At 36.3% G+C, this 72089-nt stretch overlaps 1 long non-coding RNA gene and 1 other non-coding gene across 2 annotated transcripts; one reads left to right on the top strand and one right to left on the bottom strand.

The window, feature by feature from the left end:
* Window positions 1-12866: 12866 nt before the first annotated feature.
* On the bottom strand, window positions 12867-13020 carry LOC123939540. The gene has a single exon (XR_006817907.1). It is a non-coding gene; the product is annotated as a small nucleolar RNA SNORA62/SNORA6 family (small nucleolar RNA).
* A 4403-nt stretch (window positions 13021-17423) lies between these two features.
* On the top strand, window positions 17424-33414 carry LOC123938083. The gene is made up of 4 exons (XR_006817671.1): window positions 17424-17459; window positions 28916-29017; window positions 29220-29221; window positions 33303-33414. It is a non-coding gene; the product is annotated as an uncharacterized LOC123938083 (long non-coding RNA).
* Window positions 33415-72089: the final 38675 nt, after the last annotated feature.

Below are 72089 nucleotides of genomic sequence, written 5' to 3'. Positions count from 1 at the left end.
GAGGGAAAAGGATGAAGTTAAGTGACCTCTTCAAGGTCACGCTGAATAGAAGGGCTAAAGCTTAGGTCTCTAGCATTGGGAGTCTTTATTAATGCATTTGGATCCACTGAATTTAAGTTGGCAAGTGATATTTAGTTCAGTAGGTGCGATTAAAAGGAAGAAAAATTTTCCCATTTAAATTTTTTAAATAAAAGCTAGAATATTTAAATTCCTAGATACTTATCAGAAAAGACTTAGTTTTTTATAATTATCATATATATCATTATTTGTACTTTGCTATTTTTTTTTTTTTCTTTACGAGAGAAAGGGAGATTGAGAGCATGGGTGGTGGGAGAGGGACAGAGAAAATGGGAGACAGAGAATCTTATGCAGGCTCCATACCCAGTGGGGAGCCCAATATATGTGAGCCTGATGCAGTGCTCAATCTCAGGACCCTGAAATCATGACCCTGAGATCATGACCTGAGTTAGAACCAAGAGTCAGACACTTAACCAACTGAGTCACCCAGGAGCCCCTGTCCTTCTATCCTGATGGCAACCAAGCGTGATGCATTTTTGCTTTCATATAAAGTAAGTCATTCTAAAGTCAAGAATATTTTTTCTAATTTAAAATAGAATTTAGGAAACTTCCTGTTGAGCAAAGAAGATAATTTCTTCTTTCAATGGTATTGATACTAGTATGAGCAAATGCTACAGTAGAAGTAGATATCGCACTATTGGAAGGGACCGCACTCTTTGCCCCTATGTTAGTCTTGGTGGATACAATAATGATAGTAGATTTGGTAGTGTTAGTAGATACTGTAGTGGAGGTAAATACAGTAGATTTAGTGGATATAGGAGTGATGGTAGATATTGTAGTGTTGATAGATACTATAGTGTTGGTAGTTACTATAGTGTTGGTAGGTACTGCAGTATTGGGAGATACTGTAGTGGTAGTAGGTACCAGAGTGTTTGTATTGTAATATTAGTAGGTACTGTGGTATTGGTAGATATTGTGATGTTCTGCCTTATCAGCTGCTGGTGGCTCCCAGCTGAAGCCTCACTGGGAATTGCTCACTGCTGCAGCGAGAATTACCTCCTATGACTGGCTAATGTGGGGATACAAAGGCCCAGCCATCATGCCTTGAATATGGTGTAGGGTTAACTGAGACCTCCTTTAGCACTACGTCAAATACTAGCTTCTCCTTCTGCCCGGTTCTGTCTTACTTTCTGCCAAGTGTATTACTTGACAACACTCCCCAATAAAATCTCACGTTCAGTCTCCAACTCAAAGTCTGTTTCCAGTGGAGCTCTTCTAGGAAAGTTGATATCAGAAATGACTCTAAGGAACAGATCATGAAATGGGATTTTACTGACAAAATAACTCGCTATCCAACAAACAGTGCGAACCCCATCACTGATAGTAGACAGACTCTTGATGGTTGCATGAGGAAAACATTAATGAGGAAATTGTTAAAACTTTCATCAGTAGAGAACTGATAGGATACCGGCAAAAGGGGATGTAATAGCTGATTCAACATTTTTGGCATCAGAGAACAGGAGGAAAAATATAATAAGGACTATGAAATAAGGAACTGTTTTGGAATGTCATGGATTTCTTGAAAAGAAGTATGATAGGCGAAATTTCTAAAATGCTTCCCTAGAGTTGTCCATTCCTAATCTCAAGAATTTATGGATAGAAAGTGATATCACCATGATTATGTTATGCTATAAGATGCAATTGATTCTAAGATGGGGGCATAATATGAATGGGCCTGATCTAATCACATAACCCTTAAAAGCAGCTTCTGATGGCAGAAGTCAGGGAGATTTGAAGCTTGAGAAAGACCTGATGTGCCATTGTTAGCTTTGAAGATTGAGAGGACTGCATGAGAAGGAACATAGGTAGTCTTACAGAGCTGGGAGAGTCTCCTAGGTACAAGCCAGCAAGGAAAGAAGAACCCTAGTCCTATAATCACAAGGAGCTGAACTCTGCCAAAAATCTAAATGACCTCGGAAGCAAATTTATTCCTTCCTTCCTTCCTTCCTTCCTTCCTTCTTTCCTTCCTTTCTTCCTTCCCCAGTACCTCCAGCTATGCGTCCAACCTAGATCACATAGTGAGTTTGACATCATGAGATCCTAAGCTCAGAATCCAGTCAAGCCCACCCAGTCAGCCAACCCATAGATGATTGTTGTTTTATGTTTATGAGAATTTGCTACAGCAGTGATAAAAAACCAAACCAAACCAAAACAAAACAAAACTAATACAAGGGGCGCCTGGGTGGCTCAGTGGGTTAAAGCCTCTGCCTTCAGCCCAGGTCATGGTCCCAGGGTCCTGGGATCGAGCCCCGCATCAGGCTCTCTGCTCAGCAGAGAGCCTGCTTCTCCTCCTCTCTCTCGGCTGACTCTCTGCCTACCTATGATCTCTGTCTGTCAAATAAATAAATAAAATCTTTAAAAAAAAAAAAAACTAATACAAGAGTTCACAACAGGTTCACAGTCTTTGATCACCAATTTACTTTAGGCAAATGTGTCCGCTTTCTCCATATTTTTTTAAAGATTTTATTTATTTATTTGACAGACAGAGATCATAAGTAGGCAGAAAGGCAGGCAGAGAGAGAGGAGGAAGCAGGTTCCTTGCTGAGCAGAGAGTCCGATGTGGGGCTCGATCCCAGGACCCTGGGATCATGACCTGAGCCAAAGGCAGAGGCTTTAACCCACTGAGCCACCCAGGCACCCCTCTCCATATTTTTAATAATCAATCATTTAGGCACACAAGCACACAGACTCTTTTGTGTCTGTAATTCATAAATTATTTTTCTATTTGATATTATAGATCATTATTTTAAAAGAGATTTCCACAAATGTTAAATCCTGTATACTCTATAGCTCCATTCCCTGCTCCCAGCTAGATCAGACCAATAAGGATGCTATGAATTAGACATAAGTGAAATCTTCCTGCATCAAGATTTTAGGTTTTTATATCAAAATTCCATCTCTTCCTTTCTTTTCCAGAATGTGCTACGTGCTTCTTGGTAGGTATGACAATGCAAAATAGAAACATTTTTCCCGAGAGCTGCCAAGTGTGTGTTTCTTTGCTTCCATAAACTGGATAGGGTTGACCTTACACACAATGATATCACACAATGATAAAATTCTGCTTTTTAAGTTATTTCTCATGCTAATGATCAGCATCAGGAACATATTCTGATGAGAAGTGTCCAGGGTCTGTTTGGAGTAGCTAGCTTCTTAAGTGTTCCAGAGACAGATGTCTGAAGATCATTTCCAAGCCCTGTAACATAGCCTGCATCTTAATGACACATTTGAATGAGGAGACATATGTAAATTCTGTATCAGTTAAAGGAATATGACTTGAAATGAAAATGAATAAATGATCTAACACAGCAAAAAGGATTAAGCTCTCATTATGAAGTCAGGTGAACCCTACATATAAGAGGAAGTCTATTTTCCTTTGTGTTTTCAAGGGCTCAAACTATATTTAAATACTTTGCTTTAAATGAATTTACAACAATTACATTTCTAATCCTTCTACAATTTTTTTATTTTGCATATTTTTTCCATACATTAAAAAAAAAATCCTTTTTGACCTGAGCTGTAGAATTCATTGGTCATATTCAGGCCAATTGATCGCCTTTGCTGTGACAGCATTGCTCTTGATTCTCAGAAGTATGCAGGACCACTCTTTCTTTGGCCGGCATTTGACAAGTTAAAATAAGTGTTCAGAATGAAATGCAAAAACATTGCTTTTAATCATATGCAAATTGCTACCAGAGTGTCAGAAATGACTTCTCACCAGTATCAGGGAATTCCAGCTAAGGTTATTAAAAAAGAACACCACCAACAAAAACCCCAAAAAACTATCATGATTTTTTTTTAACTGTTTGACTTATATCACAGAAAAACTACATATGTCAATAAGAGCATTTTTAACTCTTTGATAGGATGCAAAACCTGCATTCTGAGTAAATGCAAACTTTTATTTCCCAAGTCAATTCCTGTGGACATAAAACTTTACTTCAATGTTCTGCCTCTATATATTTTTTCAGTATCTTTATAATATGGTAGATTATTATGAACAATTGCTCAATAGATATTTTCTTTTTCAGACTTCCATGCTCATTTCAAGAGTAATCTTTCAAAAATAAAATTAGAAGAAGAATATTTTGCAGTGACAGAGTTAAATTTAAAAATATCTCCCTTTTTAGATTTTATTACTTTCCACCATCTGGGTTATCTCCGAGCTTATTCCTGATAAGAGAAAATATCACATTTAATCATTTTAGCGTTGTCTTTTTCACATTGAAATTTATGTCATTGTGACAATTTCACTTTCTTTTGGGCACAAATAGACTGTTACTGATTATGATATAAAATCTGTTTAATCAACATTAGCAATATCAGTTATACAAAAGACATCGAGTATAAATCAACTATCTTTTCCATTTCCATTTATCTTATTTATGACAAATAAATGTATCATTTTTGAAAAAAATGTACTCTAAGAAAATTTTCTTGTTTTTCTTTGGCATTTGAGCAAGGAGAAGTGGATTATTATAAAAGGAATCATGAGAGAGATTATCCTAGGATTGCAGATATCCTGCCTTCATGGCCTTCAAGAAACAACCCACCAGGAGTTCTTCAATGCAAGTGAGTGAATTCCTCTAACAACCCTATGAGCTCTGGAGAAGCCCAGGGCCCTCAGATGAGATCACAGCCCCAGACAAGCCCATGCTTACACCCTTTGAGCCCCTGTACAAGGGATTCAACTAAGTTATGCTTGAACTCCCCAACCCACGAAACTGTGAAATATCAATTGCGGGTGGTTTTGAACTATTAAAGTTTTGGTAATTTGTTATACACTGACAAAGCTTATATAATCTGTAACCCTCCTTTTACTTTAGATAAGAGGATCTCACTTTCCAGTATGGAAAGCATTTTGTATAATTCAGTAGAAGCTGATCTTAAGCTAATCCTTATCAGCATACTGTGTCCCTTTGAGTATGGTGATAGGTTCAGAAACAGAAAAATGATGAATGCATTTGAGGAAAACATTATGGTTGCACAATGTTAATATAAAAGAATATTTTCCATAGTTCTGAATCCATATGTTAGGTGAATGATAGTATCAAATGCTGAAAGTGTCTCAGTTAGTTAAACGTCTGATTTCAGCTCAGGTCATGATCTCTGTGTCCTGGTATTGAGACGGAGTTGGACTACATGGTCATCGGGGAGTCTGCTTGTCCCTCTCCTTCTGCCCCTCCCCCGCTCTTGCTCTCTCTCTCCCTCTCAAATAAACAAATAAAATCTTAAAAATAAATAAATAAAATAACAAATTAAATAAATAAAAATAAATAAATTAAATAAATTAAATAATTAAAAAATAAATAAATTTTAAAAATAAATTACTTAAATAACAAATAAATTAAATAAATTAAAAATTAGCAGCTACTATTTTAGAAAAAATAATTTATATTTTATTATTGATATTTGATACTAAATTTAGTAGATTTACAAATTCAAAATCTTAGCTCTTTCTTAAAATTTAATGTTCAGTTGATAAATTTTATTCTATTTCTAAATCCATAAATATGTAACTACTTTCGAGAAGCCTTAGATTAATTAATGATTAATTCCGTTTAAAGTGTCATTTTAAATAAATACCTCCAAACAGCTTAAATTGCTTTCAAATTCAAAATATTTCTTTGTTTGTAAGAATTTTCAAACACTTGATTAAATAAACACAATGCCTGTGAATCCTCAAACAGGCTTGAAAGCACAGCCAGTTATCATTCTGCCTCCACATCTGAAAGAAGCTGCATGAGGGGGCGCCTGGGTGGCTCAGTGGATTAAGCCGCTGCCTTCGGCTCAGGTCATGATCTCGGGGTCCTGGGATCGAGCCCCGCATCGGGCTCTCTGCTCCGTAGGGAGCCTGCTTCCTCCTCTCTCTCTGCCTGCCTCTCTGCCTACTTGTGATCTCTCGCTCTGTCAAATAAATAAATAAAATCTTTAAAAAAAAATAAAAAAAAAATAAAAAAAATAAAAGAAGCTGCGTGAAACTCAGCTTCCTGCTCATGGGAGAGCCACTTATCAGCTTTGGACCAACACTTTCTCTTTGCACCAAAGACTCATCTCAACAGGGGGACTTTCTTTCTTTAATTAGGGTCTTAAGCAGCCTTAACTATATTCTGAGTCTTTCACATTTTGGGAGACAACCTCAGGTTCTAATTTCATTTTCTTTTTTTAAAGCTTATTTCTTTCTGCTTTGTTAATGCAAACTAAGTTCCCCTCTCTTTTCTCCTGAATATTTTTTTCCTATAATTAAAATTTAAGGCTTGCCTAAGTTTTAACACCTTCACTCTGCAACTTAATGTGCCTTTTTGCATCCTTTCTCATTACGAATTTCTGTATTGTCAGTACACATCTTGGAGGGAAGCAAGTCCTCCATGTCTGTGGGCAATGGGTCAGCTGAGGCGGGGAGAAGTAAGCAAGTTAGTTATCTTTTAGTTGTTAATTTTCTGATCTAATTACTTTTTCTTTTTGGATTTTCAAAAATCCATTCCAAATTTGCTAACAATTCTGGTCTCAGCTCTCATAACATTCTTTTCTAATCCTTTTTCATACATACTTTAAGATAAGCTGTAACTTCTAAGATGAATATGAGTTCTTATTCTTCTTCTAACTTTCAGTATAACAGAAATGTTATTTGTAAACCGCTCTCAGTTTTCGCCCTACATACGTTTGACAAACTTTTAAGGTGGCTGCCATGTTTCTTGCCTTCTAGTCTTAGACCTTTGTATGATCCCTTCACCTTGACTGTGGGTGAGACTGTGACTTACTTCTAATGAGTAAAATGTAAAAGGAGACAGAATATTTGGATTATGTGAATGGGAGTATATTAGACATGATTGTAGTGCTTTCTAACTTTAGTCTCTCTCTCTCTCTCTCTCTCTCCCTTTCTCTCTCCTCTCTCTCCCTCTCTCTCTCTCATAAGTAACCATGCTGGTGAACCCCACATGGCAAGGAACTGCAAGTGGCCTCTAGGATCTGAGCATGTGACAACAGCCCGCAAAGAAACTCAGTCCAGCATCCAAAGAATAGGATACTTCCAACAATCATGCGATCGAGGAGGAATATCCAACCAAATGAATCCTGCAGATACAGAATCCAGTGTTAGCTAACACCAAGACCGCAGTTTCCTGAGTGAGACCCATAAGCCGAGGACATAACAAAGCCATGCAAAGAAACGGTGAGATAATGAACATGTGTTGTTTTAAGCCAAGTCTGTGGTAATACTGTTATGTTATGTAGCAAGATAAGGAGTAAGATACAACACAAAAATTCAGACAAAATCGTGTTAACAAGTCTACAGTCCCTGACAAAGTTTTGGGTACTGCATTTCACTGACGTATTTTATGCTCTTTAGATGAGAATGTTTGATGATTTAGTTGATAATTTATTTAAATATTACATCTTTTCTGTGTCAGATATATTGAGCTGACATTGTGGATTCAATCAATTCATTCAACCAATATTCATTAAATATCTTCCATATGCCGGGCACTCTTCCATGTATTTGAGTCAGTAACAGTAAAAGAAATTGCCTGTTCAGATAACTTACTTACCAGCAGTTGATCTAATCACGTTAGCATGTTTTGGGCAATATTGATAAATATTTGATAATTAGATGTAGGGTTATAGTCCTCATCTATAAGTAGACTGATGAGAACCAGGAAATGTATATTTCCTTATCATTCAATTGATAAAAATCCTAATTTATAGAAAATGGTGATAGAAAGATAGTTGTATGTAATATGACAAAGTTGTCTAATGGAAAAATGCCCAGTACTTCAGAAAAAAAACAAAACAAAACAAAAAAATGAGTCATTGTCTTGCTCAGGTTTGCTAACCAGAGGATCACAGCAAATTTTGTGGAATTTTATTTTATGTTTTTTTAACTCTCAGCTGCTGTGCAAGGTAACTAACTCTATTTGTATACCTCATCTCAACTACCATCTCCATCCATGAGAAGAAACACATAGAACTGTCCCTATAACTAATTCCTTTCTTTAGGAATTATTTTACATATTTGGAGTGACCTTGTTCTTGTGACTTGGATCCTAAAGATATCAATATATCCAGTCCATCCAAAATGTTTTCTCATTAACTGTATCTGCTCTGTCATGTGCTTCAAGAATACCAGTTAAGGCTCCAAGGCCAACATTATACTTCCCACCTGCTAGCTCACACATGTATTTCTTGGAGCAGGAAATTAAAGAATTGATTCCTCAATCAGAAATCAAGTTTAAAATGCAGATTTAATGGTTGGCATTCCAAAGAGCCAACTTTTGGTTTTGTTTATTTTCTCTATTGTTTTTTCATTTATTTCCTCTCCAATCTGTATTATTTCTTTACTTCTGGTTAGTTTAAGCTTAGCATGCTCCTCTTAAAAAAAAGAAAAAAAGATGTAAGTTATTTATTCAGAAAGAGAGAGAGAGAGAGAGAGAGAGAGAGAGCATGAGCTGGGGGAGGGACAGAGGGAGAGAGAGAATCTCAAGCAGACTCTGCACTGAGTGTGGAGTCCCAGCGGGGCTTGATCTCATGACTCTGAGATCATGACTTAAGCTGAAATCAAGAGTCAGTTGGTTAACTGACTGAGCCACCCAGGTGCCCCTCCTCTTTTGTTTTTAGTGTTGTCAGGTGAAAAGTTAAGTTATGGGTCAGAAATCCTTATTGTTTTTAAAAATATAGGCATTTGGGTGTGCCTGGGTGGCTTCAGTCAGTTAAGAGTCTGTCTTGGACTCAGGTCATAATCCCAGAGTCCTGGGATCAAGCCCCAAAATGGGACCCCTGCACAGCGGGGAGACCGCTTCTCCCTTTCTCTCTGCCTCTCTCCCTACTTGTGCTCTCTCACACACTCTCTCTCAAATAAATAAATGAAATCTTAAAAAAAAAAAAGCCAAAAGGATCTAAAAAACAAACAAACAAACAAACAAACAAACAAAAATATAGGCGTTTGTAGATATAAATTTCCCTTTAAGCACTGCTTTATCAGAATTTGATTTTGGCATGTTGCATTCATTTTTATTCATCTCGAGTATTTTCTAATTTTCCTTGTGAATTATTCCTTGACCCATTAGTTTTTTAAGATGAGTGTGTTGTTTAATTTCAAGACATTTGTGAATTCACCAGTTTGTGAATTGTCAGTTTCTAATTTAATCCCATTGTGATAAAAGAACATACATTATATGATTTCAATATTTTAAGATCTATTGAGCCTTATATTATGGTTTAAAGTATGGTCTATCCTGAAGTATGTTCTGCTTGCACTTGGGAAGAATGTGTATTCAAATATAATTGGGAGGAATGTTCTACAGATGTCTGATAGGTCTAAATAGTTTACAATGTTGTTCACATCTTCTAGTGTTTGTTAATCTTCTGCTCAACTGTTCTATCCATTATTGAAAGTGAGGTGTTGAAGTATTCAAATACTATTGTTGAACTGACCATTTCTCCCTTTAATTTAGATAGCTAAATATATTACAAACTCTCTCTGACCTATGTTCTTTCGAAGTTTAAATCTTTTATTCAAACTTTGAAAATTGAAACTATTTGTATATGGTATACAATGTCTTCTAAATAAGAAATATAATTGTCAAGACCATGTAAGAAAATTATAATATTCTATATTGAATTGACATTTAGTATCAAAATATTTATAACAAGCCAACAAGAGAAGTATCTATTTTTTTAAAGATTATTTATTTATTTATTTATTTGACAGACAGAGATCACAAGTAGGCAGAGAGGCAGGCAGAGAGAGAGGAAGGGAAGCAGGCTCCTCGCTAAGCAGAAAGCCCAATGCGGGGCTCGATCCCAGGACCCTGGGATCATGACCTGAGCAGAAGGCAGAGGCTTTAACCCACGGAGCCATCCAGGTGCCCCGAGAAGTATCTATTGAAATAAATTTACATCTGTGACCCCAAGAGTTCCCACTCTATTTGATGCTTGGTAGCCCTATATCTCAGGTTATTGGGAGATATAAACATAATTTACCCCAGTATTAAATAAGGAGGTTTATCATATCACTAGTGTTGGGTAGATCTGAATAGGAATCAAAGACCCATCTTTCACAGGTAGTTTGAAAGTTTCAAAGTGTTGCCTGGAGTGAAGAAGTGGTGTTATGATCTCTTTATGCCAGGACAAATAGAAATGAGAGACTTGGTAAAATGAAAGATGTTGATGGTTTTGTTATACTCTACAGGAAATAAACACACAGGAATGGATATTATTAATAAATACTGCACTATATCCTTTATGGTTTACCATTAGATATAAACCTCATATATGCACACTGATATAAATTATTTGAATCATATGGATATTTGGAGAAAATAATAAATACTTGCAAATATTTGAGAGCTTCTTCCTACTCCCCCACCAAAAAAATAAAAATTCTTAACTAAATAAAGCAAATTTTCCCTTAGGTAAGAATCAATATTTATTTTCTGTACATATTCACTTATTAGTACAGATGATCCAAATTTACAGTATTCAACTGATGATAAAATAATTCATTTGCATAGTAAAAAATGGTTATTAATATAAAAATGAAGGTAAATGGTATTTGTAATTGGTGTTGTGTAGAGCTCAAGTATCTGACACTTCCTTGGCCCTTTGGTAAGTTTTTATTTTCACTGGTATAGATATAATAGATGCCCATAACGTATAGATGGATAAGGCTGCCATGTTACACAACTTGATGGTGGTGAGAAGCACCATAAAAATCATAGCAAATGCAAATGGCATCCTGGAATGGTACAGTGTACAACATATGTACTATATGTTATGATCTAGTGTGTTTTCAACTTTTATCACGTTTATGTCCATGATGTCCTGAAGTTGTTCCAAATTTTGCTTTTAATTTTAGTTGTCTTGGCTTGCAACATTGATTACAGATTGGAGAATACTTTTCATTTTGATTTTTGGCTATACTCAAGAGAGTCATATTTTTTAATTATAAAAAAGACTTCTGGCTTGTTATAATTTCTATCCCTTCTACTTGTTTTGGAAGTTAATTTCACCCATATATGAACACTACTTGAATTAGGAATTCATCAGGAAGAAACTGAAGTGGTTTCACACCATCCCCCATCCCATTCCACATATAATCCTACAAATGAATTTGTGCAGGTCCACTGTAGACATGTGACAGATGGGGAGGTAAAAATTGATTAATGGTAGTAATAACAGAAATGGAAGTCCATATTCCCTTGGGTTCTCCTGCCATCCCTTAAGAACTCAGAATGAGTCATAGTCACTGTATCTGTTTGCATTTATAACCCCCTAGATAAAATGTTGCCTTTCTAAGTTTCTCTTACTATGGTAAAGTGATGTAATAGGTATGTATGTGTTTGTGCTAATATTCTATTGTATACATTATAATATATATTTATACACTTTTTTCACTTGCACGAAGAGTCTGTTACCTAAATCTTACAGCTTGCCTTGGGTTGTAACTCATAAAAACTTAATTATTTCTTTCTGAATAATTCTTTCTTTCCATGCATATAGAACACATTTGACCATAATATCATATTTGTATAACCAGATGGCTCATAAATAAATCATTATAGGATCTAAGATCCTGGGTTCTTAAATATTATGTTATTTCATTCACCCTACATTTTAACTGCTTGTGTGTGACTATGATAAGATACACTCATGTAATATTAATGAAAGTTTAAAATTAAAAATCTCCTTTAAAAATAACACAGTTTACTGGGTAAATTATTATGCACGTTACTCTTCAACAGAGATCTTATGTGTTGTAATTTGAAAGCAAAGACACTGAAATAATTATATGCTTTTTGAAAATATGTGGATAATTTATTTGAATCTATCATCTTTCTCTACATCAATTTTTCTTCCCATCTATCGCTAACTTGTACATAATTGAAAACTCTTATAAAAAGTGAAATATAAGAAGACTTCACGTAATTTTTTGTCACTTTCTGTTATAATGCCCATTTTTCCCAAACACAAAGATATAATTGACTTCTATAGACCCCTTTAGAAAACAGCTTCTCTACACACAGAATCTTGTGTACAGCAGGTAGAATAATATGTTCAATAAAGGTCTGATGTTCTGCCAAGTTTGTTTATAAATCCTTAAATTCATATTTTCTCCAGTCCTAAAGGGACGTTGGCCACGTTATGGGGTAGGAACAAGCAAGCTTGGGTTCAAATTCTATCTTGACTATTATTTTGGATCTGGGACCCTCAACAAATTAAATATTCTCTTTAACTTATGCCTTTTCATATGTAAAACATCAATAATCAGACCTACACTCCTGTATTATTCTGAGTATTAATCAAGAACACATATAAAGCTGGTACAATACCTGTTACCCAGTAATAAATATTAATTCCTTCTCCACTGTCTCTCTAAAGTAGGAGTATGGGATTTAGTTTACAGAGTTGTGTATAATAAATAAAATTATGTATATAAGACAATTCAAACTGTACCTTGTGCTAAATAAATAATTTCCTTGGCTCTCTATTCCGTATGTATATATCAGTCAGGATGTTGTTTCCTCCTCAAAATCCTCCCTAGACCAACACACCTTCTACCTTCTTAAGGTAGAAATTACATATTATTCTTTTTGTACTCACAGAGAAACACACATGAAATTATACCATAATATTAGGCATATTATATTTACCCATTTATTCATTCATACATTTATCCTTACTATAAGCTTTTATATCATATTGATTTTTTACTTGTATTAAAATTTTCCCAGAAGCTACTTAGTTCCTAATATGATTTTGGTTGTTCACATCTGGTTTTTTGGTTTGTTTGTTTTACTTGTAGCAAAAATTACTATCAAACTCCACTCATTGGGATAGAGTTCCTTGCGGTGTTAGTGAAAGGCCTGCCCTTCACGCAGCACACTGTCCACACTTGTGAGCCCCTCAGCCAGCCAGCCGCCTCGAATCCAGCATTTAACAATGTGTAGCCTGGGATGACTTTAAGTCCATTTCTCTTTCCTGTTTTGAAGATGGATATAATAATAGATTTTTTTTCTCCTAAGAAAGTACTGTGAAATCTCTAAGTTTGTGATGTACAATAAGCATCTTTGTCTGTAAGATATATCAAATTACACAACAATGTAGAATTCCCTGTGTTCAAATTGTAGGAAGACTAGATATAATCAAGTCATTCATCACAATATTTATTGACTCTGTGCTAGATTCTGAGATAAAATTGCAATCTAGTGTATAAGAATGCACATTAATCAAATAAACATGTGTGTAAACACAAATCCCACAGAGAAAAATGATGTGATATTATGATAGCATGGAAAGGGGGATTTGGTCTAATTGAAACAATATAAGATAGCTTTGGAAGGAAGTGAGGATTGGACTCAGTTTGAAACTTTAGTAGGACTTTGTGAGATGAAATGGAAAAAAAAAAAAGAGAGACCTTCAAACAGATGTAATAGTTTGTGCAAAATTCTTCCGTGGGGAAACAGATAACTAACTCAGGGTGATGCTAATATCTGATAGTGAAGTGGGATATGCCAATGTCTGTTATTACTATCTTTCTCAGAGTGTAGGGAAGAGTTTCAGAGGCTTTAACTCAGTATTTTCTAATGAGAAATTCTTGCTCTGTAGACCCCAAACCATCATGGGAATGCTGCCAACTCCCTAGGAAGTTCATTCCAGCGACTCACTGACAGTAGACATATGATCACTGGTGTATCCATGATCCCAGTCAAAGACTATGCTGAGTGGTCTAGTATCAGGACTTCGTTACTTGTCCTCCATATACCCCCACTAATAGGGGATTCATGGTGAGGCTCTGAATCCCAGAGAATCAGTATCACCTTTACACTTTGTTTAATTGTCCTTAAAATATCTGGATATTATCTCTCCCTCTCTGTACCAATACTCAAGTAAGTCACCATAGGTCACCTTGAGGAAAGACTACGGCACTATATAAATATATACTTACTCTGGTATTGCAGCGTCCTCTGCCTTGGAATAATGATACTCCCTCACAAAATGGGTTTTACATTTAAAAACTGGTCCAGAAATGGCAATTGGGCAAAGATTCATAATTTTTTTTTTTTTACAGAAGATGACTTCTGGTCATCTTTTCAACCCCCTTGCGATGGGGGGCCTCATTTCTATACAGTATCTTTTACCATCACACCTGCCCATAGACAACAACCATCAGTGAGTTTTCAAGTAGTACTAGAGTTTCTACCTAATAGTGCAGCCTGATTGCTTCGGTCAATAATATCCTATGTCCCATTCGGGGGACTATGTTCTAGGGACTATAGTCACCAAGTGGGCTTCTTAGCTTTTTACAGAATAAAAAGTCCATTATATCTAATTCTCAAAATCTTTGACCCTTTCTTCTATTGTTCTTGCCAGGACTTTAGATCCTACCCTGTGAGGGTATTTCCAATTCAATAAACAATTCCTTGTCCAAACTCATTTTTCCTACTTGATCCAGCACCCTCAGGACCCAGTCCCATACACTCACCAGTCTCCTGTTGGCGCAGAAGTTACAAAACTTCTGCATATAGTCCTCTTTTTTCTCCTAGAAAGTTCTAGAGCTTCTCTAGCCCTGGTATGTTATGACCACACAAAGAAATATGGATACAAATATTGAGAGGACTATTGTTATATTGCAAGATGAAGTTACCTGCGTCACCTTCAGGGAAGAAGGCCCTCACCATCCCTCAATAGGATGGATTTGGGGATACACAATGTTTAAAAGCATCAATCCAGATGTCACCATCTTTTGAATCAGGATCCCATTTTTTCTATCATAGTCCTGGACTCAACATAGTGCCCTTGCTTAATTTGAGAATACATCCTTATTTGGAGCTCTTATGATTAAGCTCTATGTTGTCTCTTTAGCTTTCTTTGCACCTTCAGCGAATGAGAGCTTCTTCATATTCTTTTGCACATTTTTATTAAATTAATAATTATAAATTAATAATTAATTACCTAAATAAAAATCACCCAGTTCCATTATGTTATAATTGTTATTTTTTCAACTGTATTTTTTATTACATCCATGAGTGTATTTCATTCTATAGGCATCTAATCCCAGTCCACCATTATGAAAGTTGAACAACTGCACTTGGATCTGCCAGAGATTCTCATGGCCACACACTGTCAGTGATGAGGTCCTCATGGCCAGCTGGGTAGTGGCAATGCTGAGCAATCCAACCCCAACATCACACTGTAGCATCTACTTTTTGAATCCATCCTGTTACAACCTCTGGCAGGTCAGGTTCTTGAATGGATAGATAGGAGTGTGGCTAACTTACACAATAGTATTGTCAGCTTCAACAATTCTTGAGGGAAGGAGGAAACAGGGTATGGCAGGAAGAAATCAGAGCTTCTGTGACATCACATGAAATCCTTCAGTCACCCAGTGAGCTCTGCAGCTGGGATTACTCACTGGCGTTCTCTGGCAGTTGGAAGAAGGGGCAGGGTTTATGGCCTCCCATCCATTAGGCTGTTACTACAGGTGGGCTGCCCCCTGGAGGGATGCATTAACTTGGGCATGACCACCTTCTTCAGCAGAGGGCACACCCTGGAGAAGATTCTTGAGGAAAGCCTGCAGCAGCTTTCCCAGTACTGAATAATAAACTCTTTGGTCCTGAAGGGGAATCGATGAGAAATAAGAATCCACTACAATCAGCTTAGGGCATACCATAAAAGGATGACGGAAACAGAAAAGAAATTTAATCTGTACCAGTATAGAATCAAGTATATTAATTGTATTTGGATCAACATTTTTCACTAGATTAAAATTGAAGAGTAACTATAATATACATTTTTCTCATATACAGGTCTCACTGTGCTATATTCAACAAATCATTTTATTGATTTCATAGTGAATCAAGTCTTCAAAATGGCTTCAAAGTATTATATGTGTATATATAATGCAAAAATAATATTTAAAATATTATGTAATTCGAAACATTATATAATACAAATCAATGTATGAGACAAACTGTCTGTGTGTGAATTGAACCTACCTATTGCAGGAAATATTTTGCTATTCAAATTTGGCAAAACACAGTAGCAGTAAGTTGAGGATTTTACAGGTCTCATTATGGCCTGATATTATTCCATTTTGAAAAAATATGAAAAAAAATAGGCAGTTATAGGAAAAGAGAAGTATATTCTTTTAAAATTTCCTGAACCCATCCTGTTACATGAGTAACACTGAATAACAGTGTTATAACTGAATAACACATTGTTTTTGTTGTTGTTGTTAAGATTTCTCCAATGGGAGTAACAAAGTCTTTCTGCCTCTATTAAGAAATTACTTTTAACAATTCTGTGAGTACAAAATATTCTGATAGTATGAAGACAAAAGGACCCATTTTAATTAAGTTGTTAAACTGAGTGTGTTGCTTTGGTTCACAGGAAACCGAAAAAAGGACTTAGATCTTAGTATTCTACCATATTTGCCCCTTGACCTTCACAGAGAACAAAGGTGAAATGCAGTTCACATTCTCTCATCAAAATTGAAAACGAAAATATGCCTCTGCTCTCTAGACTAACAGGGAATTCAGAAGTCAAGCAGAACTGGAACCTAGCATTTCATTACATTCACCAACACAATATGCAATTCTGCTCAAGGATCAAAGGCGCGTGGCCGCTGCCTCTCAGTGATTAGCTGCCCAGGGCACCTAGCGCTGTTTGAGACTGCTCCATGCACATGGCCGTGAAAGTACATTTCTCCTGTGATTAGATATATGTCCCCTATTTTATTTTTGGAAATGTGAAAAGCACGCTCGCTCTCTCTCTCTCTCTCTCTCTATATATATATATATATATATATTTTTTTTTTTTTTTTCTTTACACGTTTCCTTCTATTACAGAAATATGGCTCGGCAAGTTTTGGAATGGTGAAGGTTCAGTTATTCTCTGACGACAGAAGATGTGTTGTTCCAATAAATAGTGCTATCTAAACTCCCCCAATCCACTGGCAGCCGTGGCAGAGACAAACATAACAAAGAGATGGAGTGGGAGAACGTAGACCCTTGGAGGCTGGAGCCTAGATAAAACCTCAAATGGAAGATGCTGCTGAATTTAGCCATGGTTCATCACTTCTGCTTGTATATTGTTTACGCGAAACTGGAGCTAAATAAACCAATCCATGACCTGATTTATCTGCCAAATGGATTGAACATTTACTCTCTGCCTCCAAGGCTTGTCATTTCAGTTTAGCTTTGCAGATGGTACAGCCATTTCCCGGAAACAGAGCCACTACAGAGCAGCTTGCCAGCGTTTCCTGTTATTTAAAGTTCACCCTTAAAAGTACACATAGCCGTGTTTCAGGTTCTCAGCCAGCGCTCCGCGGCGTCCATCAGACACTGCTCTGTCTTTCAGGTCGCTCTAGCCACCTGTCAGGTGCCAAGGTACCAACCACTTCTCTTAAGTTACTACTGGGAAAATTATAGCTTTAAGAGGCTTACTTATGTTTTTGAGAAATGACTTTATCCCACAAACCTGGAGAATCTTTGTGAATGCGTTCGACAGTAAGTACGGGATGAGAGTTGGTTGGCATTTTTCTGAAATAGTTTATGTGATCAAATGCCACATGAAAGGAGCAGTTTTGCTTTTTTTTTTTTTTTTTTTTCCCCCGGATGCTTCTCATTGGAATATTTCTATTATAAACAGAATTCTACGACTTAAAATATAAGCAAGTAAGACGTATTTCTATTGATGTCATATACTTGAAAGAGTATCTGGGGGTTTGGTGATGTTTTGTTATACATGGAATAAAAATATATTTTGTGAAGGGTAGGCTAAGATTGCTTTTGTAAGGAGACAAAGACAATTATATGGCATCAGAGAACTTCAGTCTATGACATGTTCTCACTTTCAAAACCTCCAACTCTGGAAATTTTAAAAGTCAAATTTTTTCCCATATTAAAATGAAGGCAGTATTTCATACTGAAATTTTCATAATTATTTACTTCTACAGTTTATATTGAGAGTAACTTGATATTAAGACTATGAAAAAATTATTTAAATGTAGATGCTGACCATCAGGGTACTAGGTTGAGCAAAGGAGTTTAGGTGACACAGGGAACAAAAATAAATATTAAAAAGATAGGCTTAGGCAACAAAATCAGACCTCATGATTCAGCCTTGACCAGCACTAGTCAAAGGTATAAGACTGAGAAGATGGGTATTATTACTATTGTAGCAAGTTTATTACCTCAGACAAAACATAGTTCCGATGAGTCTGAACTTTATTTATTTTTAAAGATTTTATTTATTTATTTAAAGATTTTATTTATTTATTTGACAGACAGAGATCATAAGTAGGCAGAGAGGCAGGCAGAGAGAGGAGGAAGCAGACCCCCAGCTGAGCAGAGAATCGGACATGGGGCTAGATCCCAGGACCCTGGGATCATGACCTGAGCTGAAGGCAGAGGCTTTAACCCACTGAGCTACCCAGGCGCCCCGATTTTATTTATTTATTTGTCACACAGAGAGAAAACACAGCAGAGGGAGCAGCAGAGGGAGAGGGAGAAGCAGACTCCCCGCTGAACAGGAAACCTAATGCAGGACTCAATCTCAGGACTCTGAAATCATGACCTGAGCAGAAGGCAGAGGTTTCCGAGGCATGCCCATTTATAAACTTTAATAGAGAAATGATATAAGCAATGTCTATGGATGTCATTGAAGAGAAAAAAAAAAACCTAAAAATAAGAAAGTGGGGAAAACCTCACAAAGAAATACATATGACATGTAGAATAGCTTTGCATTTACATAAGTAAATTTACTTATGTGTAATACACAGTACCTATTAGTATATCCCTCAGAAAGCTCATTGCATAGACCCAGTATTAAATGTTCTTCATATATGTTAGGTTATGTCTCAGAACTTCTGGGGGCTGGCTTTGTGTATTTAGCTTGCATACCAAAAGTGAAATTTGTAATATTCTCTAGTTATGTATTTTATCCCACAGTAATGAAATTGATTTGGAGGAAGCCAGTACCTATTAACTTCAAATCATTAATTTTATGTGTCTTTTTTCTCATTGTACTAACTTAATTTTTTAAACTAATACTGAAAAACAGAAGGCAAACTGAAACCTGTTCTAAAACAAGATGAGTGCATCTGTAGACAATCTGTGATATTTCTATTGATTTTTCATTCAAGTACATCAATGTGTCAAGAGATCCATATATAGATATAAATTACTCTGTTAGCCACAAGATTAAAATAATTCTAAACAGGCAGCAGCAAATCATAATCTATTGCTTTATCTGCTTGATTTCCGCATGGTTGATTTAACCTTCCAAAATAAAGGTATCTGTATGAAATGTCAAACTAGTGCACCGCTTTTCTATTTTTTTTTATTTTTTTTTCCATTTTATTTATTTTTTCAGCGTAACAGTATTCATTCTTTTTGCACAACACCCAGTGCTCCATGCAAAACGTGCCCTCCCCACAGCTTTTCTATTTTTGTGACGAGGATGTAAAATCCCTTCTTTGCCTGGTGCTATCCGTCATTGCCCGAGGCTCTTCAATGAGTCCCAGGCTTTGACTTTACAAAGGCTCCGTAAGTAGCTGGTTGTGTGGTTCCTGAGTGCCCAGACCCTCCAGCCTCGACAGCCCTGCGGCTGTTAACACAGCCCAAAAGTTTCCTCGGTTTTGTCGGTTGCAGACTGGGGACGCTGAGAATTAAAACTTACTGGTCAACACACTACTTACTACCGGTTTGAACTGTGTGGGTTTACTGCATACACTGATGTTTATCTTTGATGAGAAATCTCAGTTTAATGAGAGGTGACATGCTGTCGAATATCAAGGAATAAATTTGTTGCTTCCAGTGCACAAGTTAGGGACAGTTCCAGATTTAAGATGGCCGTTGACTTACAAACACCACTCAATATTTCTTCTGGGAGCACATATGATCTTTTGCTCTCCCCTCCCCAAAATTGGTGTATTTGGAATTTTTGCATTTATAGAACAGAAGGAAAATTAAAAAGAATCTTGATATTAATGATTAATAATTAGTAACATTAATTCCCAAACTGTGGTACCGCCATGCACTAGAATACTTAGCCATAAAAGGAATGACTACGGGTATGTGCAACAGTACAGATAAATCTCAAATGATTTATGCTAAGGAAAAGAAGTCTTAAGGTATATATACTGTACAATGCCATTTACGTGAGAAAGATAAAACTATAGAGGTAGAAATTAGGTAATTGTTTTCTAGGAGCTGGGGTTGGGGTTAGAAGAATGACCTCAAAGAAACACCAACACCGAGAATGTTTTTATGGTTATGGAAATGTTCTCTACATCCTGGTGGTAGTAGCGGTTAAATGACCGCATGTATTTGTTAAAACTTGTCAACCTGAGGGTTTTGAAGGGTCAGGGGTGGGAGGTTGGGGGAACAGGTGGTGGGTAATGGGGAGGGCACGTTTTGCATGGAGCACTGGGTGTTGTGCAAAAAGAATGAATACTGTTACGCTGAAAAAATAAATAAAATGGAAAAAAAATTCAATACATCAAAAAAAAAAAAGAATTGTAAAAAATGATAAAAATAAAAAAAAAAACTTGTCAAACTGCACACTGCAGGGGGGTGGGGATTGACTGTATTTAAGGTGCAACTTAATACAATATGACTTAATAAAAGAACCAAGTAAATATTTATAGCTTTTATTCTGAGCAAAATTGTATTGCACCTCCAAAGTAATTAGACTGAACTTTATTTAAAACAAAGTAAAAATAATAATATATATCAGTTACACAAGAATAGCTTTTAGGGACACCTGGGTTGCTCTGTTAAATGTCTGCCTTCAGCTCAGGTCATGATCTCAGAGTCCCAGGATCAAGTCCCACATTGGGCTCCTTGCTCAGCAGGGAGTCTGCTTCTCCCTCTCCCTGCCACTCCCTCTCTTGTGCTCACTCCCTCACTGTCTTCTCTCTCTCTCTCTGAAAATAAACAGACAAAATACTAAAAAAAAAAAAGTTTTTTCTAGAGGAGGTGGCAAAGAGTCTGAAGAAGAAAACACACTTAAATTTGTCCATAACATTTTATTTATTAAAAAACATCTGAGGGGTCCCTGGATGGCTTAGTCCATAAGTTTCTGACTCTTGATTTCAGCTCAAGTCTTATCTCAGGGTCATAAGTTCAAATCCCACATTGGGCTCCGCACTGGGTGTGGAATATATATCTATATATATATAGATATTTCTATATATGCAGATATCTATGTCTGAGATAAATATAATAAATTTGGTAATTTTTTATAATAGATATATCAGATTATCATTTGCTTTTATTTCTATAGTGTTTTCTTTTTCAATGAATGCAGTGGTATTTATTCCAATGTTGAAAACAAGTAGATTCTAATAATATTATCTTCTTTCTGATGAATTGGAAACAGACCAAAAAAAGACAACAAAAAAATATTTTTTCTTGTTCTTATCTCCATTCACTTTCCCCAAGATGTGTCTTATTTTGGCTTATCTTAAATTAGAAAAGAAAGGGGGAAAAAAGGAGGGACAAAGTGTGACGCACACTGACCACCTGCTCAGAAACCAAACAGGTTTACCTCTTTACATCTTTACCACCTGGTGACACACCTGTCCCATTGATACCAGTCTCTGGAGATTTGAATGGATCCATGGAGTTATTTCTGGAACAGCACAGATAAACATCAGCTGTAGGCCCAGTCCATTGAGCATTCTCTGAGCTCGGATATTCCGTGTTATTTTACCTTCCTGTCGATTAATGTAGCTCATCCTTATGACCTGTGTACTTGTTTGAATCATTTACCTCAAATGTCAAGTCCTTGAAAACGTGATCTCATTTGGAAATAAGGTTATTGTAGATGTAATCATGTCATGATGAGATCCTAGTAGATTAGAATGGTCTGTTAATCCAATACGACTAGTATCTTTACATAAGGACTGGGATCCTGGTCAGAGGAAGAAACTTTAAACTCGGAGAACACTGTGTGATGGCAGTGGGAGAGACTGGAGAGATCTGTTTATAGGCAAGGAACACCTAGAAGTGCCAGAAATCACCAGAAGCTAGAAAGAGTGTAGAAGGACATCTACAGCCTTCAGAGACGGTAAGAGAGAGCACGGCCCTGATGGCACCTGAGTTCAGACTTCTAACCTCCAGAACTATGAGAATATAAATTTATGTTATTTAAAGCTACCCAGTCATTTTTTATGGTAGCCTTAGTGCACAAATGTACCTTGGAGACTACATATTGAAGAGAGCAGATCCACAAGATGTAAGAGAAATAAATATTTTAGATTTTATGTACATTAGAAATAAAATGCAAGTTGGGGCAGCCACTTTGGAGAACAGTGTGGAGATTCCTCAAGAAATTAAAAATAGAGCTTCCCTATGACCCTGCAATTGCACTGCTGGGTATTTACCCCAAAGATACAGATGTAGTGAAAAGAAGGGCCATCTGTACCCCAATGTTTAGGAGCTAGGATTAGTCTAAATAATTAATACAGTTAAACTTAGGGAAAGACTGTGCTGTGGGTATCAACACCATTAATCTCTCTGTGGCAAATACTTCCCCCTCCACCTCACACATCCTAACAGTCAGGCAAACTAAGGGCCTAAACACTCTTTGGAAACATTCTCTAACTCGTCTTGAAAAGTCAACAAAACATACACTATTTAAAAATCTGATTTAAAGCTTCCCATGTTCAAAGCTTAGAATAGTTTTGCCAAAGAATATCCATGAGATTTGGCTTGAAGGAAATAGTTGATCTGAAAGCGAGAGAGAGAGCGAGAATGAAAGAGACAGAGAGATTTAGGTACTATGTAGTGATCCTTATAGAGTTCACATGACACAACCATGTCCTAATTACAGCTCCCACCCCATGCTCTAACAGGAGCTGCTTTGGGCTGTGGTCCTGGGTGTTGCGAGTATTGGCTTTATGAGAGGCTGAGAAGCCCACCATTTAGACTACCACGTGGGTTTAAAAATCACTGGCATGGATAATGCCTTGGAAATACTGGCAGAGCCATACATTTTCTCCTAGTCACACAAAATACAGGGACTCATTTCCCATCTTCCTCTGGTTTGAAATCAAATAAACCTTTATGAAAAATTTGGATGGAAAATTACACTTTCTAATATTATCCCATTGAGCCCCTAGTTAACTGGAGTTAGCAGTAAGAATCATTTTACTTTGTCTCTAAACACATAGAAAAATGATAAAAACAACGTGAAATATATGTGCCTGCTCCAATCAAAACTAGTAGGGAATGTTGCCAGGCTGGAATTTGGTAATATTAAAACACATATTGGTTACACATATTGGTGTTACCATCTCTTACTCTCATAAAGTGTGTGTGTGTGTTGTGTTGTGTTGTTAGCTGGAGCTATGTAGCTCATATTTGGAAAATAAGCATAGAGAATAAAGCATAGATGAGAGTAAAACCAAGAAACTCACAAGTTTTTAATTGAAAATATAATTTAAATTGTTTTAAATTACATCATATCAAGAAACGATTTTATTTTTTTTTTAAGATTTTATTTTTTTATTTGACAGAGAGAAATCACAAGTAGACAGAGAGGCAGGCAGAGAGAGAGGAGGAGGCAGGCTCCCTGCTGAGCAGAGAGCCCGATGCAGGGCTCGATCCCAGGACCCTGGTATCATGACCTGAGCTGAAGGCAGAGGCTCTAACCCACTGAGCCACCCAGGTGCCCCTCAAGAAACGATTTTAATTCCCATAGACCCAATATCAATTTTAGGATAAATAGGTAAATCTCACTTGAATTTTCATCAAAGTCCTTCAGGTAATGACATTATGAGTTTACTAATGTCATTAAATATTGCAACAGTCATTCAGAACTGTGGGCCTGAAATTGATAATTATAGCCTATTTACCAGACTCCTTGAGATGTGAACTCCAAATCATGCCTTTGACAACTCTCGATAATGGACCATAAATATCCCAAAAGCTAAGTATGAGACTTTTAGTGATCTTGGTCGTCTTCTTCTTTTTTCACCTAAATCTTTTCGGCAATTGCATTTGTACTCCTCTACTTGCAGGGTGAATTTGTTTTACTTTGATTTGTTTTGTTTACAATCATTTTCTTCTCTCCACCTCTGCATTTAATACAATCGCAGGCTTACTGAAATGATGTCCAAGTACTGCTTTTAATCTTTATCATCTCTTTACCTACATACCTTCTATAAATTGTGGCATTGCAAAATCAATCTTCCCTAAGTAAATCTCTTAAGCATTTCCATTGCCTCATTCACTCATTCCATATTCCATAGTCTTAAATTTTCAAAATTCCCCGTGTCCTGGCACCCCACACTTTCTCTGCCTTAGAGCTGGTTACACTTTAACAGCATTCATGTAATCTATACAAATGGAGTAAATGTGTTTTACTAATAGTGACTCAAGCTTTCGAGCCTCTGAATATTTGCCCTCTTAAATATGCTTTTTTCCATCTGAAATGCTTTCTTTTTCATGTCTACCTATCAAAATCTTATTCATTCTTTAAAAAGTAATTCAAATATTATTCCTTTTATAATGTACACATAGGTCTTTGTGATGCACTTTGAATCCTGCTTTGTGCTTATTAATCTATATACTTGTTCTTCTCCCTGAAAGTTTATATTTTCCTTAAGCTTCAAGTTGAAACCCTGTTATATTTATGTGCATCTTTCAGAGAAACTAGCATGAAGTCAAGGACACGAAACTTTCCAAACAGTAATTATTTATTTTAATGTGATTTACAAACCTCCAATTTCAAAATGTTTTATGTTTTTAAAGAGAAGGCTTTGACAAATAGAAAATGTGGATTACATTTATTTTGTAACACTACCTCCAATCTGTTAAAGTACAGAAATATATTACTAGAAGCACAACAAGAAACAGCTGGGAATTAATTATGAAATATTCTTATCTCCTAAAAGTAGTTGACAGAAAAAAATGTCTTTAGGAAATAGCCATAATTTGAAACACTAAAATCCCTTCTGCTGAATGAAAGTAACATTATCCTGTATTCTTCTGAAAACCTCATTGCCAATTTCCTTGTATATTTCTAAATGCAACCATTAGAAGAGTAAAGAAACCACTGTGATTCATGATAGGATAAAAGTTGGCCTCACTTCTCATAATAGTATTGCTATATGCTTGAGATAAAGAGAAAGGTTGTTACATAAATATACTTACACTGTTATCTTAAGCTATAATGCAGATTTTCTTCATTTTTACAATCTTTGGTTTTAATTACATTTAAATTGGCTAGATATTATATTGTTGGCAAACCTACATGACCCCTGATAAAAACTGCTTGTTTACATTTAAGGTAAGACCAAACAGGACCTTATCAAATGTTGGCAATACGCTGACCGACTGAGGGAAGTGTGGCTAGTACCAAGTATCCGGATAACTTTCACATTTCCATTATTCTTATTTACATGTGAACACATTTGGTAAACTATCAGCATTATCTCCATCTTTGAATATTCCTTTCCAAAAACCATATATTTTCCTCTATTTGAGTATTTCCATGCTACCTACATATAAATATATTTTTTTAAAGATTTTATTCCAGAGAGAGAGGGAGAACACACACACCAGTGCGGGGTGGGGTCAGAGGGAACTGATTCCCCACTGAGCACAGAACCTGACATGGTGCTCTATCCCATGATCCTGAGACTGGGACTTGGGCCAAAATTAGACACTTAACCTACTGAGGCACCCAGGAGCCCCTCCATGCTATATTTGAACATTTAAAGCTTTCTGCATTTTGCAGAACATCTTTCTTCTTCTCAGCAACCTCAGTCAAAAACAAATAAATATACTTATGTTTATATCCATGTTTATATTTACATATACACCCTCAGTAAAAACAAAGTTTGCTTAGAACTTACCTCACAATCTTGCTACTAGCCAAGAAACCCACTTTCAAACAAAATGATAACGAAAGGTCTGATACTCATGGCATTTCCCATTGGTCCTCTAATGTGTCTCATTAAATAGAAGTAACTCCCCCCACCTCTAATAGTGAGATGGTTCGCCAGGATTTAGACGCAAGCTGGATGGATAAGTAAACTTTATGGACTGGAATGTCATATAGATGGCCATGTATGCTCGGAATCAGAGAACAATATTTCTCACTGTCAGATCTATTCTACCTGAAAAACATGGCTTTTCTCAATACCCTGAGGTCTTCTTAATTATAAAAACAAAAGAAATAAACAAAAATTATAGATTTTTAGCCCCCCCCAAAAAAATTAAAAAAAAAAAACCACCATTGAACAATAGTGGTTTTATTAAACTGAAAGTTAACATTTCAACCTGGCAAATTTAAGCTTTGAGGGGGGAGAAAAAAGAAAGGGGTAATAGGAAGATTTAGGTGAATGTCTGCCTATCAAAGGAAATTCAGTTGCAAATGGAGTTTGTATTACCACATGCTGCAGGACCTACAAATGGTTAGACTCTTCAGAAATGGAAGGAGAGGGGAACACAAGGAAAGTAGTGAAACCACAGACTGTGGCAAAAACCAAGGAGCTGTGTTTCTTACAAGAGGCAAGACGTTCACCGGGAGGATCATTTAAAAGCAAAGACCTAGATGCTGTCCATAGTCCTCAGACTGGGGGCAGCGGCACATTCTGGATGCATATAGTTAACGTAATGACTAGTTGCATATAGTTAACTTAACGATGAAGCTCAGTGACGGCAGATCCTTAGTTGAGAATAGTATGTGGTTAGAAACTCTGACAGAACAATTTGTTAGCTTTCAAGTTACCAAAATTTCTGATTTGAATGGTTACTTTCTGTTGAGTAGTTTATTACGGTAAACTGAGTATTAAATTGACAGTAGTTAACGGCAGGCATTCAGGGGGAAAGAATCGTTATCAGCCACATTGAGAAACTAACCTCCTTGAAATGCCTGTGGAAAATTTCCCAGACTTTGGAATCCATCACCCAATCAGACTCTGGAAGATGTGTTTTGTTCACGTTGCTACTGCTGTAAGTTTCATAAACAATATAAATGTGCCTTACCTACTTTGTTATAAAAAGCAACTAATGTATGTTATTTTTTGGTTTATGTTTAAGTTAAATCAAAGCAAGATCAGAGAACACTACATTTTTTCTTAGAAAAAGATGACACAAAATGAAGAGGAATACAGGAGGGCGTGGTCCATTTGTGCTTTGTTTAAAGATAAGCTTTACTGTAATAGATATGTTAAAGATACTGCTTTCTAAGCAGTCCGATTAGGAAGGGTAGGCTTAGTTTGGTAACTTGTGCTTCCGAGGTAGGCTGTCTCCAGGTAGGATAGCGGTTTATATGAAAGCAAACTATGGAAGTTGAACATGACTTGCTTTTGGCAGCAGGTCAATGTGTCAGGGATAAACACTGCTTTAAGTAAGCTTTCTCAAGGTGCTTGAGTTGTACCTGTCTTTATATTCTCTAGAATATCTAGAGATATCCTAGAGTTTGGTATGCTTAAATTTTATTTGTTTATGTGTTTGAGAGAGGGGGAGAGCAGAGAGAGCATCTCAAGCACCTTCCCCTCTGAGGGTAGAACTGGACTCAGGGCTCAATCTCACAACCTTGAGATCATGACCTGAGCCAAAACCAACTGTCAGACGCCCAACAGACTGAGCTTCCCGGACATCCCTCACATGGGTATGCTTGTGGGTGCAATTAGGTTCTGCAACTCAGCGAGCTTGTTTTATACTCTAAAGCTCTGTATGTCTTAATAGAGATACTTTATGAATTAAGGATTGTCATGAGTTGAATTTCATCCCCTTCAACTCATATGTTGAACTCCTAACTCCCAGTATAGTACCACATGACCACATTTGTAGATATTATCTTTTAAAGAGATAATTAAGTTAAAATGAGTATATTAGGGTGCACCTAATCCAGTCTGACTGGTGTCCATATTAGAAGAGGAGATTAGGACACAAAAATATGTACAGAGGGAAGACCATATGAAGACTCAGTGAGATGATGGCCATCCAGGAGCCAAAGAGGGAAACTTCTGAAGGAATAACCCTGGCAACACCTTGATCTGGGACTTCTAGCCTCCAGAACGGAGACAATACATTTCTGTTGTTTAAGCCACTCATTTTTGGGGACTTTATTACTGCAGCCTAAGCAAATAAAAACATCCCTCTCCCTCTCTATCTCCCTGTAAAACATTATGACCTGTGCCCACAGTTCGTGGAGTTCACCCAGAGAGGCCGTGTTCCCGAAGGCCTGAGCCCCTCTGCTCCCCACACTTGACCTGTGTGATTAAGAATTGTTTTTGCTTCCCTAATCTGTTGTCAGTTCACTTGCTATTGTAAACAATTAATTTATAAATGTACACCAAACGAGATATGTCAGTATAAAAAGGAAATGCTTGTTATTTTTATGAAAACTAAGTTAAATGCTATGGAAAGATTGACAAGTCACATGCACACACATCCTTGAATTATGTGTATAGAAATTTACCAAAATGTTGGAGAAAAAACTATTAATATCTATAAGCAACCTGAATTCAGATTAATAGTATACTTAAATCTATACTCCACTTCAAAGAAACTAGAAATTTAGATGATACATACTGTATTTCGTTGATGTAAAAAATAACTGATGAAATGATACCAACTCAGTTGTACTAAAAAAAAAAACTTATTACTTTTCATTTATTATTTTTAAATATTTTATTTATTTATTTTAGGGAGAGAGAGCAAGCACACAGGTTGAGGGAAGGGGAGGGGGAGAGGTTTTTCAAAGGTATTGGACAGTTTTGAAATACTAATGTTATTTAGATACTACCATTATTTAGATAATACCATAGATAAATGTGAGCTTTGAAACCCATAGCAACTTAATTTTTTTTCGCCAACAGGAGGAAAAGCCTCTTGTCTGGGGCAAAGATAGCAGAGAAAGAAATTCATCAAAACACCTTCTTCAGCTGGTTTTTGAAGCATTCCTGGCAGCCTGGCATTGCGTAGGTCTAAAGTTCATAGTTGCTCAATACCTACCAAGTTGATAAAGGCTACGGGAAAATATGTGAAAAAAAAAAAAAAAAGAAGTGTAAAGGCATTTTATTTGGGTCACTTCAAAATGTTAATGTTAAGTTCCTTATAGATTTTGGATACTAGCCCTTTATCTGATATGTCGTTTGCAAATATCTTCTCCCATTCTGTCAGTTGTCTTTTGGTTTTGTTAACTGTTTCCTTTGCTGTGCAAAAGCTTTTGATCTTGATGAAATCCCAATAGTTCATTTTTGCCCTTGCTTCCCTTGCCTTTGCCATTGTTCCTAGGAAGATGTTGCTACGGCTGAGGTCGAAGAGGTTGCTGCCTGCGTTCTCCTCAAGGATTTTGATGGATTCCTTTCTCACATTGAGGTCCTTCATCCATTTGGAGTCTATTTTCGTGTGTGGTGTAAGGAAGTGGTCCAATTTCATTTTTCTGCATGTGGCTGTCCAATTTTCCCAGCACCATTTATTGAAGAGGCTGTCTTTTTTCCATTGGACATTCTTTCCTGCTTTGTCGAAGATTAGTTGACCATAGAGTTGAGGGTCGATTTCTGGGCTCTCTATTCTGTTCCACTGATCTATGTGTCTGTTTTTGTGCCAGTACCATGCTGTCTTGATGATGACAGCTTTGTAATAGAGCTTGAAGTCCGGAATTGTGATGCCACCAACTTTGGCTTTGTTCTTCAATATTCCTTTGGCTATTCGAGGTCTTTTCTGCTTCCATATAAATTTGAGGATTATTTGTTCCATTTCTTTGAAAAAAATGGATGGTATTTTGATAGGGATTGCATTAAATATGTAGATTGCTTTAGGTAGCATAGACATTTTCACAATATTTATTCTTCCAATCCAGGAGCATGGAACATTTTTCCATTTTTTTGTGTCTTCCTCAATTTCTTTCATGAGTACTTTATAATTTTCTGTGTATAGATTCTTAGTCTCTTTGGTTAGGTTTATTCCTAGTTATCTTATAGTTTTGGGTACAATTGTAAATGGCATTGACTCCTTAATTTCTCTTTCTTCAGTCTTGTTGTTGGTGTACAGAAATGCAACTGATTTCTGTGCATTGATTTTATATGTGCTTATCTGTCAACCTGAATTTTTAACCTATATCTGCCTGCATCTCTGGACAAAATCGTGGAATCACGCAGAGACAACTTGAAGCTCATAGCCTCAATTTCAGGAGTTGAAAAACTGCTACTTTTCCCTCAGCTTCTCTCCCCTTCGCAGGAGAAAGGCTAAGCAGAGGAGATAAGAACTGCCAATTATAAAATATTACAGTTTTCAGTTTTTTGGAGGCAGGGATCAAAACTCCAAGGTAATTGAAATTTTTCATGAAATCCTTTCAAGACAAATACATGATTAATCCATGTAGAGTTCTAGTCAGACCAAATTTCTTAAGTCCTGACTTTATGCAATTAAAAAGTTCCTATCAGTGTTGATTACATGAAAGTGAAGAAGGAGAAAGGAAACCATTTTTGTTTTGTTTTGTTTTATTTTATTTTATTGTGTGTTTGTGACGGGAAAAAGGTGGCTCAGCAATGATATCAGAAATGGATGTGACTGTTGAGAAAAGGAAGTGGACGCAAAGGGTGTTTGGATAATATTGGTAGAACTCCGGGCAATGAAAGGAAGAGTTTACCAGGTTTCCAGCAAGCTGGGTTTGACCCTTTTTAGCAGGATGTTGGTTCAGGCAAAACTTTTTGCCTTCCTCCGGGCCAAAAGAACATCCTGGATAGTTAGGGATCATAATATCTACTACTTTGAATTGCAATCATAGCTTTATTTATTTTCTTGCCACTATACTGTAAACTGCTTAAATTCAAGAACTCCAACTTCTAATTTCTTTATCCCAAGGGCATGGTAGGTACACCCACCCGAATATTTTTTTGTTTGTTTGTCGGTGGAGACAGAGAAGACCGATCCTTGTGGGGATTTATGAGTTTATATCACGGACTCAATCAATGTTAGTCATCATTACCATCATGCAAATTATTCATTCCTCATCATATATATTTCACTTTTAAAATAGATGAAAGATTACCAACATAACTTTCTAGGTTCCAAAATTATGTTGAGAGCCATGGTGGTTCATTTATAAAACTGTGTTTTTGTGAAATGAAAAGAATAAGGGAAGTATTTATTGTCCATATTACATTAATGGTGATTTTCTATTTTATGCATTGTAAGAAAATTATATTTAAATAGAAATATAAAATTGCACAAATACCTATGTAATCTATGACTACATATGATATATCGCTCATATTTTGGATGTTCCAACAGGATTTCCATAATTGGGAATCTTCATCGTGAAATTCGTATCTCCTCCTACCCTTGCATTCTCAGTAATCTGATAGTATCTTCAGACTGTTAAAGGGTTGCATAATCACTTTTCATTTTTCAATTGCTTAATTTACTTTATCATAATTATTTTTCTACGTGTAATGCAATCTGTGCTCAAAAGATAGAATGTAATTACATTGTTTTCTGTCATCTCTATGCTTTTAGGGTTAACACCAGGACCCAATAAATATGTACAGAAGTAGTTTGCCTAAATTATCCTAAAAATTTTGGTGGAATATTTTCATGTAATTCAGGTTTCCACAACTTTATGTATTGTTAAGCATCATTTATTTACGAAATAATTTAAATGAATTATTATGATGTGAAATCCACTGAGCTTAACACATTCATGGACATAAAATGCACAACCATTGGCTAACAAGGAGGAGTTCACACAAGGGGGTGGAGGAAATGAGAGTGTAGGAAAATAAGTCATGAATATATAAAATAGCAACATGAGAAGTAACCAAGCAAAATATTACTAAATGAATTACTAAATTAGTAATTATACTTAATTACTAATTAGTAATTAATTACTACTTATTAATTAGTACTAAATTACTAAATGAACAAATGAATGAAGTGAAATGGCACATGACATAAATAGAATAGTGTAGGTAAAGTATACTAATACTTCATAAAAACTGAGCTCTCTAAGTCTATATTTATGGGAGAGAAAAGAATGTAAATAACATAAATTCATGAGAAATTACAGAAATCTAACATGTTTGAGGGCATCTTAGGTATTTTTTTTTAACCTGATGATTTACTAGGAACTCTTTATAGTAGTTTATGTAATGAATGTGTTACTCTGTTGTGAGAACTTTCTTCGGGTAGTTACTGAAGTTTACCACGTGTGGCCTGTTCACGATCACACCGTTTGAAGGCTGTGGAGGTAGTTCGCACATATAGAAATATAGGCTCTTATAATTTCAAAACCTATGACCAGCTTTTTCTACCTGATACCTCCTCAGCTCGGATGTGAGGAAAGAGCAAAATTTGGCATGGTAGAATAAAGAAAATAAAGTATTCTGAGAAAAACAAAATAAGGACTTGAGTAACATACTTGTTTAGAACACACACTCTCTCTCACACACACACACACACATGCATTCACACATGCACATATGCACATACATACATACATACACGCAGGAACAGACAGGATTCAGCTTGCAAGGAGGTAGACCAAACTTCAAGGAGCGAATGAGGAATGTTACTTACTAAAAATCATAAAATTGTGTGCTACAGCTCAAGAAGCCTAGTGACCATCTTTAAGAACCACGATCCAATGAGAGATTATGTAGATCTATATAGTTAAGAAATTAAAAATAAAATAAGTAAAAAAAAAAAAAGAGAGATCAGAGTGATCAGAGTCAGTATAAGGAGACTTGGAATCTATAAATCAAGCGATTATATGGAGGTATTAGATCATTGGAAGGCCAGTCAGGTCTAGACCAGAGTTAAGGATTAGGACAAATGACCAGTAGTCTCAAAGCACTGACATCAAGAATAAAACAGGAAATTACTTAGAAGTTGTGTGGTTAACCTTCATTTCCTTAGCCTCCTAAAAAAAGGACATTAAATATGAAAATACTCCTGGCTTTTATACTTTCTTCCCTATGGAATTAAACAAAACAAAACAAACCAAAACAACCTGTCTTATTTGCTCAAACACTTAATCTAATTTTGAAGAAATACTTAAGCACATTCTGCTGAGATTTTCTTATTTGAAAATCAGTGGAAATTCCATAGGAAAGTTTTCTTCTGTGCATCTAATGATCTATAATTTCATATAAACCAAAGGAAAAGTATAGATAAGACCCTTTATCAATGTAAAGCTACACTGTCTGATGTGTGTACCATTAACAGAGCTGGTATTCTGACCAATATCTGACTTCCTTCTAGGTCTTGAACTTTGGGAAGAAGGATTTGATTTATTGACTGTCCACAATTCCAACCAAGGACTTCATATGGCGGAGAGCAATGCCCAAAGATACAACTATGATACAGATGCGAGTGACAATTACAAGGAGAATGTTGATATTTTATGTTATATAATTCTTTAAAACATCTATACTTATGTATTTGTTTTATGCATTTTACACTGATTTCAAAACAATCACAAGAGACAGACTGGGTAGGGATGGAAACTCCCTGAGTAAGTTAGCATTTTTGCCAAACATGTCAGCAATTAAATATATACAGGTAATGTACTAAAGAGCTGATCATTCCTACTCTACTGTGGGGCTAGTTGAGAAACGAAACAGCAGTGACATATACAAATAAAATTTCCACTTTATTTTGAGAAAGTTGATTGGAGAAAAAGACTATTTATCTGTACCCATTAGCAATTGCGGTTGTTAATACTTCAGCTCTGAATTAGACAGACAACCAATTGTTAGCAAACTGGACAATCTCAAAGTTTCCCTAGGGAGACAGAGTCTCACCACATCTAAGAAGACCCATCCTTGCTGGAAGTAGGTCAACTTGAAAAGATATAATCTAGAACAAACAGGCTGAAAGCTTTCTCCCCACATCTGATAAGATGTCACTCCTCCCATATGGAGGAGTACTGGGGCTGAGCAGAGCTGGGAAGGTTCTTTCCAAACATTTTGTTGTTTTTCTTCCTCCTATGGTCCACAGTGGAAGTTCTCTATCACCTATAGACACGAGAAGTTAGGCAATGAGTTCCTTCTAATAGTCAATAAGGTAACGGATGACTTCAAATCAGTGCTTCTCATCCACCTAATTTTGTTGAATTCTGTACCCTTCACACATTAGGAAGATTTTCAGTTAGGCTGAATCATGTATTTACCCTGTAGTCATACGTATGTCCTTATTCAGTCATTTTGGTGCTTCTGTCCGGAATCATATTCACATCCCCACAATCATTTAGGGATCATTCATGACTATAAAGTGGTCTAATCTGCAAGGCCAATTCATAAGTCTGAAAGTTTAGTTTAAAACAAAAGAATAAACATATTTAAAAAATTTGAAAGTGATCTGGGGTGCCTGGGTGGCTCAGTCAGATAAGCACCTGCCTTCGGCTTAGGTCATGATCTCAGGGTCCTGGGATGGAGCCCTGCGACGGGCTCCCTGCTCAGCGGGAGGCCTGCTTCTCCCTCTCCTACTCCCCCTGCTTGTGTTCCTTCTATCACTGTCTCTTTCTCTGTCAAATAAATAAATAAATAAAATCTTAAAAAAAAATTGAAGGTGATCAAAACCTACATCTCATTACAGATAAAGTTGGCCTGTAACTTCAATCATGAAGCATACTGTGAGTTAAAGGAATATGTAAAAGAGGACGGGTACTCTGCCTGTAAAATCACAGTTACAATGAATTAGTTTATAGTCTCTTTCTGTGGAAGTGGAAGTGGGCACAACACATGGATTCAGAATCTAATTCTTTTTTTTTTTAAAGATTTTATTTATTTATGTGACAGACAAAGATCACAAGTAGGCAGAGAAGCAGGCAGAGAGAGAGGGGGGAAGCAGGCTCCCTGCCAAGCAGAGAGCCCAATGCGGGGCTTGATCTCAGGACCCTGAGATCATGACCTGAGCTGAAGGCAGAGGCTTTAACCACTGAGCCACCAGGCACCCCCAGAATCTAATTCTTAAGTGAGTTGTTTGGGCTTAAATTTCAATCAAAAGTGAAAAGGTTGTTTGAAAATGTGACAAGTCACTCTATTGATCTCATAATAAAAGTTATGGTTAATAACTGATGTTGTGAAAGATGTACAACTTCCCAAATTTTTATAGCATCAATATTTGTGAAAACATTTCTCCTCCTGAAACGAGAAAGACTTTTAACCACATTCTGAAGTGGGTAGAAAAATTATGGCAGTCATAATTATGTAGCTTGCTATCGCTTTAATGTGGAAGGAAATACATTATTTGACAACTCTATACCAGATGGAATGCATATTTTTTGGGAAAAAAAACAACTTCAAATGCTAATCTATAAAGCCTTGAAAAGAAAGACTGGTATTTTCATTTGAGACTAATGTGTCGGAAGATTGCCAAAAGAAATAATTGAATCTTTATCATTCAGCATATCCATGGTTTCATGTATATCCATTTCTAACTCATTTCAAATTCAATTTTGGCAAATGAAATAATTGACTAAGTTGAGGAAAGTCTATATTAATTTAACATTGTTAAACACAATGTCAGATTTCAACCCTAGTCTCTAACTCCAACTTTATCGTTCCTTCCAGGATTCCAGACCAAAGATGAAAAGCAGATACTGAGTCTGTGACCATAGCAAGTTAACTGTAGATGAAACAAAGAGCTGTCCTTTTGAAAATATCAGAATATTTTTATTTTTAGGTAATTTTCTTGGGGGTCAATTTTTTTTTTTTTTTTGAATCACCATATGGGTATAAGTGGGCTGTGGTACTTCAGGGAATTGGTCAGTTTTGCTTTCAGTCTTCTTTGGAAAGCTTAATTTAAGAGTAAGAAATGAGAAATAGGTAAGAGTAAGAAATGTCTACATGAGGATAGCAAAATAATTACTCATTGCTTCATCACCCTATCCCTCCCAGTGTCCCCCTCCTCTACACTGTGATGCCTTGTTGGCCAGGAGGAAAGAGGATATGATATACAAACCACAAACCTTTGGGTTGCATCCACTTGACATAACCATGCCAAATGGAGACATGATAGGCAGAGAGCGAGAGTATGGTTCATCATGGATCTGCATAGGCCACCAATTGGTCACCCTTCTGTGCTCTATTCATACAAACTCCCAAACACTTACCTGGATCTTCCATCAAGATGAAGCTATTCAAAAATCACTCTGCTTGAAGTAATTATTTGTTTTATTTTCATACTTCGCCACCCCCCATGCATGAGACCTCGGTGGGGTTTGTTGTAATCAAGACAACTGGATTGGGTGACTGCCATTTTTGTCTCTGCCAGGCCCTCTGTTTTACTTGTTTACCTCCAACTGTGCACCTACTTAAATATTGCTTTTTCAGGAAAAAAAAAAAAGCAAAAACCGAACCAAAACGAACAAATACCTAAAAATTCTAGATATTTTTTCTCTACTTGGCTGTTTCTTTCAATGTCTGACTGAATGGCATGTGGCCATGTTCTTCTGAATTTACTAATTTCATACATCTTATTCCTGTCATTAAATATGAAATATGCAAGATATATTTCACTTACAATTTATAAAAATGAGAGTTTATTTCTTTTTTATAGTTTAAATCCTCCCCCTTCCAAATATACTTCTTCCAGACTCTAAGAGAACTTAGACTAGACCCACTCTGAGGTATGGAGATGAAGAAGGTGTCCATGGAAATGAGCCTACAGGCAAAAGCAAGTCACAGGAGTAACCTCACAGAAAGCTTTGTCCAGGGTTGTCTAGAGAAGCAACAGGTAAACTACCTTTTTGTGGTATATAGCCTATCCATAATCCATGATATTTTAGTGGAAATTATCAGAATAGTACTTGGTTTAAGTTGTGGTGTGGACGGTTTTTAAAAGGGGGAATGGCTTTTGTGGGCATAACTAATAGAGAAGCACATTCCTTCCCCTCTGACATATACCTCAGTGGGGCAAGAGGAGGAACTGAAAGTCAAATGCTGAGAAAAGGAAAATGAGATCACTGTCTCAAAGTATTTGTGAAACAGCGTCTAAGGAAATGTGGAAATTTCTAGGAAATGATTTGAAGAAGACTACCAACTTAAAATCATTGGCATGTTAGGACATCACAGTCATTTTGACAACAGAAAAGTAATTGGGACTATACTTTTCATCAGCAGTGGTGAGATCTGGGACTTGTAATTGACATGATTTGATTTGGGGAACAATTTAATTAGCATTAGCCTTCGTAGGAGATAGTATGAGAGAAAGCACTAAGTATGTGGGGCTAGATTCTAGAGAGCCATAAAAGTTGGGCAGTGAGATTAACTGTCGTCATGGAGATAACATAGAAAACAGAAAGTTTTTAAAACTGAGCAGTGAAGCCCTGAGATTGATCTAATTAGTTGTTTATGTGGAAACTGGGGAGGAGTGGGTGGGAAAAAGAAGTAGGAAGCTGGACTAAACACATGAAACTTCCGACATGTTGACATTGTTTAAGCCATAACACATAAGCTAAATGTCCATTAGACCTCTACTTAATTTTAAATATTAATCATTAATTATCTGAATGCCAGGTGATCTGGAAAGATACAAAAAGAAATCTTTACTTAATATAATGAATAATTGATTGAAGATAAATCTTTTTTTTTTTTTTTGGCTTTCTATGAAGATAAATCTTTTTTTTAAGGTGAGTTTTCTTTTTTTAAAATTTTTAAAGATTTTTTCGTTATTTATTTGACAAAGAGAGAGAGCACAAGTAGGCAGACAGGCAGGCAGGGAGAGAGGGGGAAGCAGGCTCCCCGTGAGCAGAGAACCCCATTCGAGGCTTGATCCCAGGACCCTGAGATCATCACCTGAGCAGAATGCTGAGACTTAACCCACTGAGCCACCCAGTTACCCTAAGATAAATCTTTTGATTGATAATTGATTTTAGAAGGAACCCTGTGGCTAGGTGTTATTGATTTGATGTATTTCTTGCTTCAGTACTTATTTAAGACATATTTACTAAAACTCTACTATTAGTTGAGTGATCGATCTGGAATGAAACGGATGACTGATATAATGAAATTGTGCAAATAGAGGCAGATTTATCTGTATATTCCCTGAAAATTCACTTTGATGCCTTCAGTAGCATGCTAAACAGAATTATTATGTGCAATATTTGCATGCTAAAACACACAAATAATTGGAAAAAATGGTTAAAATACATAGGCAATTCAATTTTCTAAAGGTGTGTGATAGCACTTGGGACAGCAGAATGAGAACTAAAGTTCATGGGAAGATGGAGGAAACGAGCCTTTCCCTATTCCTCTCATTATGTGTAAATAACACCAAGAACATTATACATACAACAAGCATAACAAGACTTTGAAAGTTGGAAAGAAACAAAGCAGACAAGCTAAAGACCTCACGCTTGAGGAACGACATGGTGGTGAGTTTCCTGGGATTTTTTTTTTTTTTTTTTTTTTTTTTTTTTTGCCTCACATATCCTAGAGAAGCCAGCAACTCAGAAACACCAATAGGTAAAGACATCCCACCAAAAAAAGAAAGTCTAAGCAAAATCCCACTCTCTTTGGCCAAAGAACCTTATGAAGAAGCCTAGAAGGATGAAAACAGAAAAAAATTGTGTCCCATTCCCACCCCAGTCAGGAAGGCTTAAGTGGGGAGCCCAGAATTCCAACCCTGCCGTGTTGTGATGAGGAGCCTTCTTGGGTTCAGTGCCCTCCCTTCCCCCATTGACTATTGGTATTGAGGGTACCAGAGAAGAGTGAGGAGGAAGCTGAGAATCTCATTTTTGTAGAGTTAGACACCTGGACCAATGGCAGAGACTCACGAGTCCAGAAGTAAGATCCACACAGATATTCACAACCAATTTTTCAAAATGGTACAAGCAATTAATGAGGGGAAGATAAGTTCTCAACAAATGATACCAGAGGAATGCAGCATCCATAGGCAGCAAAATAAACATTGACCTAAGTCTCACACTTCATACACAAATGAACTCAAAATCTATCCCAAACTGAGAACGAAATCTTGCCATTTACAATGACATGGATAGAAAGGGAAGGCATTAGGCTACGCAAAATAAGTCAGTCAAAGAATACCATATGATTTCACCCATTTGTGAAATTTAAGAAACAAACAGATGAACATAGAGGAAAGGAAGGAAAAATAAAATAAGACAAAATCAGAGAGAGAGGGAGACAAACCATAAGAGACTCTTAACTACAGCAAACAAACTGAGGGCTGCTGGAGGGGAGGTGGAAGGGGGGATGGGGTAAGTGAGGGATGGGCATTAAGAAGGGCACTTGATGTAATGAGCACTCAGTGTTATATGCAACTAATGAATCACTCAATTCTACCTCTGAAACTAATAATATGGTATATGTTAACTAAATTGAATTTAAATACCAAATTTGAAGAAAAAATTTGATACTGAACTAAAATGTAAAACATAAAATGTGGAAACCTTTAGAATTAAAAACAAACACAGAAGACTACCTTTAGAATCTAGGACCAGGAAAAGAGTTCTTAAACTTACATAAATGCATGAGCTTTGAAAGAAAATAGTGAGCTCCTAGGAAAATGTATGACAAAAAATAAAAATGAGAAAGAAAGAAACACCTGTGTCATCAGCTCTGTGTGTGTCTAGGGTGAAACTTTATCCATGCAAAGGAATGCCACACTGAGGCATTAACAAAAGCAGACAAACAAATAAAATGTTCCCATTTGTGTTAGATTACCTGAGCACAAGTGGAAGCAGGCACAAAACTTTGCAAGGCCAGGTAGGCAGAGAAAAATTCCCAAAGAATGTGAAGCCAAGCAATTCCCAGAATCCCAAAGTGCTGGAAATGTTTCAATTCCCTCACCAGCGAGAGTAGAGAGACCTCACAAACACACGGGGTGCAAAGAAAGATAGCAGTTTAGGTACACTTTAGTAGTAAGACTAAATTAGTTCTAGAGTAAAGGTTACTGTAGCCCTCCAAAATAATCATGATCACATTCATAAAGAAAACAACATGTATCATAGAGAACTACTTGGATATTATGGTTAAAGTTTAGTGAATGAGAGTTATTTCTTATTATACAAGAAAAACTGTTAAGATAATTTAAATTCTTAGGTACATTTGTGAAATAATTGTTGAGCTACATTTTTTTCAGCACTTTAGGATTGTAAAACAATGTACATTTTGATTACTTATTAATAACTAGAGGCGCAAACTCCCCATATATGTATATCACATAGAGAACTACTTCAGAGATTTATTTATTTGAGAGAGAGAAAGAGAGAGAGCACGTGGGCAGGAAGAGGAGCAGAGAGAGAGAGAGAGAGAATCTCCAGTAGACTCCCACACTGAGCTCAGAGCTTGACTGAGGGGCTCGATCTCATGACCCTGAGATCATGGCCTGAGCTGAGATCAAGAGTCAGAGGCTTTTAACGGACTGAGCCACCCAGGCACCCCTCATAGAGACCTACTTTAATAATATGGTCAAAAGTTTCTCTGAAAAAGAAAGCACGTTGTCTATTAGGTGGCATGACTATTCTATTTTACGCCGGGTAAGGCAGACACAGGGAGATACACACTTGCAGGCCATGTGGGACTTAGACTCACGAATGGCTTCTGATACAAACAGCAGCAATAATAAAGCAGGGAACAAAGCCATGTAGAGCAACGCACTGGTAATGCTTATTGTCCACTATAGGAGATAGGAGAGAAGCTTTCTACACCTGATTCAATATTGCAGGGACATTACTCTGACTTGTCTCCTCTGATTGGGGTCCTCTCCAGGTTCTTTGATGGTAATGTCTTTTCATAATAAAGTTCACAAGTTTGTAATGACTCTTGTTAAAAACTCAACTTAAAAAAATTGTTTAGAGTAGTTTTAGGTTTACAGAAAAATTGAGAAGATAGTACAGAGAGTTCCCATATACCCCCGCACCCAGTTGCTGCTACTATGAACATTATATATTAGCATGCTATAATTTGCCAAAATTAATGAACCAATGCTAATACATTATTAGTGACTAAACACAGATTATTTAAATTTCCTTATTTTTTTTCTTTCTTTTTTTTTTTTTTCCCCCATTTAAAACCCTTTTTCTGTTCTAGGATCCCATCCAGGAACCCACATTACATGTAGTCATCAGGTTTCCTTAGGCTTTACTTGACTGTGACAGTTTCTCAGACTTCTCTGTTTTTTGTTCAACGTGGCAATTTTCAAGAGTACTAGTACTATTTTATACAATGCAGCTGTAACTCTTTTGTTTATTTTGAAAAAAAAAATAGAAGTAAAATACTCCTACATGTATCGTCCTAAAGATGCAAAACATCTAATTTCCTTGTCTCAATATGATTTTTAAAATTATATTCTAGGGGCGCCTGGGTGGCTCAGCGGGTTAAAGCCTCTGCCTTCGGCTCAGGTCATGATCCCAGGGTCCTGGGATCGAGCCCCGCATCGGGCTCTCTGCTTGGCTGGGAGCCTGCTTACTCCTCTCTCTCTCTCTGCCTGCCTCTCTGCCTACTTGTAATCTCTATCTGTCAAAAAAATAAATCTTTAAAAAAAAAATAAAAAAAATAAAATTATATTCTACAGTAGTTGCAGCTATAATAAGGCTGAGAGTCCCTGATATTCCTGGTTTGGGGTGTGAAGTAATCAAATCACTGTGGCTATGAATTAAGGTATTAGGACTGAATGAACAAGAGTAGAAAAGTGTTATAGCACATTAATTTCAATATAGAAGTATAAGAGCTTCTATTACTTAGAGAAAAATAAATCCTTATTCTCCTTTCAAATGTATGTGTTCAGCAAATTTTCACTTGTTAAGGTAACTCTAATCAAGAGATAATATATCTACAATAATTCCTTAAAACATAATGTTAAATACCCAAAGAGAAACTGGGAATCTTGGAGATTGTAAAAAAAAAAAGAAGAAGAAGAAAGGACAGCTTACAAATATAAAAGAAAGAGCTTTGTTGGGAGAAACATGAATATTATTATAAGAAGACAAATGGATTGGACTTGAAAATGATCCCTTTAATCCATCCCTCGAGCATGCTGATCATGCTCTCACTCAGCTGGAAAAATAATTTAGGACTTATAAAATAAAATTGTAATGCGTATCATATTATGTGAATGCAAGTATATCTGTTAGAATCCTTAAAGTTAAAAATCTTGCCTGTGTACATTAAGGCTTTCGAAAGATTTGATTCTGAAGGCTATTAGGAAGTCTCGGATTTTGAAAGTCCCTTCTTCCAATCATAAAAGTAACCGAATATTTAAGATGGAAAAAAAAAGAAAAGAGATATATACACACAAGGCCTTTCTGTTATGATGATTGGTACATGGTAATGATTAATCCTAACCCTCAATATCCCATGAAATACGCAGAGAACACAAACCAGATGCAAATGTCACATTAGTGTAAAACAACCAGGAGAAGAGAGAGATATGTGTGGTAGAATGCGTTTGTGGGAAGTAGGAAGGAATACCAAGACAGACAGAGCAATGAAAATGGTGGTTTCTAGTATTTTATGAACTTCGCTTGTGACTTCTGGCAAGGGAAGAAGTGTGGTTGGCTGCCACTTATCATGGAAAATGTAGTCAGTGTAGTCAGACAACGGGTAATTCGGGGTACAGGAGAGGGAGGCCAGAAATGGGGCCGGAAGCTGCTCACATCAACATGAACTTACTACCTAGAGATAACAACGAAAATTTTTCCCCAAATTATTTTCTCTTCTTATGTACATACCTGTAGTCAGAATCAAGATTTGAAAAACAGTATGGGTGATCCTCTTTAGTGGATGGGAAAACCAGAGTATTTTTTAAGATGTGCAAGGAAACTAATTGCTCATGGCAAAACATCAGAGAGTCTAAAGTCTGTAAGAATCTCCTGAGATGCAAAACTTCAGCTCTTACATGAATCAGAAAATCCTATCTACATTCTTTGCTACAAAAGTGCATCTTTAACATAAACAATGATTCTTGGAACACTGAAAAAATAAAATAAAATCATACCTAAAAAAAAAAGAGTTTGCCTGCTGGAAAAGAGAAAGAACATACAGAAGAGGTAGGAGAAGCTGCGTGGGACCTGGTCAAGCACCCCCCACCCCCACCATGACATCTTAGGAAACTGCTGTTTTGAATCTTGACTCTACCAGTGGAGAGCTCCTTCACCTATACTCAGTTTGCTTGCTCAATGTCAAAGACCTATTTCTCCTCCAAACTACAAGACATTTTTTCTCCTCTTCATTTATTCAAACCCTGCGCATCATATCTATAGTTTTTCTGGAAAGCCTTTTGTCTAGTGGGCCTTGGTCTTCCCTAATGAGCTCAAGTTCGCTGCTATTCACACCTCTTCATGGTAATGGGGAAAAAAATGCTCTAGAGTGCCCAAATCTCTGGGCTAAAAATATTTTACAAACCATTGCAATTAGAGGAATTTCACTCATAGTATTTTCCTACACTGTTTTTTGTCATAAAATTTTACTAAGAGTTAATAGGATAATTAATACGTTCAGGCAAATGTTTCCTGTTGGATTCATAAGAAACGTTTTTTGGAAATGAGGACTTCGTTTTGAAAGAGGCAAATATTTAATTTCAAGCTTTAAGAGATCTGATTACCTTTAAGATCGTGATGATTTATAAATTGCATCAATATTAGCTTCAAGAAACCCCATGATTTCAATACTTGACTTTGAATGGATATTTCACATTCTCATAAAATCAGCTTTTTTTTTTAAAGATTTTATTTATTTATTTGACAGAGAGAGATTACAAGTAGACAGAGAGGTAGGCAGAGAGAGAGAGAGAGAGAGAGGGAAGCAGGCTCCCTGCTGAGCAGAGAGCCCGATGCGGAACTCGATCCCAGGACCCCGAGATCATGACCTGAGCCGAAGGCAGCGGCTTAACCCACTGAGCCACCCAGGCGCCCTAAAATCAGCTTTTAAACAAAGATTTATTGAGCTAATATAATCAAGGTTAAACAGACAAAAATGCAGTGTTGCTCCTGGTCTGTATGACTGATACATGCATTTATATACTATGGGAATTGGGGCATTTGGGTTGTTCAGTTAAGCATCCAAATCTTGATTTCAGCTCTGGTGTCTGTCTTAGGGTCCTGGAATTGAGCCCCAAGTCTGGCTTTGTGCTCAGTGGGAAATTGGTTTGAGGATTCTCTCTCTCTCTCCCCCTCTGCCTCTTCTCCACACTTCTTTCTAAAAATTAGTAAATTTTTTAAAATAAATACTATGGGAACTAACAGGAGAGAGCATTCTGACTAATGTGATATAACTAATTGTAATTATATAACTAATGCGATATAACTAGCCATAACTATAACATGCATTAAAAAGGAAGTACATTTTCCAGTATTTCTTAGAGGAGAAATATCTATATGTTTTCTGAAATGCCACTTAAAATTTTCAAGAACAGAGAAGCTACTTTTACAAGATATTTTTTCCTTGATAATGTACGTTCATCAATCTCTCAAGGAAAAATTCCTCAAGTTTTAGTGAGGGTTTGCTGGTGGTTTGTAGAATTGAGTGTTCTCTTCGTGGAGCTATAAAAGCAAATTATAAACAAATGGATCATAGATCTAGATAAGAAGAGATGATTAGATAACTGGCCCACATTTCAGAGATGAGGAGACTAGGAAAGAAAGGAAAAAGCTGCTTTCAAAAGTCAAGGTCAGTTGGAGTTGATAAAGACTCCCTAGGGTGACCCAGTTCTCAGGGTTCATTACTGAAATACAGAACAATGTAAAGTCAAATATCCTCTAGGTCTGAGATTACACTTCTTAAGTTCCCTTTACTGTTATCTGATTTTTACTGAAACAAATTACATGAGTTCCCAGCTGCCCTTTGACACTTCCCAACATCTTAAATGCAACAACAAATATTTATATTTTGATTATTTTAACCATAAAGGCAATTCTTAGAGAATGAAAAAAAATATTGTCAGGAACATTAAAGATATCCAATAATGTATCAAGATCAGATATAGCTGCTTTTGCCAAACTTTACATTCTAAAACCTACTCTTGTATGTACTTTGGAATAACTCAACCCACTATTTGATGTACTTTGGAATAATTTCCTGTAATTTGATAGAAAATGATTATATCAAAGAGGTGCATTATTGTTCATATAAACAGACTGTATCCTTCCATCACCGCAGTCTTTAGGTTTTAGGACAACAGTGAGTAAAGAGCTTTATTTTACAGCATTTTAAACTATACTTCCCCAAATACTTTTTATATAATTTCCTACTGAGGACCCATTGCAATTGAAAATTTGAAAATGAACAAAAGAAAACAGAACAAATTTTGAAAACAATGACATATAAAATCAAATGACAATCTTATGGGAGCATTAAAATCATTTTCACATATTAGATTCTTCAAAAAGGAAAATCACTGAAATTGTAGGAAACCAGGATGAGAAACAAAAATTTCAGTTATGTGTTGGATGATGACTATGTGCCAGAAACTGTGTTGTGTAATCATAATTAAACATCTTCAAAATAACCACAGGAAGAACTTCATATTATCCTGATTTTATGAGTGGGAAAGAATGAGGCTCAGAGCTGTTTATTGTTCATTCATTCATGTATTCAACAAAGAGTTATTGACTATCTGCTATGTTTACTACCTTGTTCAGTGAACATAGATGTGCATAACTCTTATGGCCATGGAGTTTACGGTCTAGCAGGGGAGATAGTCAATGAAAGTAGATATAGTTTCAAGGTCTCAGTAAGGATTAAGAGGAAAGCAGAGCAAGGAATAGTGGGTAATAGAGATCTGAGTGAAGGGAAGTAGAGATCTGAGTGATCTGAGTGCAATTATTGGTGAAGTTGAACATGTTTTATATATATACCAATTAGTGTATTTTTTCTGTAAATTGTCTATACAAAGTCACTGTTTATTTTTTATATACAGTTGTTTACTTCCCTTAACTTAGATATGCACACACTTATATACACACACATGCCTATATATAATATTAACACGTCAGGTTACTATTTGCTTTAAAATATTTTATCAGCATTTTATTTATCATTCAGTTTTTATGGTGTTTTGTACAGATAGGTGTTCTGAATTTATATACAAATAAATGTTTCAATTTTTTAAGGGCTTAATCTGGAGAATTAAAAGGTATGACATAAAATATTTGTTTTCTTATATTTCAGAATGAAATGGTCACCCTTTATCTGTCATCTCTTTCTACCAACCACGGTAACGACCTTTAAGGTCTTCACTGAACTGAACTATCGCTGTAGACCCAGCCACCAGTTTGAACTAATCTTTTCTGGGGGTAAATGTTCTATACATTATTATTTTGGTGGATTTTTCACATTTTAATATAATTTATGTATTCATGTTCATGGCGTATCTTAGCAATTTCTTTATTAGAATTTTTCCATGTGCTCTTATTTATTTTTCCAAAAATGTTAGTAAGGCATCTCAAAAGAACTAAGTGAAGAAAATAAATGTGTTCTGTAGTCAAATATATTGAGGATGTGTTGTACATCTGTTATTCTCTGGGACAATCTCAAATAACATGGAGAACTCTGAGAAGTCAAGCAGTAGAAAATGGGTTCATCACACATATTCTAATTTATATAACTATAAATTTTTATAAAACTATAATTTTTCTTATTACATCCATAAATATATAAAATATATATTTTATATATAAATATCTATATATATTTATCTATAAAATATGTACTTTGTATATAAAGAGTATAAAATAAAATATAAAATATATTTATATATTTTATGTATATATAAAATATATGTTTATATATTTTTATATTTATATAAATATAAAAAACATTTTAAGAAAGCTTAGTTTGAAGAGGAACCTCATTAGCATAATGGTAAAGGTGCTATGCTTTTGGCCTCAAAATACCTCTCCTTTTATAACCCCCCTAAGTTGCCAATACCTTACAATACTAATCATAAACACACCTGCCCTTATTTGCTTTGATGATTTTACATATATTGTACCAGTTACCTGGTGGCCCATTTCTCCATGGCTCCTTGTTGAGTAGCCGAACTTCTTTAGAGATACCATTTAAACAACAATCTCTACACAAAGACACTCAGTTTTCTCTCTTGAAAAGTAATCTCACTTTAACATTTTAGAACGCTAATGGTATCCAATCTTATGGTATGGCTATTTGTTGGCAAAATGTCTCCCTTCCTGGCTCACTTTAGGCAGGATTTAATTATGGTACCAGTAACAGCACTTGGTAGTTGCTCAATTGGATTTGGAACCAACGCATTCTGCAGTGTGAGGAGGGTAGATAATACAAATGCTTTGACTTCTCTCTGTGTATTAGCACTTCCTCTTTGTTACTTATTCTTTCTCTAATTAAATCTTCTTATGTGAGAAGTACTTATTAGTTCTAGTTAGTTTATTGAGGGACAGCTAGGAGAGAGAAAATTTTTCTGCCCAGAGGAGAAAGGTAGTCAATAAACTAATCAATTTAACTCATGATTAGACGAGCACAAGCTATCCATTCATTTATGTGTCTTAAAAATCAATGATTTTAACAGTGCCATTGAAATAAGTCAGATGGTCTGTACTAAGCTGAATTTGTTACAGCATTTTAGATATTGCTGTGGGATACACAGACTATCTGCAGGGTCCTTTCTGAATTGGAAAGTTATAAACATTAATAAATTTTTCAAGGTAGGGGCTCCTGTGTGGCTCAGTTGGTTAAGTCACAGATTGTTGATTTTGGCTCAGAACATGATCTCAGGGTTGTGATAAAAAAGGTCTTATTTCTCATAACAGACAATGCCCATATTTTGTTCCTTCTGCTCTCTTTGCCCCTCCCTTTATCCCACTTTCTTTATGACCTTTTCATTTTGGCAGAAAGATATAAGCATGGATGATCAGTGAATGTTATGATACCTATATAATTGCCTAACAGTATTATCATAATAACATTAATCATACAGTAATATTATTTAACATTAATATAATTCAACAAAAGCTATGTTTCTATGTAAGTAAAATAAAGCATTGGAAAAGGTAGTATCTATGTTTTCTACCATATTGGTAATTCTATAAATTACAAATAATTTCAAAATGTTTAAAAGAAAGCAATGAACTTGACATTAATTAGTATAATAATTAAGAGCATGAGCCAGGAAATTAAGTCTCTAATGTTACATCACATCTTAATCTTTTTTTTAAATTTTTATTTTTTTAGGATTTTATTTATCTATTTATTTTAGATAGCAGGGAGAAAGGCAGAGGAGGTTGAGGGAGATGGAGAGAATCTCAAGCAGACTCTGTGTTGAACATGAACCTGGTGTGAGGTTCAATCTCATGACCCTCAGATCATTACCTGAGCTAAAAACTGAAAGTTGGATGCTAGACCAACTGAGCAACCCAGGAAGCCCCACAGCTTAACCTGTTATAAGCTGAGCAGCAACAGACATGAGAATTTAATGTATTGGTATAAAGTGTTTCATGGTAAATCTTTCTAATTCATTTAACATCTTATAGTCACAGTCCCTCCATTATTCTTGATATCAGTAATGTATGCCTTCTCTCTTTTTACCTTAATCAAAGTACAGATTTATTGATTTTCTTATTTATTCCAAAGAATCAGCTTTGAGTTAGTATTGATATTTTTACTTTTCAGAATTTTCTTTTTCACTGATTTTAATCATATTTTTGTTTGTTTCCTCTTATCTCCTTACATTAGACATAATTTGGTCTTCTATTTCTAGCTCTTTAGGATGGCATTTTAGACAATCGATTTTATACCTTTTTTCTTCCATTTAAGCATTTATAGCTAAAAATAAAGTATCACAACAAATTATATTTTTTAATGAATTACATTTTAATTTTCATCCATTTACAGTATTTCAAAATTTCTTATGCTATTTCTTTTTTTCTCTGTTTCATTTGGAAGCATTAATTTTTCACAGATCTATTGAGATACAATTGGCATGCAGGCATTGTATAAGTTTAAGGTGTATATCACCATGATATAAAGTGTTACACAGTATCCAAATATGTGGGGATTTTCCAAATATCTCTATTTAGTTAATTTCTTTTTGTTGTTGTCAAAGAACATGTTCTGTGCAGTATCAAAATTTTAAATTAATTGAGATTTATTTATAAGCCAATTATTGTCTATCTTGGTGTACATATCATGTGCACTTGAAAAGAGTATTTATTCTGCAGTTGTTGAGAAGAATGTTATATAAATATCCATTAAGACAAATTGGTTGATGGTGCTATGTCTCCTATATCCTTGTTGTCTATGTATTCTATAGTGGCTGAGAAGTATTGAAATCTCCACCTAAAATTGTAGATTTGTTTGGGTTGTTTCCAGTTGTGTCATTTCTTTCTTTATGTATTTTGGAGTGGTGTTATTAAGGTCATAAATAAACATTTAAGATTTCTATCTCCTTCATTAATAATTGACCTCTTATTGTTATAAAATTGTCCTCAACATCTATGATAATTTTATGTTTCAAGTCTATTTTTTTCTGGTATATTAATACAGATATTCAGATTTATTGTGATCACTTTTTACTATTACATGTTTTATATAATTTTCTTTTTATTTTAGCCTATAAGACTAGTGAAGCCTAGTCTTCACATTAAACTGGGGCTCTTTTAAACAGCATGTAGTTGGATTTTTCATTTTAATCCAGTTTGAAAAGGTCAGTCTAGGGGCGTCTGGGTGAGTTAAGTGTCTGCCTTCAGCTCAGGTCATGATCTCAGGGTCCTGGGATTGATTCCTACATCAGGCTTTCCACTTGATGGGGAGTCTGTTTCTCCCTCTGCCCCTCCCTCCTGATTATTTTCTCTATCTCTCTTTCTCTCTCCCTCAAATAAATAAATAAATAAATCTTTAAAAAAAGGAAAGGTCTTTTAGTTGGAGAATTTAGTCATTTATACTTAATGTAAATTACCATACGGTTGGATTTCAATATAACATTTTGTTGTTTTCTATCTGTTTGATTAAACTTTAGTCTCTCTTTTCTTTTTTCTTTAGATTTATACTTCAGTATGTTTTAATATTTTATTTTATCCCCAATACTGCCTCTTAAAGGCATCTTTGCTTAAATTTTAGCTGTTGCTCTTAAGTTAATAATACATATTTTGTCACATAATCTGCCTTCAAATAATAATATAGGCCCTTGATATATAATGTAAAAATCATACAACATTCTACCTCCATTTATCTCCTCCCATTCTTGTATTTTCATCTTACATTTTATTTCTACACATGATATAAATATAAGAACATATTGTTATAATTTTGCTTTAAACCATCCTTTGTCTTTTAAACAAATTTAAAAATAAGAAAAGCCTTTTTTAATCATTCCCCACAAACTTGCTATTTCTGGAGCTATTTTTTTTTTTTTCTCCAAGATTCCATCTGGTGTTATTTTTCTTCTGTATGAAGAACTTCCTTTAACATTTTCCATAGTGCAGATCTGTTGGCACTAAATTTTTTTATAGTTTCACCAAAAATGTTTGGATTGGCTAAGGTTGTTCTGTAGTAGTTTTCTTTGAAGAAAAGCTTGCATGTTCAAAATTATTCAACTATAGCATTTATTTTTGAGGACCATTTAGTTTGTCCTTGGCTCACCCTTTTTTTCCCTAAATATCTTATAACTGTTGCACCATTGTCATCTGTTCTTTGATTTTGCTATGAAGTTGGCAGAGCCAGAGCTTTTTTATCCCTTTGATATTTTTGCTTCACTGTCCCTACAATTCTTTCTTTAATTTTGAAGATTAGTAATTTAAGTAATATATATCCCAGAACAAGTGTGGGTCATTTTTTTCTGACACACTAGGTGCTCTTTTGTGGAGTTTGAAGACATCTTTCATTTTAGCAAATGGCCCTGAATTATAAATACTTTTATTATAATTGCTTGAATTTATTTTTGGGATTCCAATTATACATATATTGAATCAACTTAATATTTTATATCTATAATTTCCTCTCAAATTTTAAGAAAAATATTTATTTCCAACACAATTTTATTTACTTTTCTTGTTTCTAGCTTCTGTGTCTTTTACACTTTCCTTAATGCCTCCATCATCCATGATTCCTTCACTTTTACTTTATTTCTGTGAAAACTTTACTTTTTCTTCTACTTCTTTCTTGAGTTCTGTCAACTCCAGTTCAACTACTTCTGCTGTTTTCAATGCTTCCATGCATCCTTGCATTTCTGCTCTGTACTCTTACTTTTTAGAATTGATTGCTTTATATTTCATGGGGGAAAATGTGATTTCTGTTGTCCTTTCCTGCATGGCAATATTTATCTAGTATGTAGTACTTTATTTGTTAAGTTCATTATCTGCTACTAAGTCACACCCTTATGTATCCCTCATAAAACATTTTTACATAGATTTTTTTTATCAACTCTCTTTAATTGTTTATTATTGAATGGACTGGGTTTCCTAGACCAGCTGTTTGTTGGGGGTTCTTGTGATACAGTAAGGAGCAGGAAAATAGTAAGGATCTCTCTCTCCCAACGTTTCAGAGACATGCTATTTCCAATATTAAATATATTACTGAATAATATATTACATATATGTTAGAAAGAACTTATTTAAATATAAATATATTTTAAAATAACATATTTAAATAAACATATATTAAATATATTTTGTATTAAGTAAATTTGGCTTCTGCAACATCTCCTACATTTGTAAAATATACTGTCTGTAAGGGTACTTTTGTTATTTACCCATTTTGATACCTGCATCCTAGACACAACACATGGCTTTTGCACTGTGTTGTTTCACTGTCAGGAAATACATTCTTGTTAATTCTTTAGAGACCTGTAGGCACTGGCCTTTCTCCTTAGCTTCTCTACACTTCTTGCCATTTATCTCCTATAGTTTCAACTGGCTTTTGCAGTCCTGCAATTAGTTTGAAATCTATCTATAATTGTGTCAACATTTAAATTTCTGTATTTATAATTTAAATTTTAGTTAGTTAACACAGTACGATATTGGTTTCTGGTGTAGAATTTAGTGATTAAATTTGTATCTTTTTTTTTTTTTTTTCTTTTCATCTTTCCTAAATTTTGAAGAGCCTGGTATGGGGGGAGTGGAGAGAGAGATGCTGACTTTAAACATTCATGTTCATATTAGAATTATCCCTTTTAAAATTTTTGTTACCAGGGGCGCCTGGGTGGCTCAGTGGATTAAGCCGCTGCCTTCGGCTCAGGTCATGATCTCAGGATTCTGGGATCGAGTCCCGCATCGGGCTCTCTGCTCTGCAGGGAGCCTGCTTCCTCCTCTCTCTCTGCCTGCCTCTCTGCCTACTTGTGATCTCTCTCTCTGTCAAATAAATAAATAAAATCTTAAAAAAAAAAAAAAAAAATTTTGTTACCATGTGAATTTAATTATTTTAGTGCAAAATTATTTAGTGCAAAAATTATTTTAGTGCAAAAAATTTCAGTGCAAAATTTAGTGCAAAAATTGATAAAAATTAATAACCTCAAAAACACTGAAACTTCTTACTGTATTTTCACTTATTTTTTGACCTTGACCTTTCATATATACCTTTTGGAAAAAGTCTCCAACCACTGAATTAAGTGGCAATAAAATCTCAGCAATTTACAGAACTTAATTAACTACTAAATCTGGATCCAAAGTCCTCTTGTTTCAATCATAAACATTGCACATTGTCTTCTTCTATTGCATTGTTTTTCTCAGGCATATTCAACAATGGGATATAAAGTGTTACTCTAGATCTAAAGACAATATTCTCTTTTAGTTTTTTTTTTAAGATTCCCCACAGTACATTTACAACCATTTCAGTCATCATATTACAGAATGACCATCAAATACCAAGTATTTCAGAAGTCTTGTCTTTATTTAAAAAGTGTTTGAGATGGGGCAGTGGGATACATAATAAGGCAGGGAAAGTGGAGGCATGACTTCATAAAAGAGACTGGCTAAGACACATTTATTTGAGAGTTCCTGCTTCAGAAACCTTATATGAGGTTAACTGATTAACTAATGTAAATTCAAATTGTCATAAACAAAATCAATGTAATTTGAAAATACTTAAAAATATCTACACTAACATAGTTCATCTTATAATAACTTTCACTTTTTGCTGTTCTTCATATATGCATATTCATATATCCCCTCTGTAAACATATATCCCGTTGAAAGCATATTCCAAACTTAGATCTGTCTTTGTGCATGAGATTTGAAAGATATAGCAATGACTAGGTATTAATTTTGTCTGGTGATTGATTGTCTCTTGTTTCCATGGTAATTAACACAGCACCTAGTAGCCAGCCTCTTAAATGTAACTTACATTCAGCTACTAGAACTAGAGCCAGATTTTAGTTAACTGTAGCTCTTGCCAGAAAGAACTTCAGTATGGTGGTCCCTTAGTAAGACTTGGTTTACTGAAACATGTAACAATCACAATTTTTCTTACATTTTCTTACTTTTTTTTTCTTTACTTTTTCATATTTATCACATCATCTTCTCACTGTACATCAACCTCTTCAGTGAGGATATGAAACTTGATATGCAGCAAGGATCAAAGATTGATAGCCAAGATAAATGACTTGGTTATGATTTTCACATCTATGTTCACCTACCTGATAATCCTTGTCTACCAATTTTTCTGTGTTTTCTTAGAGGCAAAACATTGAGGTAGTTGTGTTTTCTATTTGCAAACTAATTTTGATTCATAGGAAATTATTAAATGTTTGTATTTTTGTACACAGGGGAAAATTGGGCAAAAGGTTGCTTACAATTTGTGCATGGCCTATTTAAGTTCACCACAATAAAATAACTCTGGTTTTAGTTGCTGAAGTGGCAGGAGTGACTTTGAACAAACTATTGAGTAGATGAGACCTTAATCCCCAGAAGAAACCAATTCCTCAAGAAGCCAGCTTTGGTTTGGAGGAAAAAATAATAATTTTCCAATTTTGGGTAGTGAAATGAGGAGAGAAAGCAACAAGGTAATTAGTGTTTTTTAACAGTACTGAGGAGTTTTTTTTTTTCCCTTTTTCTCTAAACAGACTCCCAAGTTGGAATTCTGCATACTTGTACACTTTACAGCTCCAAGTTCAGCACATTCCCCAATGTAGCTCAGACATTTAAAAAAAAAATTGTATATATCTGGTTTAACGACATTGATATATATCCAGCATTTTACAGGAAAAAGTCAAACCTGTTGCACAGCTCTGTAAAGTGACTTGTTCCTGTTTTATAACTAGGCTCAAAGATCTGAAGTGGGTGGTTCCAGATTTTATACCTTAAACTCTGATCCTGTGATTGATAATGCAATTCCTTACTATTACATCTTATTGCCTCACCTGGTCTTCTGTTAACCATGTCCCCCCACACAATTACTTCTGCTTAGCTTACACAGAAATGCCGGTAATCATCTATTCCAAACCTCATTTATGTTACAAATGATAAACTCAACTCCAGTGTGATTGTTAGTAGCCTAAGGATACAGAGTCATCAATTTGAAGAGAAACACAGGAGTGGCCTGATGTCTTGTTCAGTAATTTCTACAGTATTGTATGTGTGTGTGTGTATGTGCATGCGTGAGCATCCTGGGTAGTAGAAAAACAGGGTTGGGAAGACAGTGAATGAAACAGTGCCTACTTCATTGTAGGAATGCTCTTTAGAAGATATAATAGCATACCTGGAAATCTAAAGGCAAAAAACAAAACAAAAAACAAAACCCTCCCCACCATTTGCTCTTCTCATGCAATTACTTTATGTCCTTTATATTTTGAATAAGGATCTTACTTCCCCAATGAAAATGGTTACATTTGTCAGGTTTGGTTTTTCACAGTCTTCCTTCTACTAAAAAGTCAATTGGTCCTGAAGGTAACAGCTTCTGCTTCCATTATTTAAGGACTTCCTGTAAACTACTCAAAATAAAGAACTGGATTTTTGGGAGCAGATCCTATAAGGTAAGGAGCATTTTACCCCCAGGATAATGAGCACATTCTATATTTTTCTTTCTTTTTTTAAACTCCAAAAAAGACTGTCTGATTTATGAGATTTTTCAAATTGGGCTGATGATAGTGGTTGGCCTTGAGTATAATGTAAGAAGTTGATGCAATATTTTTAGAGAATCTAAACAATAACGAAATTGACTCTAACACCATGAACTGGCAGTTTTGAACAATTACAAGATAAAATACACCTCTGTGCCAGAATGGAAAAGCTCTCACCATTTGCACACTCATCCATATACCACTGCCAGAGACATAATTCACCAGTCTTTATGTGGATATCACTTCAGTGATTTTGGCTATTTCAAACTTGAGGTAACTTGATCAAGAAAGCTCCTAGGAAAAGTATTGTCTGAGTTCTTGCACTTTCAAACGTGTTTGTTTTCATGACCGTCATAAATAAGATAAGTTTAGCTACATGCAGAATATTTTAATCACAGTTTCTTCCCTGTGTTATCTTAAATGTACCAAGTCATTGCTTTCTGGAATAGAGAGTTATTGTTAGAGACTGAGGACAATCTGCATTAGTCATTTTTGCCTGGATACCCAATGGATTTTTATTTTCTGGAAAGGTTAAGTTTTATATTTATTGTTTTCCAATTAACAGATTATCTTTGTAGCAGTTTTAGGTTTGCAGAAAAATTCAAAGGAAAATACAGAGAGCTTCCATCTACCCTTTCATCTTGATCCTTATTTCCCTTATTATTAACGTCTTGCATTAATGTACTGCATTTGCTATAACTGATGAGCAAATACTGATACATTATTATCCTACTAAAGTCCATAGCTTATATTAGGCTCATTCTGTGTTGTGCACTGTGGGTATTGACAAATGTATAATGACGCGTACCCATCATTACAGTATCACACTGAAGAGTTTCACTGCCCTAAAAATCTTCTTGGTTCTCCCTATTCATCCCTTCTTACCTCCCTCTCCACTGATCATTTACTGTTCCATGGCTTTTCTTTTCTAGAATACCAAATAGTTTTCGTCATATAGCAAGCACTCTTTCAGGTTGACTTTCTTTCATATTGGCTTCTTTCACTTACCAATATACATTTAAAGTTCTTCCAAGTATTTCTATGCCTTAATATTTCCTTCCTTTCTTTCCTTCCTTCCTTCTTTCTCTCTTTCTTTCTTCCCTTCTTTCTTCCTTTTATTCTGCCCCTCTTCCTTCTTCTTCTTCTTCTTCTTCTCTTCTTCTTCTTCTTCTTCTTCTTCTTCTTCTTCTTCTTCTTCTTCTTCTTCTTCTTCTTCTTCTAATTAGCATCCTACATGGGATTTGAACTCAAGAGCTGAGCTGAGATCAAGAGTCAGACTCTCAACTGATTGAACCACCCAAGTACACTCTTTCTTTCTTTCTTTCTTTCTTCTTTCTTTCTCTTTCCTCCCTTCCTCCCTGCCCTTTCCTTCCCTTCCCTTCCCTTCCCTTCCCTTTCCTTTCCTTTCCTAGACTCTTTTTTTGTTTTTTAGAGTAGTTTTAGGTTCATAACAAAATTGAACAGAAGGCACAAAAAATTTCCACTTATCCTTTTCTCCCTCATGGGCTTCATCAACATCCTCTGTGAGAGAACTACATAGTTTGTTACAATTGATGAACCTACATTGACACATCACAATGACCCAAAACCTATAGTTTACGTAGTTTACATCACTCTTGGTGTTGTACGTTCTATGTGTTTAGATAAAATTCTAATGACACATAAACCTCATTTATAGTTTTTTTTAAGGTTTTACTTATTTATTTGACCGAGAGAGGAATCACAAGTAGGCAGAGATGCAGGCAGAGAAAGAGGGAGAAGCAGGCTCCCTGCTGAGCAGAGAGCCCGATGCGGGGCTTGATCCCAGGACCCTGAGATCATGACCTGAGCTGCACGCAGAGGCTTTTAACCCACTGAGCCACCCAGGGGCCCTCATTTATAGTTTCATACAAAGTATTTTACTGTGGCAAAAATCCTCTGTGCTCTGCCTATTCATCCATTTCACCCTCCAACACATGGTCACCGCTGATCTTTTTCTCCACAGTTTTGCCTTTTCTAGAATGTTATATAGTAGAAATCATACATGTAGTCTTCTTGGACTGACTTTTTTAACAAAATAGTATGCTTTTAAGATTCCATCATGTGATTTCATGATTTGATAGTTCAATCCTTTCTAGCACTGAATAACATGTCATTGTTTGGATTCACCACAGTTGATCCTTTCACCTGCTTAAGGACATCTTGGTTTTTCCGACTTTTAGCAGTTATGAGGAAAGCTGCTGTAAACATATATTGTGGAGGTTTTTGTGTGGACATGAGTTTTCAACTCCTTTGGGCAAACCGAAAGAGCACAAGTGGTGGACCACAGGGTAAATGTATGTCTGATTTGTTAAGAAACCGTCCAACTGTCTTCCAATGTGGTTGCATCATTTTGCATTCCTGCCTGCAATGAATGACTGCTCCTTTCTCTCCACATCTTCTTCAGTACTTGGTGTTGTCAGTGTGTGAGACGTTGGGCATTTGAATAGATGTATAGTGGTCTTTCATTGTTGCTTTAATTTGCAAATTCCCTAGTGACATATGAAATTGAGCATCTTTTAATATGTTTTCTTGGTGTCTGATGGCTTTTTAACAAAATGATCTGTTCAGATCTTTTACCCATTTTTAAGTTGGGCTGTTCATTTTCTTACTGTTAACTTTTTAACTGTTTTTTGCATATTTGGATATTAGTCTTTTAACAGATAATGTGTTTTGCAAAGATTTTCTCTGAATCCCTTGGCCTGTCCTCTCATTTGTTTAAACAACACCTTTCACAGAGTAGAAATTTTTAATTTTAAAGAAATCCAACTGGTCATTTTCCCCCTTGATGGTTTGTGTTTTCTGCATTGTGTCCAAAAAGTCATCCTCAAATTCAGTCATCTACATTTTCTTCTACATATCTTTTAAGAGTTTTATAGCTTTGCATTTTATGTTTAGATCTGTAATTTGTTTTGAGTTCGATTTTGTAAAACATGTAAGACCTGTGTCCAATTCCTTCCTTCCTCCCTTTCTTTCTTCCTCCCTCCCTCCCTCCCTCCGTCCTCATCCTTCCTTCCTTCCTTCTTTCCTTCCTTCCTTCCTTCTTCCTTCCTTCCTCCTTCCTTCCTTCCTTCCTTCCTATCTTCCTTCCTTCCTTCTTTCCTCTGCCCTCCCTTCTCTTTCTTTCTCTCTTTCTTTCTTTCATGTTCATTGTTCGGGCACCATTTGCTGAATAGACACTCTTTTCTCCTTTGAATGTCTTTCTCTTTTATCAGTGATTAGTTGACTATATTTGTGTGGGTCTATTTCTGAACATTCTACTCTGTTCCACTGATTTATGTGTCTGCTCTTCCACCAACTCTACATTGCCCTAATCATTGTGGTTTTATAATGTCTTGAAGGTGAATATGACAGTCCTTCCACTTTGTTCTTTCCCTTTGATATTGAGTTGACTACTGTGGGTCCTTTGCCTTTTCTTATAAACTTTAGACTGAGCTTGTTGGTATTCACAAAAGAACTTTCTGGGATTTCTTTCAGAACTGTGTTGAATCTACCTATAAATTGATTTGGGAAGATCATTTCTTGACAATACTGAGTCTTCCTCACCATGTGCACAGAACATGTCTTCATTCATCTGGATCTACAATTAACTTTTACAATTGATTTTGTAACATGTGGTTTTACAAAATTATGTTTCAGAATTTTCTTAGGTATGTATATATTAAGTCTTTTAAACATTTAGTTAAATGTTTAGTTTTTTTTATTTTATGAATATTCTATTGAATGAAATTTTTTGTATGAGTCTGTTCCATTGCTTTGGTTTTATCTTTTTGGACTTTTATTAAATGCATGTTTCTCCTTTTATCTATCTTCTATGTCTATTACTTTAATTTGAATCCATATTTATACCTCTCCATTTACTTTTAAATTTTAGAAATGATTCTTCTCATCTTTGGTAACTAAGACAGTGTCCATTATATTTATTTGGCCTTCTGTTTTTTCTAGTTTTATCTTACTTTCTGAATTTTTTTTCTTTCCTTTTCCTTTTTTCCTAAATTCTGTGTCACCTCTTCTGAGCTCATTCTTTAGACCAATCTCCTGATTTTGAGATTTCTTAAAAATATTAATTAAGTTATTCTTTCGTGGTTTTCATTATTTTTTAATGCCTTTAGTCCATTTTGAAATTTAAGTCACAATCTTGGGGATACTTTGTCTCTTTAAAGTCTATAAGGACTTTATTATGCCTGATTTGATTGTGATTACTTTTTTAAGGATTTAAAGTGAAATAAGTTTTTCTGTATCTTTAGAATGGGGAAAAGGGCAAGATAACTTTTCCACTTCTATTGCTTTAGAACTCTCTTGTAGCAATTTCAATGAGCGAGCAAAAAATAAAAATGTGTATTCCTTCCTTCTGAGATCTGCCTTCTTTCCTTCCTCCCCTTTATCTGTATTTTTTTGTTTCTTTGGATATTATAGATATCATTTTCCCTTCAATGTTAGGCTTTGTTTTGGAAGAAAACTTCAAATTGTTAGTTTCAAAAATGCTTGAATCCCAGCCTGCTTTCAGAATTTACTGTGATCTTCTAGCATTCCATTTGCTAACTGGGATCTCCTAAAACCATTTCAGAGAAGAGAAGTCTGTGTGTTTAATGGAAGACTTCTTTTCTTATTCATCAGATACACTTCGCTTTTCTCTGCTTCCCCATCCACATACGCTTATAGCACATGGGCCTTAGAACTGCCTAGCTTAGCCCCTAGCTGCCCATATATTGCCACCAAGTTTTATTGGAGATGTCATGTTTGGGTTTCTTGATCTTGCTATCCTACTGGTTCTGGTTATTTTTTTATTAGAGGAGTAAGAAGTTTCAGAAACTATGCCACCATAGCCTTTGTAATATTTTCTGAAAGCTACATGGTGCAAACTGGGTCACCCCCTCACTACACAGTCTTTTCTCAGAATACACCATTGTTTATTTTCATTCAACAAACATTGATGGAGTGCCAGGCACTCTTAGGCACAGGAAATTCAAGAGAAAACAAACTTCATAAAGCTTAAGTTGTAATTGTGGGTGAAAAAAACAAACAAGAAAATAAATAACACCTGCATAATATGTCAGTGCTACGAAGAAAATAAATTACGTATATGCAGAATCAAGAACACAGAAAGAAGGTAGGCCTGTTATTTTAAATAAAGGAGGCAGGGTAGACCTCCCTGATAGTTTCATTTTAAAAGAGAATTGAAAAAAGGGAGAGAATGAGATCTGTGGTTCCTTGGCTGCACAATGAGTGAAAATTCCAGGCAGAAGGAACAGTAAGCCAAAAGACCCCGAGGCTAGTGCATTCTTGAGGAACAGTAAATGAGCAAAATCTCCAGAATGGAGGGAGAGGAGGGGTGAGAGTCAGAGTGTGGGAGGAAAGGCGGGAGATGGCAGTGTGTAAATCATGCAGGGTCTTGCAGAGTCTTACAAGCTTGGATTCTTTGCTGAGCGCGATGGGAAGCTACTGAAGAGTTTTGTAGAGTTTAATAACGCTGTGCGGCTGATGTATTTTAGAAGAAAAAAAGATGGTCAGTTCTTGAGAGAGTAAGTACCGTTAGGAAAGCAAAGGCAGAAGCAGTGCAGAGCAGGGAGACCAGTTGCCCATCTGTGGCAACAAACCACCCAGTGGGAAAGGATAGAGCAGGGATGAGGGAGGAGGGGAACCTGGAGTGACGACAAGGAGGGCGAGAATCTAGGTACGTTTTGAGGGTAGAAGGTTAAGGTAGTGATCTTGATCTCAGAACGTAGAGTTGAGTGTCACACCTTCGTATCCAAAACCCACATGGGAGTCCAGCATGGAAGTCTGTGTCAGTCACAGACACACGGTTCCCGCCCTTGTTCTGACGTTTGCGTGAATCACTGAGTAGGTCCAAAAAGTGCAATATTCATAATCTTTATCTTGCATATTCAGAATAAGTGTGAAAGGTAAATCACTATGCAGCAACGTTTCTCACACTCCTGTTTGCTTTCCTCTCAGATACACACACACACATACACACACACACACACACACACACATACACACACACATACATGTATGATGCTCAGGAGCCCCTGCTCTGAAGCCTTTTCTTCCATTCCAGCTCCGGTTGGTTCCCTACTTTCCTTTTGCTCTCCCTGTCAGGCTCTTCACAGCTTCTTTTACCCAGCTTTCCCTCTCCACGCCGGCATTTTTTTCCCCCTCTCTATGTGGTAATGATGCATTTCTAACACGAAATAGAGCACGCCCTGGAAGGTCACCACAGTGGGAGGTGGAGGAAAGGAACACATGCACAGAGGAAAAGCGAGAAAGCCCAGTGAGATAACCTGCTTTGCTCTGTGTCATGACTGGAGGTATATTATATACGAATCATCCCTTTCTTTCATTCCTTTCTAATTTATCTTGGCATTCTTACTATTTGACACATCGAAATCATTTGTGACAACCTAACAACTCGAGAAATGAGGAAGCATTTTTGCTTCCTCAAAACCATCTCATATTTGGACTAATGGGGAAAAAATGTGAGATTCTGGAGTGCTATGTCAAGGACATGTGGGAAATAGGGGTCAAAAAAGATGAAGGACTATATGTAACTCATTTTTTAAAAAAATATTAATTATGTTGTGTTAGTCACCATACAGTAAGTTAGTTTTCGATGCAGTGTTCCGAGTTTCATTGTTTATGAATAACACCCAGTGCTCCATACAACACGTGCCCTTCTTAATACCCATCACTAGGCAAACACATCTCCTCACTCCAATCCCCTCTAAAACCCTCAGTTTGTTTCTCAGAGTCCACAGTCTCTCATGGTGCATCTCCCCCTCTCATTTCTCCTCCTTCATTTTTCCCTTCCTTCTCCTAATGTTCCCCATGCTATTCCTTATGCTCCACAAATAAGTGAAACCATATGATAATTTACTTTCTCTGCTTGACTTATTTCACTCAGCATAATCTTCTCCAATCCCATGCATGTTGATGCAAAAGTTGGGTATTCATCCTTTCTGATGGTTGAGTAATACTCCATTGTATAAACAGACCAGATCTTCTCTATCCATTTGTTTGTTGAAGGGCATCTTGGCTCTTTCCACAGTTTGGCTATTGTGGATATTTCTGTTATGAACACTGGGGTATGTATGGCTCTTCTTTTCACTGCATCTGTATCTTTGGTGTAAATACCCAGTAATGCAATTGCTGGGTCTATAAGTAACTCTTAAATTACTGACATCTCTGTTGGCCCTTCATGCTGTTACTACCAGCTATGAATTACATGTGTTATTAACAAGCACCAAGATGAGGGGACAGATAGTTTTAGGGGAGGAACGAGAGGGAGCAGGACTGGATCTCTGTCCTTCAAACTCTCTCAGACCAAACCGTAAGAAGGACAAAGAAATCAGGAAAAATGAAAGGTTTCTTTTGAGGGCAAGGGTCTCAACATAAAGAAACCTACTTTTCTCTGGTAAGATATTGAAATCAGGGAGACAATTAAGTATCTCATGACAATGAGATATGAGAAAAATATATTAGCCTTTTCCTAGGAAGGGCATGGTGGCAACTGTACTATGAACAGTAGAAAGAGAAGGAGACAGTGTTCCAACCAGAGGCTTAGTGGAGAGGAAGAGTGAATTTCACCAATGATGGGAATGTGGCTTATTCTGCAAGATAATTTCACTTATTTGAAAGTAGACAGCTTGGGACTCACATATCTGACTTCAGCCCCTTCTGTACAACCTTCTTCAAAGCCTAGCTACATTTCTGTGTTGTCAGCTACAAAAGAGTTTGTAAAATGTGATTTCTAACTGGGCAGTTGACATATCAGTTTAACTCCTGGGTCCTCTTTCTTAAGGGATAAGAGGACAATGGATAATAATGGGAATTTTAGCCATTTCTCCCCAAATAGGATTAAGCAGAGAGAACCTGGTACATTGGAATGCACTCATTTATTATATTGCTTAACTCACATCAAATTGTGAATTCAGAATCATGAGTTATGTTTAGCTCAGAAAGAAATAAACTAATTTTTTGCACATCAGGTAATATATGTTATGAACAGTCCCATATATACCTTTAAGAGGATACATGTTCCAATCCAGGTGTGTGACTTGTTTATGCAACGGCATCTCTGAAGTTTCTTCTCTCCTTTTGGAAGGAAGATAATAGATTTCTTTAAACTTCCTAGAACATCTGAGGTCACCTAAGCAGGTATCCAGCCAAAGTTCTCATTTATACTAATCATGGAGGTCTACTGGGAGAATTTGAATGTATCTACAGTTGGGGTCCAAAAATATATTACATTACCAATGGAGTGGGAAGGGAATTAGAGGGAATCAAAGAGGAAATGGAATCCCAGTGAAAAGCCTGTGTGAAGGCCTAGGTATGCAGAGAGAAAGGTCTGTCCTTTCTAGTCAGAAAGGTGAGTCTAAGATGTGAAGAAGCAGATGATGAGAGAATCTCCAGTCAATGAAGGCAAATGTCTTGGACCATCAGAAAGCAAAGGGGAGTCGTTGCTTCCATATGAGAGAATTGCTGGCGTATTAAGCTCTGGTGCAGAGATGCCTGGAGAAATGAGAACAAGAGACAACGCTGGGCCCTCCTGACTCTCATCCTCCTTGGACTGGATTGATTCATAGTGAGTTGCTAGATGGGGGTTTCCTTATAAATACTTTCGCTGGGAAATTGGGTTCTGCTATAATGACTCTGCCCCACAAATCTGCCATGGTTTCAAGTTCCATCCAGACTGTCACTCTGCCATTTCTAGGAGGCCGTGCTCCCTGACACTATCAGTTCCATATCGGCATGACAGGAATCAGCAAGGGGTCACCGCACGGGCCTATGTCGTCATTAGGGAAATCTCTTCCCCAATGCAAATACCCAGCAACAGAACAGAGAAACAGAAATCAATATCCATTCAACAGAATAAAATAGTCTATGTCCATCTCTAAAAGAATAATACCCTGAAGAAGTGAAATAGAAAAGATACAAAGCATTCTCCAAAGTAAGAACTTGCTGGAAACACAGAGAAAGAAGGGGTTGGGGGGAGAGAGAGAGAGATAAGTATAAATGTAATTGAAGGTTAAAGTTGGATGGTGGGGTTCTAGATATACGTAGTCTCTGGTAGTGTATCTAGATACACTTGGCTTTTGCTGAAGACTATATTAGTACCTATTTTCACTACCTAGAAAGAAATCTGAAGGCAATTTTGCTTTTACTGAAAAAAAGGCAAAAAGCAAAGATTGTGTCTGGTGTTGGCTTTGCAGGGAACCTTGCAGAGGATGTGCACACAGAGCACCTGGACCGGGGAGTGGCGCCACCCAGCTCCCTCCAACTCCAACCAGGCTCAGCATCTCAGCGTCCAGCCCCACAGCTTTGAAATGTGGCTATGAGCATCCCGGCTTCATCTTTGATGTATTTGTTCATCCATTAGCAAGATGCATCTTAAGGTACCAGAAAAACCTAAGAAAGGTGATTTGGGGGGGGCCTGGGAATGCTCAATTTTTTTTTCAAATAAATGAGTGGTAATTGCTTCTTTGCTTTAGGCCATTTCAGCCAAACTCAAGGTTTCACAGGCATGGTCTCCTTTTGGATAGTGAGGGAAACCTGCATATATAATTTTTACTTTTTCTCTTTTTGTGAGGATAAAAACGTACTTCTTTTTTACTGAAGACAATCAATGAATACTTCCTTAAAACTTCTACTTCTGCCTTTCTCCAAGATTTTTGTTTAAAAGACAACATTTTTAACATGGAACTGGAATTTTATTTTAACATGTCTTCACCATCCTGTTTCTACATTTGTTGGCTCAGAGGTAGTAAGATATGAATATTTCATGGCAATTCTTTTGGGCAATTTTTATATATGGAACAGCTTCCCTGCCTGATCACTTGACATCTATAATTTTGGACCTTATGACAATTACAGGGCAGTTTTGAAAAATCTCACTGAAGTATACATATCTTATATGCTTGCCAAAAATAAATAAATGAATAAAATGAGAAAGAGAAAAGGAAGAGATACATGAAGATCAGAGTCAAATAAGGATACCTAAATTAGAGAGACCTTAATTCAATTTTCACAGCTGTGATTACACTGGCAGAAACTGAGTGATTTAAACGTTCAGGATGCATTGAGATCTTTGTAGCATTCAAAAGCTTTGTCTCAAACTCACACACATCGTGACCTTATGCCATTTTTTCTCTCTCTGATTAGGGAAGGTATGAGTATCTCACTAATAGAAATATGGTCTGGGAGAGTACCCTAAGTAATAGATGATTCCCATGCCGCCCAAATGCTTAAGTGAATTGGAGGCATGTGCTCAGCTTGAAAGCCATTTGGACAGGGCAACCAACCACACACAATTGCTAAGACATTACACAAGGGAAAAGGCAGAAAATGAAACTGTTGGTGATGATAATTACTGTGAGTGCAGTCTAAGAGCAGGATGCTTTATGCAATACCACTGTCTACTGTGAGCCAGGAAAGAAAAGACGTTCTGCTTTAGTGTAGATTTGGAACAAAGACAACAAGTAAGACTCCTCAGTGAATTGGGTAATAAAAGTGTAAAGGGTTTTTTGTTTTCTTTTGTTTTGTTTTCTGTTAAGGTCACCAGGAAGTTATAACCTGAGAGAGCAGTCTCAGTGGGCAGAGTAAGTGTTGAAAGGGTGATAATGCTGTGGTTTAAGATGGCATGGTTTTAGACTGGGAGATACTACAATGCTTCCTGTGGAAGTTCCTTTCAATCTCATGAGACAAGAGCAACGGAGAAGATAATAGAACGGCATTAAGAATACCGAATACGAACAACAATACAGATAAAATTGTACATTTGAAAAATGATATTATAGTTTTCAATATGGTGGAAAATGAGGAGATAAAATTGAATGAATGCTGAAAATAGAGGTAGTCATGCGTATAGCATTCAGAATGTAGCTATTATGAGAATTCCAGTTAAAATGAGCTAGTGTGCTAGATAAAAATAATCTAGCAGAGACATTCTAAAGCAAGGTACAAACATCTGAAAAAATACCAGACAGATCAATCCTGCTTGATAAAAGATATTTGGGTTATATAAAAAAATAAATTAATTAAAAAACCTATGTTCAGTTTATATCAGCTGTCTGAAGTAAAATATTAGCAGGTCAACAATGAAAAGCAATGACATAGAGAGTCCAACATCTCTGCATAGAAAAGAGGAGCATTTAAGGGTAGCATTGGGGTTACCATGATTCATAAAGAAATAATCTTATAAATAAATGAATTTTTTAAAAGTAAAAGTAGGACATTAGCCCATCCCTCTATTTTGAAATTCTATAATCTACAGTTAATTGTAAAATGAGGGAGGTTTTTTGTTTTGTTGTTTGGTTCCCATGGGAGTTGATTTATGAGTGGGAAAAGTGGAAAGGGCTCATCATATGGGTGATAGAAGATGTTCAGATGCAATATTATTATTATTATTATTATTATTATTATTTTACTTCCTCAAGGCACTATAGTGTTAAGCTGCAATGGTATGGCCTAACAGGTTTTTTTTTTAAATCCCAGTAAATAATTGTTTCTAAATATCCTGTTAATCCGCCTCCTGTTTCCTGCTGCCTCATCCCAACAATCTCCATTCACCATGTAGTCCAAATCTCTAATCAAAAGCCAAGAGCCCATTTATCTTAATTCTCATATTCATCAATGAGTTTGTTTTTTCCACCTACCATTATTTCTTTAGTTTCTCACTAAAATAGACACAGTTGAGTGTCAATTTTAGAGTTGGACTTGGGACCTAGGTTCAGAAAAGCTGATAGGTACATCTTTCTTCACTATGAAAATCTAACTAAAGTGAAAGAACTATAAGAATAAGAGATAATCGATAGCCACTAGATAACCTCTATGGATACTATCAGGGGACCTAGAAGGGGTAGACGTCCAAAAGACAGAAAAAGAATTGAATTGCTGAACTCGTAATTGGCAGAAAATATGAGATATGCAAGTATATAGAGGAAAACCCTTAGACAGAGACAGCAAACACTAGGATAAATATCCCATGGGCAAAAGAGAAGTATTATGACCAAAGATTTCGGAAGGGCTATTTCAGAGTCCGGTCTCAGAGGCCAAGCATTAGTGTCTGCCTTCAGTAAGGCTATAAGATCAGGTTTGTAAATAAAGTAGGTTGGCTGCTTCTTTCAGCATGTGAAATGGAGTCCAGAAAGAGAAACAGAGGAAGGTCCCCCAGGTAATTTCCTGTAACAATAAACAAGGAGCACCTCCTCAGCAAAAGCCAGATCCCTGCCAACTCAGAGAGATCCTGACCAGCCTCACAGGACAGTCTGCTTTCTCCAGGTGGGTCTCTGAAACCAACAGCGGGTTGGATCACCGTGTAACGCCAAAACTGTAGCAGGTGAGGAAGCCCATCCCACTTGCCAATACTGATTTAGACTCTCACAAATAGACATTCACAAATCATCAAGAGTCAAGGACTATTTAAGGAAAATGAGTAATAAAGTAGGGGTACGAAAAGACTAACTACAAGAAATAGAAAAAAAGAAAACTTTTAAAAATCTGTTCCTTCAGCTAGAAGAAACTCAAGCTCTATCTAGTATAATTCTAAAATGAGAAAAGTTGCTAAGAATTAACAATTGCAACATTAATTATAAAACTACTAGAAGTACTAACTCGAAATGCTCAAGACCTGAACAGATACAGTAGAAGGATTAATTATCATGATGATAAGGTTAATTTGCCTAGAACTAAATTTTAAAAAATGAATAAAACCACCCCCAAATAAAATACATATAAGGGAAGGGAGGTGGGGAGAGAGAGAGAAAAGAGACAGAAAGCGCACAATCATGTGTCCAGAAACCGCCATGTTTACTTAATATTAATTCCAGAATTAGAGAACAAAGAACGAGAGGGAGCAATAATCAAAGAAGTACCTTTAAATTCTCTAACGGAAAAATGACTCATACTTCAGATTCAAAGTGCTCCCATGATGTCTTCCAAGAGTCTTAGCCTTTCCCTGACAGGTTTTTGGTGTCTGGAGAATTTGGCAGGGGGAGGTTATCCAGTTTTCCCTGAGGGAAGCCCTTTGCTGCCTGCGCTGGGATCAAGCTGAAACAGATGTGCAGACAATCTATCAGGTCTCCACTTCCTGCTCACGCTGTCTGGCACTTGCTGGTGCAGGGAGGATGAGCTTCTCCCTCTCTGTTCCTCACCGCATCTGTGCCCATGATACTGCCTTAACCACGTTCTGTCCCCTCATTCTGAGTATGCCCATGTCTATTCTTCTAAGGGACGTATTCAACAGACCTTCTGGAAAAAGAGACAAAGAGACCAAACCGTGCTGTGTCCTACTTGGAGAACTTCTTCATACCTAATCACGATAAAACAAAATGTGCTGTTGGAAACTGAAGGCAATGAATCAGAGGCCACTGTTTCTACTCAAAAACTCAGTGGTTAAAAGAAATACACTTTGGAAAAATACAAACTTTGGGGAAAATCCTCTAGATATATCAGGAAAAAAAATCCCTCAAGTCAACAATTACAGATTATATAACCCCAATGTTTGTGTTTTTAGTCAAGTTTGTAGAAATGAAAAGATGGAAAATATATAGAAATAAATAAGCTTCTGTAGTGTGCTTTATTTATACTGTATTCATGAGAAACATATTAAAACTTAGGATATTTGTTACTATTTCATTTAAATCCTTCATTTTTCCTCTTTTTCCAAAAGCATAACAATTCCATGGATAGCTTATGTGCTGGTACAAAATTTGGGAATTTTCCTTCATTTTACTAAGACTTTTAATGACTGAACATAATAACACATTAAAGCCATTGATAAAAGGGTCGAATACAATAAGACTAAAGTTTGTTTTTTAATCTGAGTCATGAGACCTATACACTGCGGATAATTGTCCAGTTCGCATTTTCATCTTATTTCCAGTATCATTAAATTTCTTACTGAGTATTTTGATGAACTTAACAAAGGCAGAATGCTGAGATGAAATTAGACAAGTTTGTGCTACAACATTTCCTTCGGGGCAACCTCTAACACAATGCTAACATTTCCAAAAAACCTCCTTTCCACACCTACAAATGGGAATTGGGTCTGAGCCGGGCCTGTGACTTGCTTTAACCCACAGAAATGGATAGAAAGGATGCTGGGCCTGTTCAGGCCTGAGCCTACCATTCCATATAGTATCTGGTTTTCCAGTGCAACATCATATATTTCTCTTGAGCTTCTAAGCCTCCAATGTTAACCCTTTCGATCAGATCAACAAATCCCCTTTTAAACACTTCTGCGCTGGTCTTTATGGGAAGCACTCTGGCCCTTGGCAGGAGAGTGTCTCTCTGATGCGTATCATGGTCTAGAATCCCAAATCTTGTTTCATGAAACCTACAAACATTATCCAAGTGTTCCCTATATTCCCTTCCAGTTTTCATCCAGAAAAAGAAAAGAAAGAAAATTCTGCCTCTATGTCTAGTCTTCTGGTTTGTGAGAATAACCCTAAAAATATATACACTCTCCCTCCTCCTGCCCCTGCATCCATCCGGGGAAATCAAACATGTATGAACTGGTTAACTTTCCTGACTCAGCTCAAAATCCTCATGATGGGTCATGTGCCCTGAGGCAAGTTTTCCTGTTACTCATGTCTAATCAGCAGAGTCTCTACCCATGCTCTTCAGAGGGTGTCATTAAACCTGCTCTCACAAGCTTGGGGGCAGAGAAGCAGCAAAAAAGAGTACAGTTGTACCACTTTCCAGAAGTTGCAACTTTCCACAGAACGCTGGAGATACCTGGACAAATTGTTGTTATGTTGTTGGGTCCGTTATTAAACGAAACGAGACTGAGACTAAGTGAAAGTTATTTAAAGCTTTATTTTATGATAAGTATTAGAAGTTAGACTGATCAACCAGGGGAACGAGACTGAGACAAGGTGAAAGTTATGCAAAACTTTATTCTATGCCAAGCGTTAGAAGTCAGACTGACCGGCCAGGGCCGTCTCTGAAGAGAGCGACCCCTCCCAGTCTTACAGGCTACCTTTTATTGGGTAAAACTGCAACCCACATCTTGGTATTTCAACCCACCGGGTTTGTGTGTCTCTTGCCGATTGGCTAGTTCTATCTGGTCTGTTGACTTGTTATTTAAGATTACCCCATACCAGGAACTGTTACAAACTGTACTTTTTGGGAAGGTTTAGTCAGTTAACATATTCAGTGTGAATAATAAGATTGTCGTCCTTCCCAAGATGGAGTCATTTAGGTTTGGGCAAGACCTTCTCACTGTTACAAACAGTACTTCGTTCTGATTAGATGTCTCCATCTGGCCTGACTCGTCCTTGTATTCTGGGCTCTATTGTCAGGAACTAGCCAACTACATTTTACTGGTTTCCTGGACTGGTTTCTCTGGGTGGGGAGAGTCAATTTAAGTTTGCTGCACAAACAACAAAATGGCTATTTACCCAAGATGGAGTTCCTCTGGCTAAATAGGTCCTTACAATGTGATGAGACATTCAAGGAATATCTGGAAAGAAGTGCCTTTTCATTTCTGTGAATGAAACATTACTGGTCAACCCCTGTGATTCATGGAAAAGGCAAACAAAGAGGGCACTTTTTTCACCTGTAAACTCCCCAGTCCGTCCCCAATTCATTCCATGTGTTACTCACCCCTGGGGAGCCTGTTTTTCTTTCCTCCTGCTGTTTGTGTAGTTTTGAAGTGCACTTTCTTTTTTTTTTTCCCCTGAGATTTCTGGGGAACATTTTATTTATTTATTTATTTATTTATTTATTTAGCATGAATGAGCATGAGTGGGGGGATGAGCAGAGCGAGAAGGAGAGAGAATCTTAGGCAGACTTTGCACTAAACATGCAGCCTATGGGGCTCAGTCTCATGACCCTGAAATCATGACCTCAGCTGAAATCAAGAGTTTCACCCTTAACTGACTGAACCATCCAGATGCCCTCAGAGTGGAGATTTTTTTTTTTCTCTTTTACAAGAACTTCCTCTAGACATGAAGCTTCCCCTCTAGACTATTTGCTGAACCAGAGCTGTATTCCTACACAAAACCTACTGTCTTGGGAAAGATTTTTGTGTGATTTCTATGGTTTCAAAGGTATACAGACTCTGCTCTTTTAACTTTATTTCTATTCCATTTTCCTTCTTACAAACAACACCGTTCTTAAACTGAATTTGACTGCCTACAGTCACCCAGGGGCCCTCAGGTTCTTTTCAATAGATCCTACAGATCCTGCCTCCATAGTTTGGAGATGATCCTACGAGTTCACAGAAAACTTGTAAGTTGCACAATGTAGCATGACTAATGAGTAAAAATTCAGAAACAACTACATAGGAAAGTGCCTTTTCTGCGAAAACCAAACCCCCAACATTTCCAGGTTCATGGAGGGTCCAACCTTCCTATTTCTTCAGCTGTGGTCCAGCCAACCCTATCTTCCTAAGGAATATTATTTTCTATAGCTAACCACGTTAGCAAGTTCCTCCTTCCATCTCTAATTTTCTCGTGTTTTGTTAAGTTTCTTAAAAATCTTTATTCTATGCCAGAACCCTGTCCCAAGAGAAAAACATCCTTCTTCATTAACCTCCTCTATACTGTTTAAAGGAAAAAGAAGCAGTAAAGATCAGGATGGCTCTATGAATACTTGCATCCATTCATTATTTCGTAAATAATTACATCTAGTGCTCATGGGGGAATGGTGATGAACAGGTTTCAGCTCTGCAGGAGCTCACTTTATAGCTGGAGAAAGGCGATGGTAGAGAAACAATAAAAATATTTTTGAAAGAGAATATATTCTTGGAATAAAGAAGCCAGGATGTGGGAAAAGAACATGACGATGAGAGCAAGGGGAATGGAAACAGAATGCATTTGGGTGGTCGGGGAGGCCTCATTAATGTGGAACGATGTGACTTAAGACCTGAATATAAAAGATGTTGCCACCTCTGGAAGCCAGCCCCACATCCTGGCCTCTCTTCTTCCACGCCCTGGCTGTGTTTATGTGCTCTGAGATCATGTGCCACCGGAGTCCAACCCATCATCAACGAATACATAGAACTTAGTCGAAGCAGATGCATTCTCATACCACACAGAG

The sequence above is a fragment of the Meles meles genome, chromosome 3 (genome assembly GCF_922984935.1).
Source record: "Meles meles chromosome 3, mMelMel3.1 paternal haplotype, whole genome shotgun sequence".
NCBI lineage: Eukaryota > Metazoa > Chordata > Mammalia > Carnivora > Mustelidae > Meles > Meles meles.
This window is presented reverse-complemented; position numbering and strand designations above follow the sequence as displayed.